At 41.1% G+C, this 72,089-nt stretch overlaps 1 protein-coding gene and 1 long non-coding RNA gene across 2 annotated transcripts; one reads left to right on the top strand and one right to left on the bottom strand.

Annotated features, from left to right (window-relative positions):
* Positions 1 to 31,860: 31,860 nt before the first annotated feature.
* On the bottom strand, positions 31,861 to 36,477 carry IRF2BPL (interferon regulatory factor 2 binding protein like). Its single transcript, XM_051977530.1, has one exon. The coding sequence runs from the start codon at positions 35,040 to 35,042 to the stop codon at positions 32,733 to 32,735; it is 2,310 nt and encodes a 769-aa protein (XP_051833490.1). The 5' UTR covers positions 35,043 to 36,477; the 3' UTR covers positions 31,861 to 32,732.
* Positions 36,478 to 37,854: 1,377 nt separating this feature from the next.
* On the top strand, positions 37,855 to 38,587 carry LOC127549469 (uncharacterized). The gene is made up of 2 exons (XR_007950621.1): positions 37,855 to 38,297; positions 38,435 to 38,587. It is a non-coding gene; the product is annotated as an uncharacterized LOC127549469 (long non-coding RNA).
* The last annotated feature ends 33,502 nt before the right edge of the window (positions 38,588 to 72,089 follow it).

Raw genomic sequence — 72,089 nt, 5'->3', positions numbered from 1 at the left:
TCCGCCATAAATTGCATCTGGTGATTTGGGCACCGGCAAGTTATTAAAGCGACTGCATTAAAGCCATAATTCAGCGGGTCGGGGGCGAGGGCGCTCGGCAATCGCTCCTCCATCATCCCGCCAGACACCGCCGCCCGGCCCCATTTCCTGAGAGCGCTCCACGCCAGTGGCCTGAATCAGCTCTTATGCGGCACTTAATGACTTTTTTCTTGAAGGGCGAAGAGTAGAGAGGGCTGAGGCGTTTGGCACAGGTGTTGGCAGCCCGGGGGAGGGGATGGAACTGCTGCTGGAAAACAGATGCCCCTCTGCTCTGCTTTAGTCCCGGGGCGGGGGCGGGAGCGGGGGCGGGGGGGGGGGGGACCGCCTGCCACGGGACAGGTTCAAGGACATATTGGGGGAGGAAAGGAAGGTGACCATGGGGTAAACGTATTTTCTCCTGCTAACCCTGCCAAAGCAGGTGGGGAAAACAGGAGCATCCTGGGAAAAAAATCCACTGAATCACAGGATTTTGGATCAGGATTAAGGACCTTATGGGTCACCTAGATTAACCTTTCATTTATATGTGAGGACACTAGGGAGGAGAAAGGACAGGCCCGGAGAGAAGTCACACAGCTGGTCACAGTCAGCTCAGAGCAGCCGCCGCAGTCCAGGTCTCTTGATTCCTAGTTGCTTGCTCTTTCCAGTATACTGAAAGAATTATATATATATGTATGTATATATGTATATATATATATATGTATATATACACACACATATACACACATATGTGTACATTTGTATGTACATATTCACACATGTGTTACATGTACGTGTGTATAGATGCATACTGAAACACAATTACTTTGGGTGCAGTTGGAGTGTCCTGTTAATATTTTTCTGCATCCCACCTTACTAGAGACTGATCATAAGACTAACCTGGCTGGTACATCAGGCAGATTCTTCCTCTATACCTACATTATTTCTCCTTCCTAGCTTGGCTTCAGGTATAGATCCATGTAGATTTGTACATTGGAGTAGGAGGGGATGGGAAGGTTCAGTGAGAAGGGAGAATTTGTTTGGAATAGGGAAATGAGTGTGGGGAATGGGGGGATGGACAGGTGGGAGATGTGCGCCTCTTTTCTAAAAAAGGAGGGCTGTGGGCTTGGAGATGTGTTGTTTTTACATTTCTGCCAAGGTGTGTGTGAATGACTATGCCATGAGGATGTGTGTTGTAGGAAGCAGGGTGGGGTGAATTTCTTCATTGTGTGTAGAAAGGTTTGGATTGAGAAGAGAAGCCCCCCTTCTGGTTGAAGGAGGAAGTTAAGGAATCTGAATTCCTGAATCTGTTTGAATAGGAAAGGGATAGTATTGCCTGGCATTGGCTCAGGGACTGAGAGAAGTGGTGGGAGGATGGGGCCTGAGGAGACACAGGCTTGTAAGAAGCCAGAAGAGGAAGGAAGATCAGACTGAAAAGCTTTTCAGGACAGGACATCCTTTTGAGGACAGACTGAATGGTGGGCTCTCAGGGATGGAACAGTACAGGGAGTACTGGTACTCAGAGGAGGCGCTCCCTCCGATCCATTAGAAACTCCTCTAGCTCTACCCTGGGCCACCCCATCTTGGGCCCCAGCCTACTTGGGCCCCATGTCCTCAAGTCCTACTTATCTTGGATGGGCCGCATGTTGAGAGAATTGGTTCAGGTTCTATGGGCTCTCAGGCTCCATTTTCTTTTTCAAAATTTTCTCAGCAAATGAGAGGGTGAATAGCCAAATGGAAGATATCAGGTTGCCAAGATGAGGTAAACCAGCTGAGTCTGAGGGATATGTAGATGTGACTTGTCCTTTGGGGAACGAGAATGGTGGGAGTTTTCTGTGAAGAAATACTGGGCAGATTGGAGAGTTCCGGGGCTAGAATAAAAAAGTGTTCCAATTTGGAGTTCCAGAAAGTTCTGCTACTAATTTGGGTTGTTCCGTCATTTCTGTGTTTGACCCAGACACAGCCTGTAACTGACTCTTTGTGACCCTATTTGGGGGTTATTTGATAAAGAACTAGGTTTGCCATTTTCTTCCCCAGCTTATTTTACAGATGAGGACAATTTTGAGACAGACTAGGTCAAGTGACTTGCTCAGGTTCACACAGCTAATAAGTCTATGAGGTCACATTTGAACTCAGGGAAATGAGTCTTTTTGATTCCAGCACTCTCTCCATTCCACCACCTAGCTGCCTCTGCTACTTACTACCTCTGTTTAAATTTGGAGTTAAATGTTCTCTAATGTCTCAAAACCAACCTGTTTCCCCTCAAACCCATCCTTTTGAAATTTTCTATTTTTGTTAAGAACACCCCTATTCTCCCAGTCACTCAGGTTCAAATCTCTAAATCTCCCCAAATTATTCTCCCTCAACCCCCAATAAGTTGCTGAGTCCTACTGATTTTATTTTAACAACCTCAACCCCCTCCCCCCTCTCTCTTCCTCTCTTCTTCCCTGAGCCACCACCTTAGCTCAGGCCCTCATTGCCTAGATTACAGTTAGGTCCTGATCACTGTGGAATAATGAACTTCAAAGTGGCCACATTATATGAATTTGCATTTCCATTGGGCTGGAACCAATTACCATATTTTATACCATTATAACTTCAAATAGTCTGATTTCAAATACATGGGACCACTTCACAGGATTCATTAATTATCCACACCATCCTAATTGGTCTCACTCCCTTAAGTCTCCAATTCATCCTCCACCTGTCTGCCAAAATGATATTCCTATACCACTGGTCTGGCCACATCGTTCCACTTCTCAGTAAGTTCTACTACATCAGCACCAGCTCTGGGATCAAATATTGATTCCTCTTTTTGGCATTTATTTCAGCCCCTAGATTTTACAGACAAGGAAATTGACATCTAGAGATAAAGTGAATTTAGCCAAGTTCACATAATCAAGTAAGCGGACAAACAAAAAGCCTGTTACAACTCAGCTCCCCTTCCCCCCCATTCCCACCCCAATCCTGAATTCCCTAATGCATTCTTCAGCCTTATACTTTAAAAGCTCAGCTCAAATGTTACCTCCTATGTGACTCACATGACTGGACCTTTCTTGATCCTGTCCCATCCGCTAGGGCCTCCCCCATGCCCCATAAAACTTCATATTGAGATACTTTCATTTTTATCTTTGTATCTCTATTACCAAAAACTGTTCTGGGAACATAGAAGGAATTTAATAAATGCTTTTTGCTTGCTTGCTTGTGTGACTTGGACAATTTGGGACAATTCATTTTATCTCTGTATCTCAGTTTCTCCACCTGTAAAATGCTGACCTAAATGATCTATGGTTCTTCCTAGTTCTAAACCAATAATCTTAAATTTAAGAAAATGAAACAATTCTTTAAATGCCTGCTATGTACCAGGCACTGTGTTAAGTGCTGAGTCTACAAAAAGAGGTAAAAGACAATCCTTTCCTGGGTGGTGAGCCCCTACAGATCTGATGCCTGCTCTACTCCTTGTCCCAATACCTCTCTTCCAAAAGCAGTATCTTTCTGTTCTTCAAGATCCCTCCTTAGTTCTACCAGATCTGCCCTTCTTCAAATGTCCCAATCTGCTTCTTCTGCCATGTCCAAATATCCCTTCCAGGAAGTTGCCTAGGAAGATGCTTTCCACAGGAATCCACAGAGACGTCTCCTTTACTCTGACTTCACGCTTTACCTTCACTGCATTTGTTTACGACATCAGCCAGGACATAGAACCAAGCCATGATGATGGCTTCCTGAGAGACCTGATGGTTTCTTCACTGTATGACAAGGAAACAAAAAAACAGATTCAGATGGTACTCGCATCTACAGCTCATAGTGTCCCTGCTCTGAGCATTCTGCAGCTGCTAGTCAGATTCTCTGCTCTTGGTGACTGGGCAGTACAGACTGCCCAGGAGCCTCCTCTGGACACCCCCTGCCATAACGGTGGGGAAAACATCCCCCTTTGAGGTTCTGACTCACTACCAAATGATTATAAATTCAGAGCCGAAAGAGAGCACAGAGATGATCCAATCCATACTTCATTTTACTGGTAGGGAAACTGAGGGCTTTAGAGGTTCAGTGAATTATTGAAGGTCACATACATCATAATATAATTGACAACTGGGATTTGAACCTGGGTTGTTTTCAAATCCAGTTCTCAAAGTGCTTTCCTTTCACAAAATGGATATTCAATAGTATATGAATTAATTAATAAACAAATGCATGAAGGATTCAGCTTCATCTCCTCATATAAGAGTGAGAGATAACCAGAATTTTTCCCCCTCCATTTCCAATAACTCAAATATTACAGGTTCATCTTCAGCAGAGTAATCTCCATCTGAAACATGGAAGGGCCAACTGAGATTCGCAAAGCAATCAGGAGGATCCCAAATCGTAGGATGGAGGACCTTGGCTATTTCCAAAGCCAACCACCTCAAGACCCGCTCCCACCATCCCCTGGGTTTGGTTCCCTCAAACTTCCCAGATGGCCAGATTTGGTTTACAACTCATTCCCTGACTGCTCCTAGCTGCCCAAGGCCACGCCAAGGCAGAGGTTCAAAGTCTTTTCCTCTTTCTTCCTCACTCTCTGGACAGGCCAATGAGAACCAGCCTCGAAAACCAGGCTTTGGTTTGGGGTGCTGGCTATGAGGGCATTTGTTTTTCATCTTGCTTTGCAAAGCAAACCTGCACCCCCACCCTCAAGTTCCCTGGCATTAGCATGCGCCATAAATCTCCAGGATGCTGCAGCTGTGACTGGATTATTTATAGCTCTGGTCTTACATTTCCAACTTGAAAACATCACACAAAGAGAAAGGTAATGAAATCTCGACCTCTCCTGCCATCTCCCTCTCTCTAATCTGCAGAGTCTTTCCAGGAGGAGCCAGCCTGACTGAAAGAAGGATGCAAGGAACAAGCTCACACACACTCTCTCTCCCCACTCCTCCCCTACATCCCTCCGTCCTTCTCTCACATTTTACATACTTGCTCTTGTACATGCACATTCACATATATAGTCTCTCTCTCTCTGTCTCTCCTTGTCTCTCTGTCTCTCTCTATGTGTCTCTGTTCTCTCTCTGTCTCTGTCTCTCTCTCTCTCTTGTCTCTGTCTCTGTCTCTCTGTCTCTCTCTCTCTCTCTCTCTCTCTCTCTATGTGTCTCTGTTCTCTCTCTGTCTCTCCCCCTTCCTTTCTCTGTCTCTGTCTCTCTTTCTCTCTCTGTCTTTCTTCCTTTCAGATACACACTTCTTCACACACATTCATAATCTCCCACACCTACATTTTCTCAGACAGCACTTTCACAAATAAATTCCCCCTCCCAGTCTCACTCAAGCCATGTCTCCCAGATGCACGCTCTCACACTTACATTGTCTTTCTCAAAACACACATATTCATGCTTTCTCACATATACCATTTTGGGGGCATGTACCCTCTCTCAGATACACACAAAGTAACCAGTCCTTGTTTCTGCTCACCCCCATCTTTTGGCACAGCCTCATTGGCACTACTGGCACCTCCTTTCCTGTTGCCTTTAATTTACACAAGCCCAATACAGGCCCTTCTAGTGGCTATATGTATCGAATCTGTAATGGGTTGTGACTCCCTTTAGGTCACCCCTAGCTTTCAAACTTACAAATATACCCTAACTCTTCTTATGTCAATGTGTGTGTGTGTGTGTGTGTGTGTGTGTGTGTGTGTGTGTAAAACTTGCAGTAGGTTTATAACCTCCCTTTTTCTGCCCCCCTAATTTACACATACCCCTATTTCTTCTTGGGTCTCCATATATTAACTCTTTAGTGGGGATACAATATTCTTCCTTTCCTGTCCCCTCTAATTTACAAACACATACATATATAGGCACATAGGCACAAAACAGTTCTTATGCCTGCATATGAATTAGCAATGCAATGGGTTTAGAATATTCCTTCCTCCCATTTCCTCTAATTCTCTCTGTCTCTGTCTGTGTCTGTCTCTGTGCCTCTGTCTCTCTCTCTCTCTCTTTCTGTCTCTCTCTGTCTCACTCTTTCTTTCTCTGTCTCTGTCTGCCTCTGCCTCTGTCTCTATCTGTCTCTGTCTCTGTGTCTCTCTGTCTGTCTCTGTCTCTGTCTCTGTGCCTCTCTCTCTCTCTCTCTGTCTCTTTCTGTCTCTGTCTCTGTGTCTCTGTCTGTCTCTGTCTCTCTCTTTCTCTCTCTCTCTCTCTCTCTCTCTCTGTCTCTGTGTCTTTGTCTCTCTCTCTCTCTGTCTCTCTCTTTCTGTCTCTGTCTCTGTGTCTCTGTCTGTCTCTGTCTCTTTCTCTCTCTCTCTCTGTCTCTGTCTCTGTGTCTCTGTCTCTCTCTCTCTGTCTCTTTCTGTCTCTGTCTCTGTGTCTCTGTCTCTCTCTCTCTCTCTCTGTCTCTCTCTGTGTCTCTGTCTCTCTGTCTCTGTCTCTGTCTCTCTGTCTGTCTCTGTCTCTGTCTGTGTCTCTGTATCTCTCTGTCTCTCTGTGTCTGTCTCTGGCTGTCTCTGTCTCTCTTTCCCTCCTTCTCTCTCTCTCTCTCTCTCTTCTCTCTCTCTCTCTCTCTCTCTCTATGTTTCTCTCTCTCTCTTTCTTTCCTCAATCCTTTTTTCTCCCAACACCTTCTCTCCTCATGAGTCATTCTGGCAGTAGAATTCTTGGGTCCATTGCTGGTTTGTTAGTTTGATTTTTTTGTTTTTTGTTTTTTGCTTTGTCAATGAAGATGGTTCAGCATTAATTATCAAACTTGTCCTCCACGGAGGCTCTTTTGGCTCCTTTTCCATGGTGGGTGTGAGTGTCAATTTACATTCATCTGGCTCCTTCTAAAACATCACATACACTGTCTACATAGGAGGACCCATTTGGTGGGTGAGCACAAATATGATTTTCTGCTTTGACATATGGCTAGGAAGGCACATGTGACTGTGTGTGACAAGGATGGGAAGTCTCACAGAGACTCTGCATCCCTTTAATTATGGTTTTGGGGGATTTTTTAAAATAAATTTTATTTTCAGATCTTCATTCTCTCTCTCTCCTACTCCCACTCCCATACCCTAAATGAGAATGTATCCCTTTAAAATTATATACATACGCTTTGAAGAAGTCTATACCATGTGTCTTGTGTATCCTAAATATAAATAAATGCCCAATAACAGCCCCTCCCCAGGTATTCTGTTAACATGTTATTTACTTGGAATATTTGATAATATTCTATTACCCAATGAAATACAATACAGTCATACCTTTCACATCACAACTTTCCCCATTGCAGTTTTAATATATAGCAGGTTGGTATAAGACATTAAATTGGAATTTTTAGGGAGTTTTGCAGAAGCTACAGACAACACACAAAGGTCAGCAAATAACACAGAAAATGTTTAGAAACTTAGAAAGGCACAAAATATATGTATCATGTTGTATAATGTCAACCCAAATTTTATAATAAGGTATTGAAAACACCCCATAAAAGAAAAAAAAAAACAAAACAGACTTCTCTGGTATGAAGGAAGAGCCAAAATATTTTACTCAGATTTCTAGATCATGGGGGGAAGGAGGCACATCCCTAACCTTGTGATATGGGAAGGATAACTACAGTAACAATTCACTTTGCTCTCTCTCCTCATATTGCACCGGTTCTGTGGCCTGTCACTATCTTAGACCCTTTTGTTGCACCTTTATCTCATTGTTCCCGGGGAACATTCCCTGACAAGATATTACATTGGGACTCCAGAATTGACATACCAGGATCCAAACAGGATGGAGTTTGTCTCCATGGGTGAAGGAAGGGATCAAGAAAAAGCTTTGCAGAAATCTGTATTACAAACTAGAACTTAAAAAAAAAGTTGGCTCTGGAATCAAGGAGGTCAAAATGTAAACCAAGGAATCTGTGTTATTTATGGTTAAGGACAGGTTAAAGGTCTGACGATCAAGAGGTCAGGGCAGGGGTAAGAGAATTCAAGGTATCATTTGTCTGGGAAAACTAGAGATAAAAGGAGGCTTTAGTAATCCAGATGGAAAAGGGTCTAGAAGCCAGGAAGTTAAGTAGAGAGAGGTAATGACTAGGACTTAGAATTCAGGAATAAGCTTGACCACTGGGCAAAGATAGTTTGTCCTTCAGTTTTGTCATAACTGCCACTGAATTTGGACTGTTCTTGGCCTGCAGAAATTTATAGGAAGTCACTGCAGCTAAATAGTGAGCAGTGTGCTTCAGATAACTTTGAATGTAAGCCAGCTTGGAATAGAGAGGCAGGGAGAGTGATTGGTGTTCTTACAAGAATCATTGGAGTAAAATGCATTCACTACTTTGGACTACAAACAATTAAATCAGAATTTTGGAAGACTTTTGAGCAGGGACAGGACAGCAGATAACAGAAAAAGTTTAGAAATTCAGAACTGCATAATAGATAGAGGGTATTGTACAATGTCAATATATTCTATTTATTTTTGTTTTTAAAATAATAACCTTTTATTTTTAAAATATATGCAAAAATAGTTTTCAACATTCAAAAACCTTAGGTTCCAAATTTTTCTCCCTCCCCCTAATCTAAACTACAAGTAATCCAATTGTATTCTATTTGTTAATGTCATAGTAATTCAGACTTTTTTTCCTAGTATGAAGAGAGAATCAAAAAAGTTTACTTGGATTTTCAAGATTGAGGGGGCACTATGCCCCTAACCTCCTCAATATGGAAGGAATAACTACTTAATAATATTAACATTCATAAAGTATTTTAAAGTTTGCAAAATTCTATACATGTATTTCATTCATGTATTCTTCACAACAACTTTGGGATATTATGCTCATTTTATAGATGAGGAAACTAAGGCAAACAGAAGTTAAGTGACTTGTCCTCTACCACACAGCTAGTATTTGTGTCAAGATTTGAACTCAGGTCTTTCTGATTGACCAGAAGCCCAGTATTCTATTCACTGCACAGCTCTCAGGATAATTTTGTACATTTCATAAAACCTGTATGAAGATCAATTTCCTTACATATAAAAAAATGAGATTGTACTAGGTGACCTCTCAGGTCCTTCTTGTTCTAATTCTATCACTCTCCAATATTGTATCTATTTCTTCCTCCTTCCCTGCCCATCCCACAGAAGATGTAGAACTTAAATTAGTGAATTCTGAAAAAGTAAACAACTATACCTGAGTTATGTTGACCATTTTGAAATGGCACCTTTTTTTTTCATTTTTTTCAACCAAAAATTAATTTTTGTCTCTTCATACTCCTCCCCTCCTCTCACTATTGGGGGGAGGGGGGAAGGAAGAAAAAAAGAAAAACCAAAACAAAATCTTGTGATAAATATGAGTAGTCAAGCAAAATAAGTGTCCACATTGGTCATGTCCAAAAAATGTATCTCATCCTGCACCTTGAGTTTATTATTTATCAGAAGCTTCATCATCATAGAGTTGTGGCTGATCATAGCATTGATCACAATGCTTTCTCAAATTCCTTCTGTTCCAAATTTTCTCTCTTGACCTTGACTTTTTTCCAGAGACTGATCTCACTTCCTAATGCTCTGTATTTTAGGAGAGGGGTAGTAACAGCTAAATGCCTTGAGAAAAGGAAGCATCCTATTCTCATATACCCACCAGAAATGTCTAGTCTGTGGGCAAGAAGATTTTCCCTTCAGAAGAATCAAATTAAGTCTAATCAAGAAATCCTGGTCTGTGAATTTCAGAAAAATCTGGATAGATTCACATGAACTGATGCAAAGTGGTGTATGTAGAACCAGGAGAATATTTTACACAGTAATAACAATATCCATGATGATCAATTATGAATAAATTAACTATTCTCATCAAGACATTGATGCAAGAGATCCAAGGGACTCAAAATGAAAAATGCTGTCCACAAACCAGGGAAATAACTGATGGAGTCTGGTTGCTGCAGCTCAAAGCATACTATTATTCACTCTGTGTGTGTGTGTGTGTGTGTGTGTGTGTGTGTGTGTTTCCTTTTGAGATTGTGTCTTCTTTCACAATATGACTAATATGGTAATATGTTTTGCAAAATTGAACATGTATAATCTATATCAAATTGCTTACTGTCTCAGGCAAGGGGAAGATGAGAAAGAGAGAAAATTTGGAATTTTTAAATGAATGTTAAAATTGTCTTTACATATAACTGGGGGAAAAATAAAATATTATTTAATAAAAAATAAAGAATCTGTCTGGTTGTCAAGGAGATTTCTTATTCCTGAGGCAAAGGCTTAGGCCCATCAGTTGAATCTCTGCAATGCTGCTATGATACTCCTCCTTGACCTCTGTTCTTCTTACTATTGGGAAGCTGGTCATTTAATAGGTTTTCTATGGTAAAGGCTCTGGGGCCACTGACCCCGAGTTCACTTCTGAGTCCAGCAAAGTTCTTCAGCTATTACTAAAATGGTACTAATCAGTAATATGGTAGCAGGAAAATTTCTCATGAGGCTGCAGCTAACCTTTTCTCTTAGGTGGTGATGTATAATATGCCAAGGTTTTAAAGCATCTTACCAAAACATATTGATTCTATGTACAAACTTTTTTTTTACCCATAGTTCATAAGAAAATTATATCTGGATATGGCATGTGACATTCCCAGAATTATCTAGTTAAGAAAGAACAGAACCCAGGTGTCCTTTCTTCAGGCCCCCAATTCCTTCTGTTCCATGTTTTCTCTCTTGACCTTGACTTTTCTCCAGAGACTGATCTCACTTCCTAATGCTCTGTATTCTAGGTAAGGGGTAGTAACAGCTAAGTGCCTTGAGGAAAGGAAGCATCCCATTCTCATATACCCACCAGAAATGTCTAACCTTAAATACTTGTCTCTTCTGCATAATATATAGATATACATATAGATATACATATACATACATATATATATATATATTATATATATATATATATATATATATATCCATTAAACTAAGATACTTGGACCAAGTTTACCAGTTTGAGCAGGGCAATTCCATATTTTATGCCCTCAGCTGGGTAAAATTCTGTCCTAAGAAATTCTCTGGTCATGGTCAAAAGGAATCTACACACACAGTGAAGTTGTCTTATTACCATTGTAAGTCAAGTGAATGAGATAGAAATTCACAGATCATTCTTAATGTTTCAAGATTTTTCATAGTTTCAGACGTACTACTTGCCCCACTTCTCAAGCACAGTCCTGAACATGTCACTACCCTGCTCAATAAACTTCAATGGCTCTTTATTGCCTCTAGGACCAAATAAAAATGCCTTTAAAGCTCTTCACAGCTTGGCTCCAAGCTACTTTTCTAACCTTATTATATATTATTCTGCTTTCCACAATCAACCTGTCAAACAGTCCAAACTGTTCCCTGTGCTTGGACTGAACTCTCTCTTCACTTCCACCTTTTAGAAATCCTTATTTTCTTCAAATACTGCTTCCTACATGAAACATTTCCTCCTTATCCCCTCTCCAATTCGCTAATACCTGTCTCCTGCCAATAACCTGATATTTCACCTGGGACATAGCATCTCCTCATGGATATAGGACCCTGCTTCAGAAGGTTCATGCTTCACCTCAGACAAATACTGGTTTGGTGACCCTAACCTCCCAGTGCCCCCAGGCAACCCCCTTAAGACTATACATTGCAGACTTTTTGCAGAGCTATGGTGGAAGATGAAGTTTCCTCAAGAGAAGATTACAAGTCTGTTGGTTTAAGTTTATATAGATATAAATATATATTGATATATGTAGTTCCTGAAAGAATAAAAATCTCTTGAAGGCTAGAATTGTTTCATTTTTCTTTTTTTGCCTTTGTTATCTCCAGTGTCTGCCATATTGTCTGTACTTAATAAATGCTTACTGTTTGACATTGATTTCTCAGCATACTTAACTAAGTGGGGGAAGAAAAACCCTCCAGCTCCAAGAAGTCAAAGGGAACAGGTGAAGGGGCTTATCCTTCTACGGCTGGTGATTGTTGAGCAAAAAAAGAAATGCTTCCCCTACATCCAAGTTCTATTCAAATCCTTCCTATACCTGGACAAATCACTAAACCTCTGTTTATCTTAATTTCTTCAGTTGTAAACTGTGCATGCTAATAATAGCATCTATATTCTAGGGTTGTTGCAACCTCAACAAGTCAATTAACTTTTGTTTGCCTCAGTTTCCTCATCTGTAAATTGGGGATAATCTCCCATGGTTGTTGTGAGGATCAAATGAGATAATAATTGCAAAGTTCTTAGCATAGTGTCTGTCACATAATAAGTGCTATGTAAATGTTAGCTATTATAATGCTAAACTGAACCAGTCCCTGTCCCAGTGGAATGATAGCACTGTCTGTGGACTGTCACCAGGACACAGTATTTTAATGCTCAAGCCCAGTGTCAAACGTTTAAGTCCTTAATCTCTGTTGTTGGGACAAGGCAAAAAAGGACACACAGATGGGAACCTAAAGAGGTTTGGAAAAACTACTTTCCTTTGAGGAACAGGACATATAGCCAACTTCAGGCCTGGACTTCTTCAAGTACCTTTAAGATGTCTTCTTTCTGTTTTATCCCATAATTCAAAAGCATAATTTTAAACCCCAGTCTTTCAAGCAAAATTTTGCAAAATTCTGTTAACTATTCCCACAGCCAAACCTCCAATCCATCATTTCCTGAAATATCCTCCAATTTCATCTTTTTTCCATATACCTCTCCTCCTTTTGTAATGATATTGGTGCTAGTGCTGGTGCTGATGATCAACTATGATTGACTTAGCCCTTTTCAGCATTATAACGATCCAAGATAATTCCAAAGGACTCAAGATGAAAAATGCTATCTGTCTTCAGAGAAAGAACTGATGGAATCAATGCAGATGGAGACATATTTTTTCACTTTATTTGTATGTGTGTGTGTTTGTTCTTTTCTTCTTTTGCAACATGACTAATATAAAAATATGTTTTACATGATTGCACATATACAATCATATAAAATTGCTTGCCCTTATGGAAAATGCCATCTACATCCAGACAGAGAACTGTGAAGACTGAGTGTGAACTGAAACATTATTTTCACCTATTGGGAGGGGGGGTTAGTTTTTTGCTTGTTTTTTCCTCTCATGGTTTTTTCCCTTTGAGTCTGATTTTTCTTGCACAATGACAAATGTGAAAATGTGAGAAAATGAAAAATGCACAATATGACAAATATGTTTAAAATGATTGTACATATTTAACCTATATCAGATTGCTATTTTAGGGACGGGGTGGGGTAGGGGGGTAAGGGAGGAAGAAAGAAAAATTTGGAGCATAAAGTTTTACAAAGATGAATGTTGAAAACTATCTTTATATGTATTTGGAAAAAGTATTATTGAGAAAAAAAATCATATTGCTTACCCCTTTTAAGAAAGGAGAAGGTGAGGAGGAAAGGGAGAAAATTTATAACTCAAGTATTTTAAATAAATGTTAAAAATTGTTTTTATATGTAGTTGCAAAATAATAAAGTGCTATTAAAATAAGAAAGAAAGAAAAAGAAAACATCCCACTGGGGAAGTGGTTGAATAAACTGGAAGGTACCTAACCTGGAACATAGGAAAGCCTTGGGGGTGAAGGGAAAGGAAGAGAAGAGACAGAGTTAATAACTACTTTCAAGGACTATCATATAGAAGAGGTATTAGACTTGTTTTTCTGGGCCTTGGGGCAAGACTAAGACTAAGCAATGGAAGATGCAGAGAAGCTACTTCCAATGTCTAATATTTTGGCTTCATCTAAGGAAAAACTTCCTAGCAATTAGAACTGTTCAAAATGTCAGGTGCTGCATTATGCTTAGTAACTGTCACTAGAGGTCTTTGAATAAAGATTACATGACCCCTTATCAAAGAAGTTTTGTAGAAAGAACTCATGCTTTGGGTGGGGGGATAGACTGGATGGTCTCTAAGATCCTTCTTAAATCTATTGTTCTGAAATTGCAAAGGCCTGGGAAATAGTATATATAACCTGTTTGTAGGATAGTGATGAGGCAGACCTAATGAGCAGAGGACATAGGCTGGGGAATTTGAGAAAAGAAGACAGGGACAATAGGTAGACTAACAGGGAGCAAAAATAATGAGGCCTTTAGTGATTTCCCCCTGTTTTTGGCACCCTCTCCCCATTAAAATTAATTTGCATTACGGAGCATATACTAATTTAGAATTTCTAATTTATAAACAGGTTATCCCCTTCCAACTAAGTACAATGTAAGTTTCTTAAAGGCACAAACTCTTTCATCATTTTATATTTATATTCCCCACTACCTAACACAATACCTGGCCCATAGTAGACTTTATGAAAATTTCATGAATTACATTTTTCCTTCCTTTTTATGAATTTAGTTACCCCTCTTATAAAAATGATTATTCTGATCTTTTATGTTTTTAAAGTTTTTTTTTTAAATCCCTGTCTGTGCCTCAGTTTCTTTATCTATAAAGTGGGAGGGAATAATCTTGATGACTTCTAAAATTCGTCCAGACCTAAATCTAAATCCTAGGTAGAGAGCAGAAAAATAGGAGAGGAACCGTGATGATACAGAAATGGACATCTTCAGAGGCTTCAGAAAACCTGAGTTTAAGTTACTGGCTCTACCATTAATTAGCTGTGCTCTAGTCTTCCCCTTTGGTCTGTTTCCTCCTCAGTAAAATGGGAGCTTTGGATGAAATGATCTGTAAAGTTCCTGTAAGGTCTACAATCCATGATGTTTGGTTTGGCCGAGAGACCATCTCGTACTGTTTCCATCGTGGACAGGGCTGTCTCCCTATTCCAGGGCTCCTTTCCCCTCCCTTCCCTTCTCATTGTGGGACTCATGGTTTTATTTTTAACTCAGGAGTTTACAAGTGGGAGCTGCTCTTCAGAAGCAGATTTCATCCCGGGGGACAGGGCTCCTCCCTTCTTCACCCCTTTTGCAGGGGCAATCCCAGGCTATGCTGGGACATGCCTGCCAGGTGCAGGGTGAAGGGAGTCAATCAGGCTGAGTGAATCAGACGCCTTGTGCATCTGCAGCCTGGAAGGGGGCCAGGGCTTGCACTCTGTTGTTGACTCAGACATTCTGGAGGGGAGACCTCCCACCCCCAATGCCTGGGCAGAGGGAAGACCTTCTAATCTCCTGGGCCAATAGACTCGGGACTCCACACCACCTTCCCCCCCCCCCCCCATCTCCAACTTCCTCTTTCCTGAGAAAGTTTCTGTGCAGAAACTCCAGACAGGCCAGCTCCCAGGCCTGGATCCCATTCCATTTACCAGGACAATCACCAAGCAGTGTAAAGACACTCATGAGATCCCAGGGAAGGGAAGGGCAGTGCAAGGATAGGAGGAGAAAATGGAGACAGTCAGAAAGCATCTACTAAGGGTCTACTATGTGCCAGGGATTATACCAAGGGGCGGGAATACAAAGAAAGATAAAATACAGCCATACACCTACTAAGTATGTGAGGTCACAGTTGAACTCTGGTCTTCCTAGATCTAGGCCCCATGCTTTGTCCCCTGCACTATCTAGGCACATACCCATAGATTGTGGGGTTGGAGGGCAGATAATGACTTATTTTACCTTTCTTTTTCTAGTCACTCAACCTCTGTCTGCCTCAGTTTCTGGACCTGAATAGCACCTACTTCCCAGGGTTATTAGGAGGATCAAATGAAATAGTAATTGTAAAATGCTTAGCACAGTGTCTGGAACATAGTATATACTACATAAATCTTAGTTATTATTATATTATATGATAATATATAAACAACATATATACATACAACAGGATAAACTGGAAATATTTAATGAAGGGAAGGCACTAGGTTTAAGAGGTTTGGGAAAGAATGAGATTTTAACTAGGCTTTGCAAGGAGTCAGAAGGGAGAGGTTTTCAGCCATGGGAGACATTCAGAATTGGGAGACAAGATACCCTGCTCAATGAACAGCATGAGATCAGATTTAACCCTACTGGGTTAAATAGTATTTTGGGGGGAAGAAGTGTATAAGGTGTGGAAAGACTGGAAAGGCAGTAACACTGAGCTAAGTTTCTGAAATCACTAATCCCATCTACAGAGGAAGAAGGAAGTTTTAAGATTTACAAAGCACTTTACATATCTTATCTGATTTGATAGGCATAAAGACCTAATGAATTAGGTTCTACAGATATTATTATCCCCTTTTTGCAGATAAGGAAACTAAGGCCGAGGGAAGTTGATTTGTTCTCCATTACACAGCTAAAGTCAGAACCTGGATTTGAACTAAGGTCTCTTTGAGTTTTAAGTCCAATTGCTTTTTTCCCCAATACCATATTACCTCCCACGTTAAGAGCTTTTTCTTATATTAACACATCTCTCCTCTACCATTACCCTAAAACAAAAAGGAGATATGAAGTCAGAAACAGTAAAAAGTGGAGGGAAACTGAGGCACAAAGGGGGAGGTGGTGAAATGAGTCACTGAAAATCACATGGAAATCCTAGGAACAGAGCCCAGAAGTCTGGGAATTCCACCCTTACTTTACCCTTTGTATTACGTTGCCTCCCTTTTAAGTTGGCACAGCCCTTGGCAAGATGTGGGTGAAGATGTCGGCATTGTGCCAGTTTGGAGGGTGGAGTTGGCAGCCTTTTGGTAGAAAATGGTTTGCAGTCATTATGAAGAGCGAGGGTTTAGTACCTGCCTTCCGAGCAGAATAAAGGGCAGCAGCTGGGCCACCTCTTTGTCTTGTCATCTGTAGTGGGAGCCCTCAGTGGGGCTGACTGGCTGACTGGTTTAATTGATTTGCATCATATAAATTTAACAATCCCTATTTCACGGAGATGAAGTTTAAATCAATAGCTCTTGTGTCATCAGAATATGAAGCCATTGTGTTGGTCGGTGAGTATCTCTATGATCAGCTCACAATTTTTCAGAGACTGATTCTCACTTTGGAATGAGTCTCCTGAGTTTTAGTTCAAAGTCCTTTCCATTGAATTAATGGATATATCCAATAGTCAATAATTAAAACTTTTTTCTTTTTCCCCTTTATCCTGTATTCAGGTAACATCGATTAAGCCAGTTTCAGTCTCTAACTTCTCTGACTGGACCTGAACCTCTGCCAAGACACCTGATCCATAGTCCATTAGAAGTAGGTCCAACTAATGCAGTGAAGTGAACAGAACCAGGAGAACAATGAATGCAGATCTACATTGTAAAGTCAAGTCAGTTAGTATTTATTAAGCACCTACAATGTTCTGGGCATTCTGGGTACAGAAAAAGCAAAAACAGCTTTTGTTCTCACAGTCTATGGGGGAGACAAGATATAAACAACTATTTACAAACAAGATAAGATGTTGAGGGTAGTTTCAGAGGGAAATGAAAGAGGACTGGGAAAGGCTTCTTGCAAAAGGTGGGTAGTTTAGCTAATACCTAAAGGAAGCCAGGAAAGGCCAGAGGCAAAGTTGAAGAGGGAGAATGTTCCTGGCATAAGGGACAGCCAATGAAAACACTTGGAATCAGGAGATGGAGTATCCTGTTCAAGGAACAGCAAGGAAGCTGTTTGTTGTAAAAACAAACAACTCTGAAAAATTTAAGAACTTTGGACAATGCAAGGACCAATCACAACTCCAGGGATGAGGCATGTTGCCAACCTCATGAAATTGGGGTGATGGATTCAAGGTGCAGAATGAGACATAAATTTTTGCACATGGCAAATGTGAAGATTTGTTTTTCTTGACTATCTGTTACAAGGTTTTTTTCATTGGGGTGTGAGGGGAGCTGGTTTGGCTGAGAGTGAAGAGCTAGCAATAGTTTTTCAGGAAAGAAGGAAGGAAGGAAGGAAGGAAGGAAGGAAGGAAGGAAGGAAGGAAGGAAGGAAGGAAGGAAGGAAGGAAGGAAGGAAGGAAGGAAGGAAGGAAGGAAGGGAGGGCCATTGAAGAATTTTTTAAATGCACAGAGGAAAACAAAACAAAGCTCAGAAGGAAGCCTTGAAAGTAATATATTGAATTTAGTACATATATACAATATACATATATAGAAACATGCTACATATATAAATATATAGAGTGTGTGTGTGTGTGTGTATACAGTACATTTATAAACTTGTTTTCAAAGCAAATTGCCCATAATAGATTTAAAGGTTCAAATATGCTTTTTCCTCTCTGATTGATTTTTATATAGAAATATTCTTTGTATATATGTGTATATATTACTTAAGTTCAGAATCTTAAGAAAAAAATTTTTAAAAAAAGAAATGGGTCTAAATAAAAGAGGTAACAGAAGAATGAGCTCAGTACTGCTTTTATTATAATTCTTACTTTAAAAAAATAGTCATAATGAAGGTCTCTCTAAATTCTTTCTGAAATAATCTTTCTTAACCTCTAAGGGGAAAGAGAACAAGCATTCATTAAATGCTTGTTATGTGTCTGTGACATTGCCAAGCATTTTACAGGGCTGATATATAAGTTCCTAGGCTCAGTCTGGTGTAATGGAAACAATGCTAAAATAGGGGCGTGCAAACCTGGGGCCTACCTCTATTAGGGGTATTCACAGACCAAGCACCTGGAAAGGACTTCTCAGAGCAGCTAGTTCAACTTCCTCATTCTACTAAGGCCTAGAAAAGGTAAAGTGTCAGTTTCTTCTGATTCAAATTCAGATAGTAGCTGCTCTAAGTGTTTTCATAGACTTGTAGATAATAGAGGCAGAAAGCTATAATTGCAGGTAAATTCTTGGTTGGAGCCTAGGTTTAGATGAAGTGAACTGCATTTTGTGATTTGTTGTTAAATCACTTCAGTTTCAGTCCTGTCTGATGCATTGTGACCCCATATGGGATTTCCCTTGGCAGAGACACTGGAGTAAAGTTTGCATTTTCTTTTTCTGGATCATTTTACAGATGGGGAAACTGAGTCAAGCAGATTAACTTACTTCCCAAGGGCCACACAGCTAGTAAGTGTCTGAGGCCAGATTTGAACTCAGGAAGATGAGTCTTCTTGATTCCAGATTTTGTGCCTTATCCATTCCACTGCCTAGATAGTCCAGCTTAGTAGGTGACTTAGGCGACCATAAATCAGGCCCAGGGACCAGGAAGAAATTCTGGTCCCTGAAATGCTATTTTATTTAGTAACAAGGGAAACAGGGTTTTCTAGTCACAAGCACAGGTAGGCCTGCGAAAATATTGGATGAATGTTGAAGATAACAATCATGACAGATGATCAGGAATGATGATCTGAAAAGGTTTTCCCTTCCTCTATATCCACCAGGTTACCTTCCCAAGAGGATTATCATCATATATTCCTTAAGTTTTTTTTTTTCCTTCCCCACCTATGGTATACTCCACTCCATTCTTTTTACCTCTATTTTTATTTAGTGGGTAGTGATAGTAAGGTCCTTCTCTAAATTTCTATCTCTACTGTCTTCATTTCTGAAGGAAATAGAACTTTTCAAAAAGAATGCATGCCCTTTTCCTTAAGCATATAGTTTAAGGGTAGCCTCTAGCCCCAGGACCTTAGAGGGAATAGGGAGGACAAATAAGAAGATAGCCATTGGGCTTCATTTGGATCTCAAGCAATAAAAATCAAGCAATACACTTTTTTTTTTTAAGCGTCTACTAAGATCCAAACACCATGCTAAGCAATGGGAATACAAATAAAGGCAAAAGATATGATCCCTGCCCTCAAAAACTCACATTCTAACAGTGTAGACGTCATGACAAAAAATTGTACATGTAGGTCATTCCATTTAAAGGTTCAAAAAGTGATTTTTTTTTTATATTGGATTACATGCCATCTAGGGAAAGGGGGGAGGCTTAAAGGAAGAGGGGAATTGGAACACAAGGTTCTTCAAGGCTTAATGTTGAAAAAATATGTGTGCATGTTTTGAAAATAAAAACTTCAATAAAAATGATTGTTTTACTCACAATACTAAGAGGGAGATAGTGAGAGTATACTATTATCTCCATTTTGCAAATGTAAAAACCAAAATTCAGAGAGATCATGGTCATAAAACTAATAAATAATGGAACTGGGCTTCAGACTCTCAAGTTCAACCTATCCTCATGACATTACATTGTAGGCCCAAATCTTCTTGGTCTTTTTTACAGGGGTCCTCAAACTATGGCCCGTGGGGCCGGATGCAGCAGCTGGGGACGTTTATCCCCTCACCCAGGGCTACGAAGTTTCTTTATTTAAAGGCCCACAAAACAAAGTTTTTGTTTTTTACTATAGTCGGGCCCTCCAACAGTCTGAGGGACGGTGAACTGGCCCCCTATTTAAAAAGTTTGAGGACCTCTGCCAGAGATTCCTGGACAAAAACTAGAAGTTTCAGGAGAGGTAAAACCCTCCATGTTTTAATCTCTTGCCTTAGTGCGGGAGCCTCACACACCTCTGCCTGCTAGTCCCACTCGGGTCATTAGATTGCTGTCTTAATTGATAATAACCCAATTAACGCCCTATACCTTAGACACTGACCAAGGGCCCCAGGTCTGATAAGGTGTGAGGCGGTGGACCCCAACCAGCTCCTCCCTGTGGCCCAGACTTTGTATGTACAAAACGCTAATACCCCTCCAGGAGCCAACTGTCCCAGCTTCCCGTCCCCTCCACCTCAATTAGACACTTTCAAAAACACATTTCAAAAGGAAGTAGGACGCGAAGGCAGGATTTGGACTGGGTCTTGAAGGAGGCGGGAGAAGCTGAGGCAGGTTGCTCTGACTCACTGGGATGGAATGGGAGTCCCTCTAGCCTGGTGCCTTCTCTCCAGGTGGCCCCGGCAGTTACTGTTTAACCGGAGCAGGGACCCCCACTCCCTGCCCACCGGGGAGCCGTCCCCACTGCTTTCTCTTCCTGGCGGCGGTAACTCCCTGCCTTTCCCCCTTTCACCTACTTGTGAAAGCTCCTTGCCCTCTCCTCAGAAATCACTGTGCTTCCCAACAGCGCCATTTCTGAGTCACGGGGCTATTTTTGACTTTGGGGAACCAGTTTTCTCCACTGCCGCCCCCTCACCTTCAGACCTCCCCCCAGGTTTCCCCCACCCAGCCCCAGCCACCGCCGCCATCGCGCTCCCGCCCCGACCAGGGTCCCCTTATACAGATCCCAGGACCGGGAATTGGGCTGCTGCCACCGACCCCTGCGAGGGAGCAGGAGGGGTGCGGGCGAGGGAGGGACCAGAGGGGAGCGGAGGCTTTGGGACCGGGATCTGTGCAGACAAGTCCCAGGTTGTCCCCATTCTGGAGGCAAGAGGGGCCTAAGGCGGAGGGGACCAGATCCAGGGCGAGTGAAGAAGGGAGGGGCGGTTCCGGAGCATCACATGATTGTCTAGGCTGGGACCCAGTCAAACGGAGTTAATTCCATCTGTGTTCACATGCCCCAGCATTCCAGAGCGGCCTCTCCCAGAGTTTTGGCTCGGCTACACAGCTCCTGCCGCGGCCGCCGCCGCCATTGGCCAGCCACCTCAGCCTCCCCCACCCCCACCCGAGCCAGAAACTCGGGGTGGGGTTTGCAGCCTTCCAACTTTCCTCAAAGAAAAACAAAAACAAAGCAGGCAAACACGGTCAGACAGAACTTCCACCTTTCTCCGCTCCCGAGGGGCCTCCTTCCCTAAGTCTACACACTTCCTTCTTTCCCATACTCTCTTTGTCCCCGAATCATTTTAGAGAGGCGAGCGTTTTCGGGGCGGGGGGTGTTCCAAGGGGGAGACAACAGAGAGAATGTACTTTGGAGCACAACAAATTAGAATTCCAGAGAAGGCCTACCTCTCTCAGTCCTAACCAAGGCTGGAATGCCTTCTCTTTCCCCTCAAAAGAAACCACAAGTGCAGCTCCCAACATGGATCTTAATCCATCTCTCAGAATCAAAAACTTTTCGAGTTAGAAGGGAACTCTGAAGCCATCCAGCCCCATCCACAGAGCCCAAATCATGACTCTTATTAGCTAACATTTATGTGATACTTTTAAGATTTACAAAATGTTTTTACAAATGTATCATTTCATCCCCACAACAATCTCAAGAGTTGCTTTAATTATGGCCATTTTACAATATGGAAAGTGAGGCAGACAGGGGTACAGCACTCTTATCCACTGTACCTGAGATGGATCCAGGGGTCCTCAAACTACAGCCCACGGGCCAGATGCAGCAGCTGAGGACGTTTATCCCCTCACCCAGGGCTATGAAGTTTCTTTATTTAAAGGCCCACAAGACAAAGTTTTCGTTTTTACTATAGTCGGGCCCTCCAACAGTCTGCGGGACAGTGAACTGGCCCCCTATTTAAAAAGTTTGAGGAGCCCAAGACTATATCCAATGAGTGCCCCTTCCATCTCTGCTAGAAAACCTGCAGTGTGTGTGTGTGTGTGTGTGTGTGTGTGTGTGTGTGTGCTCTAAAAGCAGCCCATTTCCATTTCTGGTCAGCTTTAGTTCTTAAGAAGTTCTTCCTGACCTCCAGCCTAAATGTGCCCTTCAGTGCTGCCCTTTGTTCCAAAGGGAATAAATCCGAATCCCACATAGCAGCACTTCAAATACTGGACAGTCGGTATTACATTCCCCTGGGGCAATAATGACAGCAAATATTTTCATAGCTCTTTAAGGTTTGCAAGGAAAACTGACTTGATCCACACGGCCATGCTGTGATGTAGGTGCTATTATTATTTGCTTTTGATATAAAGAAACTGAGACTGAGGAATAACTAGTAAGTGTCTGAGAGTAGATTCAAACTTTGGTCTTTAGGACTTTTAAGTAACGCATACTCTCCAGTATGTGACCTTGCAAGTTCTTCTTCAATTTTCTTCAAGTTAAATGTCTCTAATTCCTTTAAACTACCTCAGACATAGTCTCAAAATCCCTGTACATTCTTATTGACATTCTCTGAATGCTCTTCAGTTTATCAGTGTCCTATTTCAGTTATGGGGTTCCAGAATCCCATAAATAGGGGGAGATGGAAAAATGGATTAGGACAGACTCCAGAGCATCTATAGAGGAGACAGAAAGCCAGATTAGCTTAAGAGGCTATAGGAAGATATATTCTGTGTATTTGTATGTGTATGTGTATTTGTATACATATATACACACAAATAAGTGTGTGAAAGATGCCCAAGTTCAGCTGCTACTCTCCCTAGTCTACTTTGGGAAGCAGAGACTGTGACTTAAGGTAGGGGTCAGAGGAGAGAGAAAAGAAGGGAAAGAGAAAGAAAAACCTTTAAGTAGCACCCTCTTTAAATTATCATCACCTTTCAAGGCTCTGGACTTTCAGTATGAAGACAAGGTATAGCGGCTAACTGGATGCTGACTCAGAATCTCTAACTTGTTAGATGATCCAATACAACTTTTCATTGGCCAAGATTACACTATTATTTAATGTCAGAACCCATATCAGAAAGGAGATTTCATATATATCCCCTACCAGATTGCTGATTTGGGAGGGAGAAAAATTTGGAACTCAAAATCTTATAAAAATGCATGTTGAAAATTGTCTTTATATGTAATTAGGGGAAAAATGTTATTAAATTTTTACAAAAAGAAAGCAAGTTTCCTTACTACTAGTGATTTCTACTCCATAATCCTGGCCAGATTCTGGCTGTTGTAGCCCAGTCTATCTTGGGAGCCTCCAGAGTGGTTCCAGAGCCACTGCAGTTATAAATGACAGAGATACTACACATGTACACTCTATACTTTTTCTGTGCTCCATATCCGCAAATCTCCAGAAAGAGCAATCTAGGAAACCAGATATTAGTTTTAGTGATAGATGGAATCTTAGACCCAGTTGAGTCCAACTTCCTCATTTGCTACACTATGGGGATTGGAAGAGATTCAGGTGTTAAAACCCAGCTCCCCCAACTCCCTATTAGTGCTCTCTTCATAGACCATGGATAAAATTCTCTATTCATCTACTATGAATAAGCCCCATCCTGATATTGAACACATTGGATGCTGAAGCTTTTCTCTATTGAGTGTAACAAGAATGATTGCTTCCCCCAATTACAAGGGATCAAGGTCCTACTCACATTTCTGAGAGAAAGTTATTTGCTCTTTTATTAATGGTAGGAAGCACAGAAGAAAGCAGGGAAGGTGAGAAACTGCCATCCAAAAAGGGTCTTTTGGGAATGATGTGGCAATACATACCTATAATTGCCACTACCCAGGAGGCTGAGGCTGGTGGATCTCCTGAGTTCAATAGCTGGTTGGGTAACCACACTAAGTCTGGTGAACCCCCTCAAGCAGGGAGCTCAGGGAGGAGTGAACTGGCTCAGATTGGAAACAGAATATAGGTCAAGGGCAAAGGTTCTATGCCAGTTAGTAATGGGATACAGCAGTGATACCAGTTGTATTTCCAGCCTGGACAAGATAAGGAGAACCAGTCTCAAAACCAACCAACCAACCAACCAACAAACCCAAAACAAATGTGGAAAAGTCTTTTGCTGAAAATACCTAGTCTATAAATACCGTTCAAGGACAAGGCCCAGTGCCCTGAAGAATGCTGAGCTAGTAACTTTATGTGTTTTTTCTTTCTAAGTTTTTTCCTAAGATTTTTAGCCATCATCTCCTAGGTTCTCCCACTATCAAGGGCTCCTATCTAGTGTGGGAGGAGGAGCTTTTCTGTAAGATATTTTTCCAAAAGGTCTTTCTGGAAGAGGAAAAAAAGGATTCAAAGCAAAAACTAGATCTACAATTATAGGTGGGAGCTATACATTAAAAGTCTAGTGTAGTTGTGTACTATAATGAATGGAGGACTATCTCAGGCAGGAAGTTCATATCTTAGACACTTCTTAGCTCTATGATCCTGGATAAGTCACTTACATGATATCCACATAAAGTGCTTTCATAGCATCTCTTTTTGTGGTGGCAAGAGCTGGAAGTAAAAAGAGTTCCCATCAACTGGATAATGGATGAAAAAATATGATATTTGAATACAATGGAGTTCTATTGTGTTATTAGAAATTATGAAAATGATGGTTTCATAGAAATCTGGAAAGATTCATATGAACTGATATAGAATTAAACAAGCAACTTATACAATTTCAACATTGTAAACATAAATTATTTTGAAAGACTTAACAAATCTAATTAATGGCATGAAGAACTATTATTCCAGAAAACTGATACTGAAGCATGTTAACCACCTCCTAGAAGAGATAATGGACTTGGGACACAGAAGGAAATGTGCCTGTGCATGTTTGTATGTGTGTATGTGCACACATGTGTATGTGTTTACATCTATTTATGTGTGTCTGTATATGAGTATGTAAGTGTATATTACATGTTTGTATGTAACATACTGCTGCATTGTGTGTATGCATGTACATGTTGTGTGTGTGCTGTATGTACATGTGTATTGCAATATGCATTGTGTTTGTGTGTGCACATGCATATACACATATTGCATAATGTGCATGTATGGGTATAGGTCTGCATTGTGTAGTTCACATGTGCACTGTGTGTTATGTTTGCATGTGCGTTTGCATTGTGTATCACATATATGTATAACATGTGTATGTGTGTATATTGCATTGCTGCATATTTGCATATTGCATGTGTATCAATGTGTGTGAATGTATGTGCATATATATAATGTTTATGTGCATATGTATATGTATATGTGTATATTTGAACATAATCAATGTGGGAAACCGTTTTCTGGGGCAGCCAGATGGTCAGATCTGGAATTGGGAAGACTTGAGTTTAATTTGGTCTCAGACCCTTACTCGTTGAGTGACCATGGGCAGACCACTTAATCTCTGTTTGCCTCGCTTTTCTTAGCAGTAAAATGAGAATGATAATCAGAGCACCTCAGAGTTGTTGTGAGGATCAAGTGAGAGCATATAGAAAAAGCTCTTGTCACCTTAGTCGTGGTGCTGTTCAGTCATTTCTGTCATGTCCGACTCTTCATGACCCATTTTGGGGTTTTCTTGGCAAAGAAGCTAAAGTGATTCACCATTTCCTTCTCCAGTTCATTTCACAGATGAGAAACTGAGGTAAGCAGGGTTAACTGACTTGCCCAGAGTCACACAGTTAGTAAGTATCTGAGGGAAGATTTAAATCAGGCAGACGAGGTTTCCTGATGCTGGGTCCACTATCCCTTGTACCACCTAGCTGCCTTGGCGCACAATAGATATTACATAAATGCTAAGTATTATTATTCTTGTTTTGGTTAACTATGCATCTTAGGATTAGGTTTTTTCTTTTTCTTTTTTTTTTCTTTTTTTTTCTTTTTTTTCTTTTTTTGATTTGGATGGGAGAGAAAGAAAATAGATTTTGTTAATTGAAATTTTTTTTTTTTAAGGAAAAGGGGAATCAAGTATCACTACTCTGATCTCTTGCTTGACATGCCCCTTTGGCTGGGAGAAACAAACTCATACTCACCCTGAGGTCTGTTATCATGGAGAGAGTTTGAAGAGAAGCTACCAGAATAAATCAAGAAATATAGTCTCAGGCAGAGCTCAGGTAATTTATTACCTGGATAAATCTTTTGAAAAGAAAAACTCGACAACTCTTTCTTCTTAGCAGAAGAAGATTCAAGTAGAAAGGACCTCTAGAAGAAATTTCTTTCTCCTCATCTCCTGCACCTGGAAGTATCAGCCTGTTTTTTTTTTTTTTTTTTTTTTTTTTTTAAAGGGAGAAGTATGTCTGAGTTTAACATGAGATGTGTCCAACTTGTGAAGGGCTGGACTGGAGGCAGGAGTGAGGACAAAGTTTAGGCTTTAAGGACGTCAAAAGTGTACTGAAGTCTGCTTCCTAATCTACCCAGCAGATGGTTAAATCTTCAGTTTGAACATTTACATCTCAGAAATCTGCAAATGCAGATTGTATAGATTTGTGGTTTTATTATTTGGACATCATCAAGTGATGGAGAAAATATTAATAATGCAGATTAAATTAAAAGTCTTTACTGTGTGTATCCCTCCCCTCTCCATGGTTGATTGTTAAACATTCACCAGTACACTCCTGAGGAAAGGCCTCCAATAGCTGTAACTCAAGCTATCTTTATAATCCTCATGGAATTTAGCTTAGAATCACAAGTTTTAGAGTTGGGATGATAAGTCTCTAACTTTAGAGACTTCATCTAGGCTAAACTTCTCATTTTACAGATAAGGAAACTGAGACCCAAGGGAATGAAATTATTTAATTTAGAACCATCCCAGAGACTATGATTTTCCCATGATCACACAGGTGATAACGGTTCTAAAAGGCAAAATTAGTACTGGAAATGAGGGCCTTTGACCCCAAATCTAGTGTACTGATATATTCTTTCCACCACAACACACTGCCTCAACAAATATCCCACCCAAAACAGAATGTGTTTTAAAAGTGATTAAAAAAAAAAAAAAGGTACACATTGTGCTGAGATTGGTCATTGTTTGTTGTTTAAATCATTTCAGGCATGTTTGACTTGTACCCCATGTTGGAATTTTCTTGGCAAAGATACTGATATGGTTTGCCATCTCTTCCTCCAGTTCATTTTACAGATGAGAAAACTGAAAGCTTAAGTGACTTGCCCAGGGACACATAGCTAATAAGTGACACAGCCAAATTTGAACTCGGGAAGAGCACTCTATTTTGCCACCATATACTGAAAAAAAAAGAAAGGTAACTATAGAAAAAATCATCCTTACAGCTTTAAAAAAAACCACATTCCTTAATTTGTTTGTTGAATTGCATTGAACATCTAGGCCCCTTCTCCCCTTGCTATCCTCAGCAGTAACCTTTCCCTTATGAAACTCTGGTGAACAAAATTCACATTAGTTATGTCCCAATAACCCCCTACACAGCTGAGTCTTACTCTCAGCTCTACCACTGACTTACTTCCTTAGACTTCAGTTTCCCCATTAGAAACATGATGAAATTTGGATTAGTGAACGTTTTCTAAATTTCTTTCCTGTTTTAGAATTCTTTAATGTATAAAGATAAACATAACTGAAAAATACCCATTGGTGTTATACTTACCACTGTAGTACCAGCAATTGGGAAACATTACCTAGAGAATGAATGAATGAAAAACATTTATTAATCACTGACCAAGTAGATTTGTCATTCAAAGCTCTTCATAACTCTGCTCCCTCTTCTACTTTTCAGTCTTCTTACACCTTATTCTCCACCCCTCCACCCCTCCACCTCCCACGAACTCTGAGATTTATTGACACTAGGCTCCTTGCTATTCCTCAAACAAAACAGTTCATCTCCCAACTGTGGACATTTTTACTGGCTGTTCCTGATGTTTGGAATTCTTTCCCTCTTCATTTCCTGGCTTCCTTCAAGTCCCAGCTAAAATCCCACCTTATAGAAAAAACCTGGAGAAGGATATTGCAAACTTTACCACTATCTTTGCGGAAAGTCCCATGGATAGTCTTAAGGTGCTATGATCCAAAGGATCAGGAAAACTAAGATACCCACAAATGATTGAAATAACAACAACAAACAAGAAGCCTTTCTTAATGTCTGATTCCTTCTATTGATTATCTCCAATTTATTCTGTTTGTGTTTTTGCTTGTACATAGTTTTTTGCATGTTGTCTCCTCCATTAATTAGACTGAGAGCTCCTTCAAATCAAGAACTGTTTTTTGCCTTTCTCTGTATCCCCAGCAATTAATACATTATGTGACATATATTAGGTGCTTAATAAGTGCTTGTGGACTGACTGCCATAGAGATGCAAAACAGCCCCAGTCATTAAGTAGTTTACATTTTAATGGGAGAAACTACTTATAATGGAAGTGATGACTGGGGAAGGCAATTATGGTCAGAGAAATCACAAAGATGATGATTGGAACAACTGAGCAGCCCACTTATATAATCCTTTCTAGGATCGATGATGACAAAGTTGATTTGATTACGTTTCTTACAGCAAATAGACGTTGAATTTGACGTCAGAGGATTTGTTTTTGAGATCCAGCTTCACTATTCATTATCTGTCTGAGTTTATCACATATCATTGAGCCTCAGGTTCTTCATCTGTGAAATTAAAGATTTGGACTAAATGACTTCTGTGGCCCTTTACAACTCTAAATAAATGAAATATATCTTTAAAAATACATATGCACACACACAAAATATGTTTAGGAACATTCATATTGCTTATATGTGTGCAAAGTATTTTTCTGACTGCTGTCAGACTGCTGCTTCATTTACCTAGTCCAAAGTCACCTAAAAGAAGCACCCAAAAAATATTCCTCAAAAACAGTTTAAGTAAATGTTTATAATTATCCCGCCTCTTTTCTCTTTATGGAAAGAAATAACCCAATCTGGGCCAGCTGCACTAATTTATTAAAAGCAATCTTACATGAATTAAAAAAAAAAGAAAACTTTGATTAATGACACATTTATATATCACTTTCAGGTGCTTCTCTGAGTAATTTCGAATATTGATAAGGAAGAACTGGCAGGGCTGCTGGGAGAAGCATAGGTAGAGAAATTGGCAAGAGTCCTATCTATGCTTTGCATCTAGTAAATGCCTAATAAATGTCTGCTGAATGTCACTGAATACAAGGAAGAAGTGAAGCTGAATGCGGCCCAGGCTGATCCTGTAACCAAGAATATTTTCTGTGTCAGGAGAGGGGAAAATATGCCGCCTGTTTGTCAGCTGCTTAAAGGAGGGAGAGGGGAAGAAGAAGGAGGGGTGGGGGAACAACTATGTCAAAGGGATAAAAGAAAGACTGGTTAATACATCCAGACCGGCTGCTGAATGGATCAGAGCAAAGCGAAAGGTCACATGGTTACAAAAAAGGAAGGAAAAAAAAAAAAACCTCCCTACAACAACTGCCCTCTAGCTATGGTTAACTTTAATTAACTGCAGTATTATAATTCACTTCCAGCTCAGGTTCCACCCTCCCTCACTCCCCTGCACTTTCCTGAGTCAGATCAAACCATCTTCCTCCTTGGAATATTTTGTTTTCTTTTTATTTTTAAATTATGCCAATAACAGGAAAAAAAACAATAAAGTTCTTGAGGGGCCTTTAGTTATTGTTCCCGTTTACTATAGACTGGCACAAAAGCATGGCTTTTAGGAATGCTTTGCAGATTGCAGAGCTCACACTGAAAAGACCGGTTACACAGTAACCGTAGATCTTTGCTTCCCACTAAACATATTTGATATACATATGTGAAGCCTGTCTATTTCAGCTAATATGCGTGGCTAAAAACTTCATAACCAGTCAGTAATTGCAATTCACGGTGGGTAAACCATACCCATATTATTGGGCTTCCCTTTGTAGCGGATTTGTAGCACTTTTACATATAAGCATATTTTTATGAGAGGGGTCATCTTCCAAGGTTATCAGGTCAAATGGGCTTTTTTTTTTTTTAAATTAATGAACTTTAAAGAAAAAACAGTTCAGATCTTAGTTAAAAGGTGCAATTGATAATCAAGCCAATGGGTTTTCAGAATTAATTGTGTGCTATGCACTGTCACTCCAAGTTAATTATTTCAAAGAATGAAAATAGATTTTGTGACTCATAAGCGACAATAAAACACTTGGCATCAAATAAAAATGCAAGGACATAATCTCACAATACTCACATACACACGTCTACTTCTATTGGTGGAAGAGATGAGAAAGAGACTTAATGAAAAAGAAATCAAATTATAATGCAGGAGCTACAGTGCCCTGTTCTGATGTATAAGGGGCATGCATAGTCATCAAGCTCTGTGTTCAAAATTGTCATCCTTTCCAGTAAAAAGGTTAAGGGGAACAGAAACTAAAAGTGAGCCTTCAGGCCAACTCAGTTCCTTCCCTAAAGCATCTGGAAGGCCCACAGAATTCTGCCCCAGGAAGATTTCCCTCCCCCCACCCCCTTAACTCAAGGCTCTATTTATTCCAATTGACTGGGCTGGGGATACTTTGGTGCTCCCTACTTCCCCCTCCCCCCATCCCCAGGAATGAGGAGTGAGGAAAGGAGTGCTGAGTGATGCATTTCAGATACTATCTCAGGGCTTTATTTTGCTTCTTAGCAGTTGTTTTCTACTCTCCTTCCTAGGAAAAGTAGAAAGTTTCAAACTAGATTTGCCTTTTTTAGGCTGGAGCTCAAAGGGAGATGAATCCCAGGCTATACTGTTTTAGCAACTCCGGTCTCCTAAAAAGTCCCCCTCCTCCACTCCTAACTAGCACCAAGAAACTGTCACTAAAAAGTTAATCAGTGAATAATCACATTTGTTCACAGCCCAGAGCAAAGGATCTCACTGGATTTGATTAGTGACCTTTCTCCATTTGAAGTGCTCTCCAACTCCCCCCCTACCCCCTCCATCCCACTTCCTGGTCAGTTAAGTTTTCCACCTTAAGAAATGCTTATCACAGCAAGAGAACAAAAGTTTAATAAATAAGGAGAAAACTGCTCCTTCCTATCAAGGAACAAACTGAATCAGCTGGAAGCTGCCAAGAGCCCCCTCCCCCCCCCTTGGATTTAGCACAATTACATGCTTCTCAGTAGTCTGCATTCCTTCTTTCCCCTCTCCCCATTCTTTGTCAATTCTCAGCTCTGAAACCCTTTTGTTTTTAAAAGCAGTGTATAAATTAGCTCCAATCCTACCTCCTGACACATCAAAAGTTAGACCCACCCTAATTGTCCCAGATTTGTTAGAGCTCCCCAGTTCTAGACAGCTCTTGTAATCTACTAATGGTGATGATGATGATGGTGGTGGTGATGATGATGATGATAATCATCAATCACAACCACAGGTTGAGAAATCCCTACAGCTCCAGTGACAAGGCCAGTTGCAACTGGAGAGCATCAGGATAAAACAAAGTGGAGAAATCAGTAAACAGAAAATGCTTAGTCAGCAATTGCTACCGCAGCATTAAAAGGTGAAATGTAAATAGGCAGGGTGCCAAGATGTAGATAAGTTTAGATAACACCAGCACAGCTTTTCGTAGATGCCACAATTAAGGACTTCTCAAAGGCAGACATGTTTTTGTTGCATACTTTGGAGGCTTTTAAATAACGGAGGGAGGGGGCAGCCCTTGTTTTGGAGCAGTCGCCTTAGCACTGAGAAAAATAAACTTGCTACTCAGGAAGTATTAATATCAATTGAATTTATTACAAGTTACTAAGCTCCAAGGCACATTACAGTGTTCTGTTAACTACAGAAATGTATAAAGGACAAACAGAGCATGTTTTCCATGTACAGCATTTTGCTCTACTGCTCAAAAGCATCCGTGCATCAATAAAGCAAAAACAAAAACACATGAAGATTAAAAACGTTCAGATCAATAGAAACAAACTGAAACAGTTTTTTTTCCCCCCTTACAAACTTGCAACAAAAAACACCCTCCCCCAGCCCCACTCCCGACTCCCCCTCCCTCACTGTTTTGCAAACAAAACAAAACAAAACAAAATTAAGTGAAGACTAAACACTCAGGGCTTGGTAAAACAGAAGCTGATCACCATTTTTGTAGCAATTTTTTTTTTTTGTAGGCATCAACACTGGCCTTGGCAAGAAGGAAAAGGTGTTTTTTTCTTTTTTTCTTTTTTTTTAATATCTTCTTTTTTCCTTTTAGAGAAGTGCATAACATTTACAAAAATACACAACAGCAGCAGGTAATTGCTAAGGGTTACTAAATCTTGTACCTAGGCAAACACACTGCCACCAAATAAATGAGAAAACAAGTATTGTGTAAGTAACCAAACAATATTATATTCTGTTTAACAAAAACCAGCTCTATCCTTCAAATGAAGAAGAGTTACATACCTTTGTTTCAAAATATAGAAACATACGACGAAAATAATGTCTATACATAAGACTAACTTTTTGCAGTTTTGTTATATTCACAATTCTACATCTTCGTGGTAGGGGAAGGAAGGGTTGTAGACTGGGAGGGGGTGGGAGGGATCTGGTTTGGAGAAGAGTGAGGGGTAAGATTGAGGCCAAAGGGGGATTTTGCTGGGTTTTAAGGGTCTCTCTCTTTTTTCACTTTAACGTCTCCAGCTAGGATAGTCGCGATTTCCCCCTGCATGAAAGCCCAAGGTACGTTAGAACCGACTAAGGGGCATTTCTCGCCACTGGGGCAGTACACCTCGCCGGTAGCCCCCTGGGCCTTAATGCTCTCCCTAGAACAGGGGAAACAAAACTTGTGGCTGGGCACGGAAGGGCACTGAACAAAATGTGTGTCCTCCAAACGTTCGTGGCAAATGGTACAGCAGAGGGGGCCGCTGTTGGCCATGGGGGAATCAGGAATGTTTTGGGGGTGAACTTGGTCCATGCCCGGGTGGGCACTGGGTGGTGGGGGTGCCACTTGTAAGTTTATATCCCCATTGCGAGATGCCAAGCGGCGTTGGGCTGGCACCGAGGCCGGTGACACGGGGCTGCTGCTGTTCCTTCGAGTGGCCGTAGTGGAATGCACTGAGCTGCCGTCCTTGGGCGAGTGAGCATTACCCAGCGTGTCGGCCACAGACATGAGGGCCGCCATGGGGGACTGGCCGTTCTGGGGGGCTGATTCGGGTGGGGTGGTCCGGTTGGAGAGGGGCCCCAAGGGCGGGGGCGGGGGCGGCGGGGGCCCCCCGGCTCCGTGCACTGCCCCGAACCCTCCGGCCGACATGGTGAGCTTCAGGGCCTCGCTTTGGCTGGCCATCCACTGCTGGCGCTGCTGCTCCTCGCTCAGCTTCAGCGCCCCCTCGGCCGAGTCCGGTGGCTCCGGGGATGCTTTCCTCTTACGCAATCCAGCCGTTCCCCCACGGCTGGAAGCGCTGGCAGGAGGAAGCACCCCAACGACTCCCCCGGTCCCCCCGGTGCCTCGAGGATGAGTTACCAGGGCGGTGGGCAGCATGGGACAGCTGGCGTCCAGGTAAGGTTGGGGAAGCATGTCTGCCCCGGGGACTCCCTCCTTGAAGAAGCGCACGGACTCGGGCAGCAGGTCCCCCAGCAGCCGCCAGTCCCCCGAGCCATGTTTCTTTTCGTACTCCAGGTACTTGAAACCTGAAGATAGGCCGCGACCGAAGTCCTTCATGCAGTCCTGATACATCTGTTTGGCCACCCCAGATGCGCTGGAGAACACGTTGCCCGAACCTGTGGGATATTCAATAAAGAGCTTGAGTTCGTAGTCCAGCCCCGGCTTGGAGACCGCGTCGAAAGCAAAGACGCGGCCCAGCAGCGAGTGGTCCTTCTTGAAGCGAACCTCATAAGGAGTGCAACCGGCCAAAGTCAGCAAGGTCTCCCGTACCATCTTGGGTTTGCTGGCCCAGTCTTCCGCTCGGTTGCGGAGGCTCTCGCTCAGTTCTGCCAGGGCCTCTGCGTTGCGCTGCTTCTCTTTTAACTCCCGTTCCTGGTCCGTACTGGACACAGAGCCAGGCCGCTTGCCTCCACCGCAGGCCTCCGAGGATGAAGAAGAGGTCGAGGACGACGAAGATGAAGAAGAAGTCGAGGAGCCGGTGGCCACGGTAGTCCCCCCGAGGCAGGAGGGACCCCCGCCTCCGCCCACGCCGGAGCCCTGCGGGGGAGGGCGGTTGCCGAGCCCGTGGGGAGGCGGAGGGGGTAACACGGCTGCTCCCGGCCCATTGAGCAGCGTCTGAGGAAGCAAGTTGGGGGGCACGTTCAGGGGACCCCCGCCACCTCCGCCACTCCCACTCCCGGGGGGTAGCCCTGTCACTAGCCCCCCATGTGCCCCGCGGCGGGAGGATGAGGAGTTGGGGCTTTGGCGGTTCAGCTCCGGGGGCCCGTCCTCAGGGGAAGGTTTGGGGAAGCCATTGGGACCGCCCAACCCATTGGGGAGCCGGGTGGCGTGGCCGCTGCCCCCGCTGCCCCCCAGGCTTCCCGGGGGCGGAGGGTACTCAAAGCGGCTTCGCTGTTCAACTGCTGCGGCCGCAGCGGCGGCTGCAGCGGCTGCTGCGCTCAGACCGTAACGTTCTAGGCCTGACGGCGCGGCCAAGACGGCGGCTTTTGTAGAGCCGTCAACGTGGTTGAGCTGCTGCTGCTGTTGCTGCTGTTGCTGCTGCTGCGCCGCCTCCTTAGCGGAAAGGGCCACGGTTTTGACCCCGACCGGTGGTGGCGGCCCGGGGGATCTGCCGTCTTGGAAGCAGCCGTGAGCTCGCTTCAGCTGTCTGGCGGTCTCGATCACGAACTCGATGCGGTCTGCACCCTCATAGTTAACACAGCCTCGACATACTGGCTCCGTGAAGTCCCAAATCATGGCCCAGGGCATGCGGGGCAGGTCGCACAGGTAACACGACTGTCTCCGAGAGGAAGCCACCTGCGCCGAGGACATGATGCCGGCCCGGGGGAGGGAGGGGGAGGGGGGAAGGGCAGATTGGTCCCTACCCGCCCAGGCTGTTGTTGCTCTTTCTCCTCCGGGGAGGGCTGGCGGGCGGGGGAAGGAGAAGAGGAGGAAAGGGGAAAAGATTCTGCCTCCTGCCACTCGCTGCCGCTGCGCCTCTCGGCGGTTGTTCCACCACCTGGGTGGCAGAGTAGCTGCCTCCTAGCCTCCGCCTCCTATTGCAGCTTTCTGGTAGGGGAGGGGAAATCTGTCGACTTCTTCCTGGTGTTGTTGCCCCTGGGACAAGGGTGCTGGGAACGGAGGGGGGGGGGGTGGGGTAGGGTAAGAACGTAGTGCCCCGCGGTTACTGTCACTGCTGCCTTTTCCTCCCTAGGGTTTCTGCCCTCTTCCCTGGGCTGGGGGGCAGAGAGGCGTAAAGGCTACCGTACTCTACCCTCGGTTTGTATCCGTTCTCGCTTGCTTCCGCTGCTTCTCCGGAGGGAAAAGGAACAAGAGGAACGGGAAGAGTATGAGGAAGGGAAGAGAGAGGGCAACAGGAGAAAGGGTTTTAGGGAAGCCACTGGCAACCGTCCTGGCCCTTCTGCAGCACTGGATGTTCCGCCTGGTGGCTGTAAGATTTTGCACACGCTGAGCCGCCGCCGCCGCTTCCCGGACGCACACCAGATAGATGAAAGGAGCAGCCTGGGGCTCAGCAATCCCCGGCCCCGTTCCCGGCTGCCGCGGCTGCCGTAGCTCACGTAGGGTGCATGGCTCTCCGTCGATTCGCTTCTTGTCACATCCCGTTCGGAATTGGAATGTGGGGATTGTGATTGTTACTCTACGTTCCAGAGGCGCGTCTCGCGCTCCCGCTCGGGCTGCAGCTCGCGCTGTCCCCGGCTCTGCCGCGCGGGATGCCGCCCGGGCGGAGCGGTGACGTCACCGCCATGCTCTGCACCAGTCCCCCCCCCTCCCCTTTACACTTCCTCTGTCTGTAGAGCCCACTTGTTGCATAGAGAATGCGCATGCTCGGCATGCAGCCCAGATTCCTCTCAGCCTTTCCCCTCCTCCCCCTTGTCCCCGCCCTCCCCGGACTCTGTGTGTACAACAGCTGAAGCAATGCAAGTTAATGCTGGAAATCAAGTGAAGAAATACCCAGGGCTATGTTTGGAAATTAAACAGAAGATGATCTTTCTCTCCCCTCCCTTCCCCAGCCGATGCCCAGCTTTCCAGTGTGAAAATGCATTCAGGAAACATGCATCATCTCCCCTCCCTGTGAGTTCAAATGTCTCATTTCAGAATTTTAGCTGTAAATTTCATAAGAGACATTACCTATCACATTTAGAGTTTTCTAACAGGGATCAAACCATTTTCCGTGCGGGTATTTTATATAATTTTCCACTGCTAATGCCACAATGCACAGCAACAACAAAATTAGCTATTTAGTAATCTCATCTTGTGTTTCCTATTTTATGGTTTCCAATCTTGATCAAGGGACCGTAGGAATTGGAGTTTCAGTGAATGATGGTAGTGGAGGCAGACTGAGCGATCCCATTTTTTCACTTCTGGCACAAAGTGGCTCAGCAGATGCTGAGTTGTGAAACCAGGGGTCTGTGTAACCTGTGCTCTTTGTAATGCTGAATGGTGCTGGAGAGGCCAAACAGGTGAGTAATTTATGTGTTTGCTAATGGAAAGGGAAACAGGATTCCCTCCATTTAATAACAATAATACATTGCATTTTTTAGAACTGAAGCTCATTTCTTAGTTACCGATAGGAAAAACACAGCCATTCTTCCTCCTTCCTTAGAATTGCTTAGGACATTTGTCTTATAGCAGAACATTTTGCTCAAATTAGCCTATGTTAATGTATTTATGAAGTTCTTGCCAAATCATGGATGGGGGAAGGGACTTCTCTTGAAAATACACTACTGAAACGAACAAGAAAATATTTTTTTGGTAGGAATTCATTAGCAGATATGGCAATCTCTTCCTGCCTTCCTCCCACCACCACCACCACTCTCCTCCATACCACTCTCAAGAATACTCAAGAACCTCAGCCTTATTGCACCACCCTAGGGCTTCAACTCCTAGGGGAAAGATTTTATAAGGGAAGGAGCAGTAGGGGCAAAGATGGCTCTGGGGACCCCTGTCTTTTATTCCCTCTGCAGTCTGTTTTTGCAAAACAATGAAATTGCTGTCCACTCCCCAACAATAATAAACTTTCACTGCCAGGCCTGCCTTGGATCATGGCAATTATTTTTCTACAAAGGGCTTGCAAACAGAGTATTGCATCACTCACACATACTTCAACCATTGCGATGTAACTGGTTACCCCAGGGTGAGTCAAAATATATGAGGGTGTGTGAAGGGGGAGGATTGTATGACATTCCCATGAACCTGGAGGACATTAGCTCTGGCTCACTTGTTTAATCCACTTCTGTATCTTAATATGTTTTCAGCCCATCCTTTTATTTAGCTAAAATGCTGGAAAATGACAATTTAATTTTTCTTTGCCAAGATTTTTTTTTGTGTGAAGCTCATTTCATGTCACAATGATGTTGGCTATGTGCATGAAGGTCTGTGTCTATGTAATAACTTTGGGGACATATATGTACTTGTATATGTAGATATAGTCATATCATATATGCATTGTTAAAAGGTGGAGATAAGTCATACTTCCCGTGGTAGTCTCATAATATTTTAATTTAAAAAACGGGTTTTTTTTTCCTCTAGATTAAGCACCCCTCCCTAGGAATTACTACCATTCATCATTCCTGCACCTTAATTGTCTGAGGCTGCCTCAGTTTGGCGGGGGGGGGGGGGGAGAGGGGGAGGGGGTTGGGGGGGAAAAGGAGGGGGGAACGTAACATCAGGCGGTTAGGAACATATAATTTTCATAGGAACAAAAAAGTAGGAACACCTCCTGCTTAAGGAATGAGAAGGAGTGGATCCCAGAGCTTAAAGAGCAGTAATGCACCTTATTAACAAAATTAGTCTCCGGGAATACCAAGTGAAGTGCCATTCGAATCTTAGGGCACCCCTCACTCGAGCTGACTGTGGACCGCATCAGAAGCTTAATTTCAAACACTTTTGAATTTACAGTCTCCACTCGCTTCTCCAACCTATTTACTCAACTAGTGAGTTGTTTCGGCTAGGGAGAAAGCTGAGGGCGCAATAATTGAGATCTCTGCGGACCGGACATACGTGGGGCTCTTGGGAGAACTCGCTCAACTAAACCACTATGCTTTGGACCCAGAATCAAGGCAAAAGGTTTCCCCCGGAGCTGGGGGAGGGGCCGGGGATAGGGGTGGAGATTGGTTTTTGGAGGAGGAAACGGACTAATGTTTGGTGTAGAGCAATAAACCTTCTGAAAAGCTCTTTCTCAACCCGATTGTCCACACGTCCAGCTAGCTCCCCAGCCTCCTTTCCCGATTTTGGACACACTGGATTCTGTCATCTCTTCCTGTCTCCACTCCACTGCAGAAGCGGTGTTCTCCTGCTGACTTATCCGAGCCACTGCTTTATCCGACTAGCACCAATAAAAATACATTTTTTTTAAAGGGCGCTTTCTTTCTTTCTCTCCTTCTGAACCTCCCGTCACCCTTGAGCTATTCACTCGGCTGAGAGCTCCTTCGAGAAAGGCCTTTTTTGGAAACACTCACCCCTCTGTAAACGAGGCCGACTAGACTACTCACAAGGGCCGCCTTTATAGTGGGTGTAAATAATAAGCACCTTAGATAGGATCAGGCCTCGCAGATCCCTCCCAGGCTGTGTCAGCTCCTAGTGGCCCGGCAAATGAATACAGAAGCCTGTACATCCCTAGACATATAGGTTGGGGGAGGGGAGGGAAAGGCTGGGGATTAAACACGTGTGAAATCAGCAACTGGGACGAGACCGAACCGTGATTACTTTTACTAACTGGACAAGTTGTGGGGCGGAAGTGTGTTTGCTTTTCTGTAATGATTAATCCAGGTTGTTTTTTTTTTGTTTTTTTTTTTTTAAACTTCGGCCAGGGCCGAGGTTACGCAAGAGCCACTCGAGCGTGAAATCCCAGCAATAACACGGGCTCGCAGCAGGATCTGCGATCTGAGAACCAGGAAGAGAGGAACCTCTGCCTCCGAAATCTGCCAAACCAGGCTGCGTGCTAGCTGAGCGGGGGCTCTCGGGGGGTAAAGGCGGCTGGAAGGAGAAAATGAAATCTTGATGATGGCGCTGGCCGTGCAGCTGCAAGAGAAGATCAAATCTCTGACTACATTCTTCCGGGGGGGTGGGGGGCGCAGAGGAGGGCGAAAGAAAGGGGGCGTCGCGTCGAGTTCCTGCCTCCCGGTCCTCCTTTCCTAGCTTCTTCTCCTTGCCACTTTGCCAGGGCATCGGGGGAGTCCAGAGCTGTCCTCAGCAAAAGCTAGCGTGTTTATTTAGATCTGAAAATAAAAGAAATCCTGGAATGAGCCTTACGGGCTGGGGGGGAGGGGGGCGGTGAGGGAGGAGCAGGGAGAAAAGGGAAGCACTAGACAATGACACTATTCAGACGCTTGGTTGAGTTAAAACAAATACACTAGGAGAGGGGCCAGTGGCGAGGGGGGGGGAGGGGGGAAAGGGGGGGAGGGCAGGAAGGGGGAAGGAGACGAGGAGAGAGAGAGAGAGCTGGGATAGTGAGATGGGGAGGGGGGAAAAGACAACCCTGGGGGCGGCTTTTGAAGAAGGGAGAGGTGGAGGGGTATAGGCTGGGCGGCAATCGATGCGCGTGCCTTCTGGGTTTGAACCCTGAATCGCAACCGAGAGCTCTGGGGAGGAGAGAAGGGTAGCGAAGATTGAAGGACTCCCCAAACTACCCGGGAGCTAAATGAGCTCCGGGCACAGCTTCTCTGTGGCGGGGGATTTCCGGGGTCACTGTGTCAGAGGCCCTTCTCTTTCTATCTCGGGCCAAGAGAATTGCTTCAAATTGGGAAGCCCAGGCGTTCCTCGCCCTGCGTTCTCTTCAGCCCCTTTTACTTAAACAGTCTCGAAGCAGCAGCTAGTGCTGCAATCCAGGTAGGTGCATCAAATCTTCAGTCGGCCCTGCCTGTCGGGGTGACTTGGAAACGGAGAATCTGTCCCTAGATAACACGCGCGGGTCTCCCTTACCAAAGCCCCAAGGGTGGCAAAAAAGCATCAGTTATTTTGGTCAGACCAGGGCTACCAGGGGGTGACGTCAGGGAACTTGACGGCATGGGGGCGGTGGGAGGTTGGGGGAAGGGAAGGTGGAGCTGAGATTTAGGATCTCCATTATTTTAAATTAACACCATGCAAATTAGATCCAAAGTGGGGGTCTAATCACCTACTATTTTTGAGTCGTTAACCACACTCGGATGGCTGGCTCTAGGCAAAACAGTGGAGCAATAATTTCACATTTATATTGCGCATTAAGGTTTGCAAAGAGCATCCCTTTGGAACCTAGCACCAGCCGACATATTCTTCCCTCAGGCGGAGCGTTCAGAAGAATTTGTTCACACTGAAGTGTTAGGGACTTTTTGTGTTACACTACTCTACTCACTTTTTGCATCTTAAAAGGGGACCCCCTGAGCGAGGAAGATATTTAGCAAAGGAATGAATCGTAATGATGGAATTTCAGAGAGGGGAGGGGGGAAGAGGAGGACCCTTATTTTGGGGAGGAGCACCAGAATCATGCTGCCAGTCCCTGGCCACCTCTGCCCAACCTTTTTTTTAACTTGAACTTACCCGCTGATTTTGAAGGACAGGAGGAAATAAATCTCGAGTCGAGCTGGAAATTGTGAAAAATAATGATTAATGAGAATGGGAAGGAAAATTGGCTTCCGGCTTCCCTTCCAGCCCAGATAATCACTTAACTACACTATCCATTCTTCCCTGCAGATTCCCCTTAACTTTAAGACCAGTGAGCAGCACCAATTCTCCATTCAAGGCTAGAGTGACTTTAGTGCAATTGGAATATTTACCCAGGAGTTGGAGAACTTGAACCTGTCCAGTATCTTTTGCAGTTCCTACTATGTTCTTGAGCTTGATCGCCAGACTTTATCACTCCCCTTTCTTTCCCTCCCCTTAACAATAAGATTACCTTGTGAAGTTCTTTCTAGATCTAAATCCTGAGACAAGGATCCTTATCTGGTGCTCTTTTAGATTTACTTTTCTTCCCTACTAAATCCCCTAGCCAAAAAAAAAAAAAAAAAAAAAAAGGCAGAATAGTTCTGGGATCTATTTTATGTTTGTTTCTTGATTCTGCTTGGAGAAATTCCTCAACGACCTTTCTGATTTTTAGCTTTACTATAAATTAAATGGAGATATTATTTTTTCTAGCCATCTCTAAGATCAAAAGAGATGTCAACGAAAGCGCTTTGCAAAGTTTAAAGCGTTATAAAAACCCAAGATATTGTCTTCTCAATTCCAGAAACTGCTAGGTAAAATTATTGCACAGAAGTATTCTGTAGGCACTAACAGAGGAACAGTATTTAAAAAAAAACAACACTCTTAGGGTTAGGCACCTGCAGAAAGAGTGTTTCCCTCCTAGGGAGACCGACTGCCATAGGTTTGTGAAGGGTAAACCAGGGAATTAAATATCTGTAGGCTAGGCTAACTTTTTTTTTTTTTTTTTTTGTGGACTTGCACAAATAAGGACAAATAAGAAAACACTGTCCCTTAACCACTGGGCTTTGTCTCTTAACCTTGAGGCTGTATAGAAAGTAAAGGCAAAATTACAAGACCTGACACTTTTTCTCTCCCACTTCCCAAACAGATTGAGTGAAGCTTTTTCTTTTTTACAGCCCCTCAGGATGTATTTAGAGACTGATGAGTTTGATTGAGGTTGCTGCTTTTTGCTTTGGTTAATTTAAAGATGAATAGCCCGAGACGTTTTAAAAAGAAACTACTAACTTGTCAAAATCTTGGGTGACAGAGTATAAGGGTCTAATTATCTGTTTAAGTTTATCACTCTCTGGTTTAAGTAAATTCAGTAGAAAACATTTTAGAACTTGTTGGGCCCAAGGCAATAGGGAAGTCCTGGGGTCAGAGAGTGAGTGGATAGTGGGAAGTGAGAGAGAGCAATGGTTGAATTTGGGAAGAGAATTTCCCTTCCTGGCTATTAGGCAGGTTTTTCTCCTTTTTATTCTTTTTTTTTTTTATATAATAGCCAATTCATTTTCCTTTTATTCTGTAGCATTGTAGTCTCCTCAATGACATTTTTCAGCATTTCTCTGCACATATTTCTTTCTTTTTTTCTTTTATTACTAGCGTTCCCCTCCCCTCCCCCTTTTTCATATTACTGGTTTTCTGCCTCGTTGCCCACACAATAACCTTCAATAATGCAAAATCCAACTTCCTTGCCTAACAAGTTCTGTTACCAGCAGCCTATATTTACCACCACAGAACAGTTCCAATCCTTTAATTCTTTCTCCCCTGTACCTTCTACAAAGCTCTGAATTCTTCCCTTAATATCTCAAAGAAGTTCTGCCTCCATCCCATTCAGATACTTCCAAGGCTTCCTGGGTCCTTCTTCTGTTGCGCAAACTCCCTGTGCATCTGAACTCAGTTCATAGATTTTATGGAGAAAGAATCTTAGATTTCAGGGCCTGCAAAATAAGCCAGACCTCCCTATTTTGTCTTGGGCATTCAGTTGGACTCCACTGCTGTGAGCTGAAATTTTGGTGGCTCTCCACCTCCATATTTATGCCAAAATTGATAATGTTCATTGAAAGTCCTGAATAAAGTGAACATGAATAAAGAGAATTTATGAAAAGACTGGTCGGGTGCATACTTAAAGCAAAGAAATATGAGCCTCTCCCAAATCTATCCCTACCAAATTAGAGCTGCATGAATTTTGTATAACCTGTCAAAGATTAAATTAGTTGGAAGCAATGTCACCTTCCTCAGGACCTTCTATCCCAACCTAGGGAACCAGCCCCACCCTCACCAATTTAGGAACTCCAATTCCATTTCCCTCTCCAATCAGTCATCCACTTTTACCTGACAAATTGGGTTTGGTTTGATTTTGTTTTGTTTTTTATCAGAACCAGCAGTCAAGCAATATAGTCCCATTTCTAGATTCCATGTTTGAAAATGGTAAACTTTATTGCATTTGGGGTAAAAAAAAAAATCAAGTTTAAAAAAACCATTAATTTTGGTTATTTGACAAGACTAAATGTAATGAATTTCCTTTTTTTCAGGTTTCCCTTTTGGTGAGACCGAGGAGAAAATTCAGTGTTTCATTAACACTCATCTCCCCCCTCCCCCATCTTTCTCTACCAAGGCTCTCATCTGATGACTTAATAGTATTGACTGGCTTTTAATTCTGATTAACACTCTCAGCTGTCAGAGGGATTCTGGAAGGACACACACAGACTGTACTGTCCAACAAATGCATAGACACTGGGGGAATTTTCTTTCCCTCTCTTTTCTCCATCCTTTTGAAATGACATTAAGTTGGGCAGAGATTAGGAGAGGCAAGGTAGAATAAAGACAGAAGGGAGGAGGGGTGGAGAAAGGGAATAACAACAACAAAAGCAATTTACTTTCTTTTCTAAAGCAGCTAGTCAAATTCCTAAGGGAGATCAAATGCCAAAATTGACTCTCTTGGTATATTTTAGACCAGATTGCTTGGGTGAATCATGTCAAGGTTTCAAGCTGTACTCTAGAGAGAGTCATGAAGAAAAGCACAAAACATCTTTGAAGTTGGGAGGTAAGCTCCAGAAAAGCAGCAGAGGTATGTGCTTGCTCCAGTGCTATCCCACCCAATATCCTTCAGGATCATTTCCCCCTAATTCACTGCAAGACATGTGGGGGGAGAGGGAGTGGGAGGGGGAGGGAAGGGAGTTAGGGGAAAGGAAGGAATAAGGAATACTCGAACTGGCGAAGAAAAAACAACAGGAAAGCAGCTATAAAATATGGTCCCCAAAGGAAAGGTGCAAAATCCATTTGAGCAGAGATAGAGATATCTCCACCCTGGGTTTTTTTTTCCCCTCATTTGCTTTACAACTCTGCAGACATCAGGTTAGCAAAAGGTAATAAATAGTCTTTGCACAGTGGGATCCAGACTAGTGAAAACAGTTTACTGAAATTAATGGGCCTGGCTTGAACCAAAACCTCCACTTTGGAATTAATGCCAGACATAGTTTTCCTGAACTCTATCCAACCGCCTGAGCGACAGACAATTTTCATTCTATTTGTACTAAAGGCTTATGACTAGAGCTGGAAAATAAAGCCTGGGCCCTTGATCTCCCTGTACATTAAAAACATTTTTAATTATATATTTTAAAAATTAAGAACAGTGAGAGCACTGTGCCAATTCATGGATTCTGCCAGCAGAAGTCCTAGTGTTCTGGGCAATATGTGGCTGTCAGAAATTCTCATGAAAACTCTCCATTTAAAAGCCAGCCTTCATTCTTCTCCGTCCCCCCCCCCCCATTCCCCCCACTTCCTTTTCTACAGCATTCACGCCGGGATTGGTCTCGGAGATTCTCCCCATCTCAGCGAAGCCCTGGGGGAGGGACAAGGGGAGGAAGACGAGCCTCCACTCAGACACTGTCCACTTGTCTGGGGAAAGCACTCGGTGACACTCGGTAATGAATGCTGCCTGAATGATACTGTAAACAACGGACCCAAAGCCAGACTTTCCCCCTACCCGCTTTCTCTCCCTCGTGGCTTTGCCACAGGGGCTGCCTGCAGTTGTAGGCCGCGGCTTCTGTGGGAAGCAAACACACGTCCCGTCCTTCCCTGCACACACACACACACAGAGCAGCCGTTACAGGTACAGGCCGTCCACTGTGCTGCCTTCAGCTGCCCGTTAACCTGGAACTGCTTTTCCTTCTCCTTGTCTCCCCCTTCTCCCTGGATTATTAATAAAAACAGAATCCCAGGCAGCCGGCTGGATTTTTGCTTTCACTGTACAATCTGCACTTGTGACACAGGACATGTGGAAAATTTTGAGTGCACTGCAGTGAATGGTATGGGGAGGGAGAGGGAGAAGGAGCGTGAGGAGAGGGAGGAGTAGGGGGGAGTGTGGAGGGAAAAGGGGGAGGGAGGGAGTTACTTTTTAGCTTCCGCTAAGTCCTTGGCAGCTTGCCAGCCCTAAAGGATTGTGGGAACTGAACGCCTCCCAAGTACAAACTGCCAGTTTTAAGCAGCCCTGACAGTCCTGCTTCTTCCAAACTTGGCAGCAGTTCAAAGTGCTCTTTCATTTGAAATTCTGGAAGCCTGCCATGTGCAATGCAGATTTGCGGTGCCTGCTCTCATAAGGAACTGATAAATGCCGTACAGTTGCTATGGGGACAGGAGGCTATCAGAATGGCCCTGTGATCTACAGCCTCTCAGCTCTGCAGGGTTTCTCTCTCTCTCTCTCTCTCTCTCTCTCTCTCTCTCTCTCTCTCTCTCTCTCTCTCTCTCTCGTTTTTGTCTCTCTGTTTCTATCTCTTTCCTTTTTTGGTCTTTGTCTCTCTCTGTCTCTCTCTCTCTTTCTTCCTCTCTCTCCCCTCCTTCCCTCTCTGTCTCTCTCTGTCTCTCTCTCTCTCTCTCTCGTTTTTGTCTCTCTGTTTCTATCTCTTTCCTTTTTTGGTCTTTGTCTCTCTCTGTCTCTCTCTCTCTTTCTTCCTCTCTCTCCCCTCCTTCCCTCTCTGTCTCTCTCTGTCTCTGTCTCTGTCTCTCTCGTGTTTTTGTCTCTCTGTTTCTATCTCTTTCCTTTTTTGGTCTTTGTCTCTCTCTCTGTCTCTCTCTCTCTTTCTTCCTCTCTCTCCCCTCCTTCCCTCTCTGTCTCTCTTTCTCTCTCTCTGTTTTTGTCTCTCTGTTTATCTCTTTCTCTCTATTTTTTGGTCTTTGTCTCTGTCTCTCTCTGTCTCTCTCTCTCTGTCTCTCTGTCTCTCTCTCTCTCTCTCTCTCTCTCTCTCTCTCTCTCTCTCTCTCTCGTTTTTGTCTCTCTGTTTCTATCTCTTTCCTTTTTTGTCTTTGTCTCTCTCTGTCTCTCTCTCTCTTTCTCCTCTCTCTCCCCTCCTTCCCTCTCTGTCTCTCTCTGTCTCTGTCTCTGTCTCTCTCGTGTTTTTGTCTCTCTGTTTCTATCTCTTTCCTTTTTTGGTCTTTGTCTCTCTCTGTCTCTCTCTCTCTTTCTTCCTCTCTCTCCCCTCCTTCCTTCTCTGTCTCTCTCTCTCTCTCTCTGTTTTTGTCTCTCTGTTTATCTCTTTCTCTCTATTTTTTGGTCTTTGTTTGTCTCTCTCTCTCTCTCTCTCTCTCTCTCTCTCTCTCTCTCTCTCTCTCCCCCTGCCTGTCTCTGTTTCTCTCTGTCATACACACACACACACACACACACACACACACACACACACACACATTCTCCCCCCGCCCCCCCCCCCCCCCCCCTTTCTTTGAGATGGTGAAATAAATGTTCTGGAAAAGCTTAACCCTTCCCAGCTAGAGTTCTGATGATTCAGCCAGACAAAGCTGGAATGGGATGGAAAGAAGGTGGTTTTGAAGTTTGCACAGAGGTTTAACCCTGCCTGTCAGTCACCCCTTTGGCCTTTTTCTGTGCCTGGGAGGGGAGCCTCTTCTCCATTCTCTCCCCTCCCTCCCCCCCTTCTCCCATCAGTCCTTCCTTCCCGCTGGCTCTGGAGCTTATACAAAGCTGTGTTTTTCGTAGAGCGTTTCAGCAAAAGAGAAAAACCCCAAGAGCCGGCTTGGAGTCATTAAAACCCGGATGTAAACATAACAGCCCCACATTCTGCACAGTTTGAGTGTATTTTATCTTTTTTAAACAATATTTAGCTGGCAACCTCCCCCAGCATGTATGCCAGATATTTTAGCCAGCGACTGACGTCATTCAGCATCCATCTTGCTGTGCTGTTGTTGTCTTTCCCACATTTTCCTTGCTCTGGGGCCGGGGACCACGATTCTGCCCCAGTTTGGGCTTCCTTCTGAAACTCTCCCTCTCTCCAGAACTGGGAATCGCATCCCTTCAGAACCAGGGCCCTTGTGACCACGGCGTTCCCTGGGGGCGGCGTTAACCACCTCTCCATAATACCGATTCAGGACCTCACACTGGGAAAGCAGAGGTGAAATAAGGCTGCTCTTAGACCATTCCGGCTTGCTCAGTGTGAGTGTATGGGTAAAAACCCAGGCCATAAGTAACACATTTTACACACATCCAGTCCAATCCAATTTACACACACGGAATAACGTTAACCATTGGATATATGGCAAATCTATGCTGTCCGCTTTATGGGTGGCCCTTTATAATGGGGCATGCAGAGGAGAAAGGGAGAACGTCTACTCTGGAAACCAAAAAGGGTTGGTGATTTATTTGTTTTGAGGCAAGAATGGGGAGAAAAATATCCCCTCTACTAAGCCTACTGTTTCCTGGACTTAAATGTTCTTTAACATACCAGGGAAGGAATGCATTTTCCACTCATATTTTCCTGTGGTTTTTAATATTATCTGCTAAATATATTGCTCCACGCTGTTTACTTTGGGGCTTCAGCCTGCAGACCTTGGTCTACTCTCAACCCGAGGCGATTCCACACAAAGATTATGTGTATGCACTTTTAAAGAGTATTTGGACTTGTGTGAGGACATGAGAGCAGTGGGAATTTCTATTTGAGGTTGTCATTTTGGGGTAACTTGTTTCCCTAGATCAGTGGTTCTCAAAGTATGGTCTAGAGAATCCTGGGGATCTCTGAAATTCCTTTAGAGGGTCTACAAATTCAAAAATAGTTTTTATTTCCAATGTGGTAAATGTCTATAAATATAACCCAGATAAACAAAAATGCTTTGGAGAGATCCTCAATAATTTTTAATAGGATAAAGATACTGAAAACAAAAGTTTGAGAACCACTGCCCTAGATAATGAGGGTCCAAGAACTCATTTGTCCAGATTTCTGAGGCATTTTCCACATGTCTGCAGTCAGGACATTACTTAGATAAACCATCATGCACTGCATCATATTGGATGCATACATATATGTGTACATGTGTATGTATGTATTTTTAAGGGGAAGAAAAAAAAGCTCAAAGTTTGTGAGACTTTGCTATCATTTTAAACTGGGATTTCTTTACCTTCCTTTCTCTAGGTTCCTGCCTCCAGTTGTCATGGCAATTTCGGGTTGCTCTACGAATTCTGTTTGTCTCCTTGGAATTTCCTGATTCTTCAGTAACCCCTTTCAAATAAATAAATAAATACCATATGCTTTCCATCCTTCCAGCAGGCTGAAGAAATACATTCATCGGTGTATAAACTTTGCTACTGGGTACATGAGGCTCACCTGGAAAAAGAGGGGGGATGGGGAGGCATTTTGGGAAGGCTCATGATTTAAATATTTCTTCCTGGTTGAAATAGAAAGGAAGGGGGTTGTTGGGCAAATCTTAGAAACTAGTGATTATTTTATCCTGTAATTCAGAAAGGCCCGTTCCATCCAAACCTAAAACCTTCCAGGCTAAACTAGGCTTTTGGGGGGTGGGGGGGAGAGAAGGGAAGGCTCTTTGCTGCTGCTAAGCTTTTGATAGCAGAAAGTATATTTAGCATTGGTTGTTTCTTTTCCCAAGATGACAGGCGAGTATCTTTATTGAGCACCAGGGAGACAGAGCTTTAAACACTACCTGACTGTATGCTCTGAGTAGGAGGCTATATTTTTATCAAGGGTTTCTGGTGACAATTTTCAGCTGGAAGAACAAAGCAGACCATGACATGCACATATCACCAGAAACCAGAGATAAAGAGCCCTGCACAGCAGCATAGTGGACAGGCTGGATATATTTTTATTTTTAATGCTTGGGCTGACTCTGAGCAGTCAACCCCTCTGTGTGTTTCTTCTAACCCCCACCTATCTGCAATCAACTTTCACATTTTAATCCCTAACCTCCCCCTTTTTGAATGTCCTTGGCTTATTTGTTTCTAGGTCAACCAAGCAAAAAAAAAAAAAATCCTTCCTTTGCCACCCTCTCCCGAGTCAGGCAGGGAAATCTGAAGATTCACAAGTAGCCATTTTGGTGTGATTGAGTGCCCATCAAATCTGTGGCAGGAATAATAATAATTCCAAACAACCTTGACATTCTCTCTCTCTCTCTCTCTCTTTTTAATACTATTGCAACAGGCCTGATAACATCAGAAGAGGCCATGGCATGGCCCGTTTGTGCCCAAGGCCTGAAAAGCCTGTTATTCTTCCAGGTTTCCCAGAAATCTATGATTAGGAAGGTCTGTTGTTAGGCCAGAGACATGGGGGTGGGGTGGACAACAAAAAATTTTGTTTGTTTCTTAGCATGTGACCCAGAATAGTTTTTTTTTTTTTTAAGCTAATTTTAACCCCACTGAAGTGCTTCTGGGAAAGAAAAAAAAAAAGCCAACAACTTGCATCTGGAGGGAGAATAACTGTGGGCTGGATAAAAAGCTTTTTCAGCCTTGTGCTCCTTCCTGTTTCAATTTCCAAACTTGCATTATCAGTAACCTGAAAAATGATGAGTTTCACCAAATTCCTGGATATTGTGCAAAACAACAATGAGTCTATTTTAGGTGGTATGTGTCTGGCTCACTCCCTGGAGGCCATTGTTTTGGGTAATGTGAATGCTTGGGATTTCTGAGGCTGGTTTTTGAGGATCTCAAAGCACCTGAGACGCCTGACCAAAGCCTTGGGAAGATATCAATGGAAATCCAGAAGCTAGACATCCTTGCCTTACCACCAAATAATGAAAGTACTCTGGTCTGTTGGGAAGACGAGCAAGCTATAGAAACCAAAGCAGTGATGTTTGTAATGTTTTAATTACTGGGCGTGGAGGGGTAGTAAGGGGGAGGAAAGAATGGCACCGTACTGTGATATTTGTAGCCTGGGAGCTTTTGAAGAGCTGGAACAGTTGGTGCAGTGGACAAGGCATGGGATTTGAATTCAAAAACTCCAGCCCTGTCCCTTGACTTTCCCTGAGTGACTTTGGACGATCAATCAATCAAAGATAATTTATTAAGAAATTACAATGTGACTGAAACTATTTTAGGGCTGAAGATGCGAAGGCAAAAGTGAAATTGTTCCTGACTATCAAGCATGTACATGGGTTTATACAAAGTCATTATTAGGTAGTGGAGGGAGATACTAACAACTAAGAGGATCAGAAAAGCCTCATGGAAGGAGGTATTCATTGAGCCTAGGGGATTCTAAAACATGGAGGTGAGGAGGACAAAATCCTGGAGAGGGAGATGAAGAGGAAAAAGTCAGTTTGGCTGAACCTTAGCATGTGTGCAGGGAAGGATAATCTTGTAAACACAGCTTGGAGCCATATTATATAGGGAGAGGAATTTAACCTCAGTTTCTTTCTTTGTCAAATGTGCTGGATTAGATGACTTCTGAGATTTCATAGCTGAGCCTAGGATGAGAAAATAATTAAAGAGATTGAAAATCTTTGATGACATTAAAGTTTTTGTAGTGATTTTTTTCCTACATTTTCTCAAATCCTCTGAAATTGGCAAAATTATACCTTCTCCCCCATTTTTGGGTGATTAAGCTGGGGCTCAGGAAAAGTAACCTCTAAAATGTGTCATGAATAAGGTTCAAATCCATGTTCAAAGTGACATCAAACTTAGTACCTTATTTGCTATGTTATCCTGACTCTTGGATCCTGTTAGAAATATATGTATAAAAACACATGGATGTTAATAACAAATAAAAAATAATACACCAGAAAGGAAAAAAACAAATAACCACAAAAATGTGAAAATACTATTTCTTGATCCATATTCAGTCTCTATACATCTCTTTCTGAATGTACATGGTACTTTCCATCATGTCTATTGAAATTGCTTTGAATCACCTCATATTTGAAAAAATAGGCTCAGAATTTTAAAAAATCATCCTACTTTCTCTGCTTTCTTCATCCCATTCTCTAGTTTCCTCAATAAAGTACATCCTCCATAATCACTGTATATATGTTCCTATATGGTTTTTCTTTAAAGTTAGAAGGGACCTTAGTTATACTTTAATACAATTTCTTTATTTCATAGGCAAGAAAACTGAGATCCTTAAATTGTCAGGGGTTCAGCCAAGACCACACAGTTAATCGAATTGGGCTATACCTACTGATTCCCAGAACTATCTTCTCTTCCCATTTCATGGCTCTCATTTTCCTGTCATAGCTAATTGTCAGTGGTGACCAGCTGAGGGTTTTTTGGTCTAAATGTAGCTGGTCTAAATCATTAAGGTGAATACAGTCAGAGATATGGACCATCAGATTAAGTTGATTCCCATGAAGCCAGGTAACCCAAGAGGAGTCAATGGGGACAGTCTGAAGCCCCTGGGTCTGGGAAGACTAAAAGAGAAAGTATTAGGAACTCTAGCCTGAGGATAAATGCAGCAGAACTCTGGAGACTAGCTTAGACACCAGGAGAGACCTGTGGAAGGAGTTGTTTTGACAGCTCTGTGTGGGCTTCCACTGCCTTTTAAATTCCCTGCTCAGCTCTTCCTTACCTGGTTAACTCCTCTGAGGTTTTCAAGGATATTCACTAGTCTCTCACCCGGTACCTTTACTCTTTTTTCATTCCATCATTTCTTGACAGACAGGAAGGCCTAAAAAGAAATTGAAATTCCCTGAATGACTCAGGATTTAGATCATCAGTCTTCTCTGATAATCTCTGGTTACAGGTATTCTGACCTTAAGAATTGCATCAAGCTATTAGCAAAAACATGAATTACATTCTGCTTGGGTCAGCTGGGCGGCACAGTGTATTCTGGAGTCAGGAAGAGCTGAATTCAAAATCTGGTATTTGACACTTACTAGCTGCGGATTCCTGGATAAGTCTGCCTCAGTTTCTTCATCTGTGAAAAGGAGATAATAGCACCCACCTCCCAGCATTATTGCAAGGATCAAATGAGTTAATAATTGGGTTGTTGTTGTTGTTGTTGTTCTTACCAGATCATATTGGAGAAAATTTATTTTTAGTTAAATATTATAAACATTATAAACAACTAGTTCACAATTAAAATTTGTTATTCAGAGAAGAAACTCAGTAAATGACATTTGATTTCATTTGATTATTGGATATTAAGATTTAGCTGATTAAGGTTTAGTTACATGAGTTAATAATTGTGAAGCGCTTTGCAGAGTACTTGGCATAAAGCAACTCTGAACTATTATTATTATTTGCATGTGTATCAAGAAAACAAATACTTTCCTTGCTTTAAGATATCGATTATAGAGATCTGTGCCTATGAAAAAATGAAAACATTTTTAAATTCTTAGCTTTATATTTTATAGCAAAGGACCCCCTTTCCATCAACATTTTCATATCTAATCACCCCAAACAGTCTTTTATGAGTTGAAAAGTAGTTATTGTTTATAATAGATATATAAAGACAGGCACTTTTTATTGCTGAATGTGATCATTATTCTCCCCTGTTTCTACATACAGTGATTCAAAGCAAGAGTTCCCAATTTGGAGTGTATGTATCTTTAAGGGGACCAAGTAGTTTGTCAAAGGAAGCATTTAATAAGTAATCATATTATGCTATTGAATTCTATCTAATTTCCTATATGAATATGGTAGACTCTAGAATTTTATTATCTTTCATACCAAATAGGATGTATTGGGAAGACCACTGAAAGCCAAGGAGTATAGAAATAGAAAATAGGTTGGAACCCACTGCAATTAAGTCTCCTTGAAGGAAGGCTAGGATTGGGCAAAGGAAGATTCAACTGTTTTTGATTCCCTAAGCTGTGTGACCCTGGGCACGGTGGAAAAAGTTTATTGCCAGATGAAATCACAGTTCCTTCATTTGAATATAACAGAACTTAGCCTTTCTTTCACCTTTTAAGTTAAAAGCTCAACAACAACAACAACAACACATTTTTATGTGGCACTTCTAGGGTTTGCAAAGTGCTTACTCTGTCAATAGTTTCATTACTAGAATACAGCTGCTTCTGGGATGGAGCTGACTAGTAAAAACATCACTCCTTAACAACATGCTGGGAATGATGGAAGTTAGGGGAAGGTTTTTTTTTTTTTTTTTTAAATCCCTGCTCCATGGGCTTTGGAATGGACGGGATCTTTGGTATGAAAGAGCTCCAGATTGGGGGTGGGGAAAGGAGGGAAGGAGAGAAGGGTGAGTAGCTCACCCTCTGGGTGGGTTTCAAAAAAGACTCTGGAGAGACTGAATATAATTTAGTTGCTTTAAAAAAAAAAGGACAAATGTTTAAATTGACCTGGAAAACCCTCACTTTTCCCCCTTCCCTACAATCTACGCCTGTGCTCCTGAACATAAATCAACAAGAGCTTTTACCCAAGTTCTTTCTTTTATTATTATTATCTTTGGTTCAGGAAACTTTTGGAAAGTTTCCCAGACTGTGTCTATAGAATGTTTCCAGGGAAAATGCATAAGGAGAGTCTGTGTTTTGAGTTACATTGAAGGGGCCTGAGCATGTTTTTCAGTGCACTGGGGCTGGGGGAGAGCCAAGACCTGTGCAAGAGGCCAGGAAGGAGTGGGGAGGAACAGTGCCTAGGAGAGCTTTTGCCATCCAAAAGCTATTTGAAACAAAGGTGTGGTTTAGCGGGCCTGCATGCTCTTGACCTCTTCCAGTTTCTTATTATTGCAGCTGGTATGATGTAAGGCTGAGTACCGAGGAGCTGAGGTATCCAAGACTCCAGGAGAAATGCTGAGAACAGCTGTTTGACTGTAAACAGTAACAAGGATTTGAACTTCATTTGCAAGCTGGGAGCATTCATAGTTTTTGCATAAATAATTCCTCAGGAATTCGATCCGGAAGTGCCAGGAAACACGGAACCCGAGCAGAAGGATAGTGCTGGAGGGACAAATGTTCTCTCTGTGGGCAGCTCTCCCCAGTCCCTACTCACAGGGGCACTGAAGCCTGTAGGAGATCAAGAAATGGACGAGCCAGCCTGGATGGGTAGATGGACAGACATATATATATATAAACATATATGTATGTGTATATAGAATATATACACAGTGAGAAAAGAGACAGAGGGAGAAGGAGAGGGAGAGAAAGAGGGGAAGACATAGAAAGAGAAAGAGAGAGAGAGAGAAACAGAGAGAGAGAAAGAGAGACAGAGGCAGAGAGACAAAGAGACAGAGAGAGACAGAGAGACAAAGAGACAGAGACAGAGAGACAGAGACAGAGAGACAGAGAGAGAGGCAGACAGACAGACAGAGATACATATACATGTATAAACATATATATGTATGTATATAGAACATATACACAACAACAACAAAAAAGAGACAGAGAGACAGGAAAAGAGAGAGACCTCTAGAGAGAAAGAGGGGGAGGGAGAGACAGACAGATAAACACAGAGGGCGAGGGAGAAAAAGAGGGAGAAAGAGAAAGAGAGAGACACAGAGAGGAGTGGGGTATAGATATAAATGCAATGCACATACACAAAGACATCCACATAAAGAAATGCACGAACATACATGCACAGCAAAGCCACGGAGAGATTCATGGGAATGCTCACTTCTACATGCAGCTCTCTAACATAAAGGCAGGGAGCTTTTCCAGCCTCACAAAGGCACGGCTCCCCACCCTCGCCCTGACAATACAAAGACATCCAGACAGGCTCTCACAAAAAGGGGGACAGAACTACTGCACGGGTTGGCGAGGCAGTTCTGCCAAGTTGCTGAGCTGGGGTCCCCACCCTTGGCTCTAACAGAGAAGGTTTTCCCTGGAATCCTGTGCGGGTGCTGCGTTTGTTGCTCCGAGGATTCAGGGATTGCTGTGGGCTGCAGGAAGCAAGAAGACATCTAAGAAGGGAGAAGGGACCTTGTGCAGTAGTAGAGTGGAGGGGTAACTAGTCCCCAGCTTCTCGGTCTCACGACTTAGTATTAGCAGCTGTCCAAGTTCTCAAAGCAAACTAATTCTACTTCCATTTTCGCTGGGCCGGCTTTCTAGGATTCTCTCCCAGAAACTACATTAGACCAGAAGATGCACAAACCTCTGAGGTCCCTTCTCTATGCAGGGTGGACCAGTGGCCAACGTCGGTCCCAAAGGACGGTTCTTCCTCCTGCAGAGAGGTGGCCAGTGATGGCCGGAGAACGTCCCCTGCGGTCCGACAGCATCACTCGGGGGTTGGTTTGGTGGAGCTGTGTGAAGGGTTCGTGAAGGGTTCATGAAGTTGGGGGATGCTGGGATATGACTGTGACCCCAAAACAAACAGCACCAATAAAACATTCTTAAAACTACATCTGGGGGGCCTTGGGAGAAGGCATAATACTAGAACTGAGAATAAGTAATTTGTCCCTTTGGGCCGCGTGCATCCTCCTTTCCCTGGATCAGCTTTGGCACTGTATCCCCTTCTCAGAACTCACTGTCATCACCATGCCAATTCAATAAATATTTATTAAGGATATGTTATGTGCAAAACACTGTGCCAAGGACTGGAAGGATAAAGATTAAAAAATGGGAATATCAATGAGTTTGCTGAATGGTGAGGTAAGGAGGGAAAGGGGAGATTATTCTCTCTGTCTGTGGCTCTGTCTGTCTGTCTGTCTGTCTTTCTCCCCCCATATATATCTATGTGTGTATATGCATATAATTATAATACACAACACACACATATGTGTATATACACACAGGAATGATATGAGGTAGGATGTGTAAGGAAAAAAGAGACAGACAAAAAACTCTAAGAAAATATGAAAGCGAGATCATGAGGAAAGGAGGTAAGACTACAGGAGAAAGTGACCCACTTGGGAGGAGTCTATGCCAGATCTCTTCATGACAGTGGAACACTCCAAGTTGAGATCAGAAAACGAATCCAGTTTTTTGGAAGTTAGAATATGTGAAGGGGAATAACAGGAAATAATATTGGAAAAGAAGGTTGGAACAAGAGTGCAGACAACTTTGTCCTTGAGATTCCGAGCAGGTATGTGACATACAAGGATTATTTTTGCAGATGTGTGGAGAGTGGGTTGGAGAGGAGAGAAGTCTGGAGACAGGGAGATAAACTAAACCTTGATTTATAGAATCGTTGGAGGAATCGTCTATTTGTGTTCACAGCTTTGAGCCCCCACTGATGTTTTCTCCATTCGTCAAACTCAGATAACACACACACACACACACACACACACACACACATACACACCTTCTGAAGCACTTACACTAGTTCCTCTTTAAGTTTTCAATATCTTTAACAGAGTAAAAGAAAGACACATTAGCTCACCTATAAAATAATGCTTAGGAAAACTTACTGCAGCAGTAGACCTTGAAGTACTGGCTTCTCGCCATATCAACTGGAGAGTTTTGTAGAGATCACTCTTGACCTCTCTTAGTACAGCAGTTTCAGTCTAGACTGTGTTTTGGAATATCGTGTGCTATATTTTCTATTGATGATTCCTAGTGCCCCCAAATCATTATTTTTCTCATTTCATTTCTTTGATTTATTTTAAAATCACAGGTTTGTATTTCTGCACTTCTGATTCACATTTATGTTTGCCCAGGCCCAGCAGCTTTTTAAAATTATATCAAATATACAGAACCTTTCCAAGAAAGAAAGGAAAAGTTTGTACAACTTCTATCAAGTGGGAAAGTTGAAATGATATATGCAGGGTATGTCCATTGACATATAGGTGGCAAAAGTTAATAAAACAAAGTGTATTTCTGTTTATAGTCAACAATCTATGTTTAAAACAATCTAAAATAATAATACTTCAAGAATACATAAAGGACTAAAAAGGGAAGAGAAGTTAGAAAAAGAAAAAAAATGATAGAACTTCAAAGATTCATAATTTCTTCTGCATGGTTATTCCTTGTACCAGTGGTGGATCACAACTTCTTTATGATTTGCCACATAGTCTCTGGGAATTTCAGTGGCCAATAGATTTAACGTCTTGTGGCCATCTTGGTGATGAGTCTCTAATTCACTGGGATTCTTTGGATAACAACCACCCCAATTATCACAGATCCATGCTTAAAACCTTTCCAATTTGGCAAACCTGCTAGATTTTGTGCATCACTGGCACAGCTCTTGAGGTCCCAAAATCAACTTCACCCTACAATGAGCCATTAGAGAAGGACTTAAGAGAACCTGAAATAATAATGATAAAACAAATAAGAATGAAAACAAGTATTTATTAAAAATTAGCTATGTACCAGACACTGTACAAATTATTTTATAAATATTTCCTCATTTATTTCTTGTTTTACAGATGAGAAAACTGAGGCAGAATGAAATTTAGTAACTAGCTTATGGTCATACAATTGTCTAAGGCTGGATTTAAACTCAGGTCTCCAGATTCCAGGACCAATAGTTTATACACTGTCCAATCTAGCTGTTTCTATTGTGCTTATCTATCCAGTACCTCATCATGGCATAGACATGACTGGTTTCTCAAAAGCCCATGGAGCACAAATACTGACAGATTTATCATACTTGAAAGGATTCAGATGTAATAGATCAAATCTATTTTAAAAAGACTAGCCTAGAAAAATATGGTAAGGATCATCCCCAATATATGGGCCCTACTTGAATATGACTTCTTTGGTTCTGACAAGCCATAAAACAAAGAAAAATATAAAATCTCTCTCAAGTCTGTTTGGCTCCTTTCACAAGGAGAGCAGCAGAGTGGTGGGGAAGGAGGTTGAGGCTATGGAGAATCACATAGTTTTAAGACGGTCCAGAAACTAACTTGACTATTAGTATTGTGAATGTACCAGTGGACAGGCTATTGGAGGAACCAAATCATTTCAATTATATATTCTTGCTCTTAATGAAACCAGAAGAAACAAGGGAATGACATCTATTCCATTCTAGGTTCTCTTTGGAAAGACAAATAAAGGAATTGGTGGAGTTGATTTTATCATTCATGCAAAGACAACAAAAAACACCATTTCATGGGAACATCATAATCTCAGATGTGCTTGTAGAGGAGATAGAAATGGAACAAAGATGAGAACAGCAGCTGTACTGGATCCAGGAGATCTATGCTGAAGATGACATGATTTTAGAAAGTTGAGGATACATAACATATCTAGAAGAAAAGAAGATAAGAACAGAATGGAAAAGGCTCATGTTTTCATTGTTGTTCAGTAATCTTAGTCATGTCTGACTCTTTATAACCCCATTTGGGATTTTCTTGGCAAAGATATTAGAATGACTTGCCTTTTCCTTCTCCAGCTCATTTTACAAGTGAAGAACTGAGTTAAATAGGGTTAAGGTACTTGCTCAAGATCACACAACTAATAAATGTCTAGGGCCACAGTTGAATTCATAAAACGAGTCTTCTTGATTCCAGGTCCAGTACTCTATTCGTTGTGCCATTTAGCTGCCCTTATCTATTCATTCACACAATACATGTACACATGTGTACATGTGTATGTCTGTATACTTACACACATGTATATGTACTTCTGTGTATTACATATATACATGTATGTGTGTGTGTCTGCATATGTACATGACAGTGCAAATTTGGGCACAAAATTAAGCAAGAAGAGGAAAGTGAGATAATTTACCTTTGGAAAGATTGCAAAAAGCCTCTAGTTTAGCCCCTTCATTTTATAGATAAGGAAACTGAGTCACAAAGAATTTGTAACTTGACCAAAATTATATAGCATGTAAGAATCCGAGGTAGGATCCAACTCTAAGCCTTCCTTATACCAAGACTTGTGTTCTATTCACTATATTACCTTCCATGTGGGTTCAAAAATAAATAATACAAATACAAATTGGGTGAGCCTTGGCTATCCAAATTCTAAGTGAAAAAGATTTGAAATTCTTAGAGGACATAAAGCATCATATGAAGCAATATAATGAAATGGTAGCCAAAAAAAAATTGTGTTGCAATCTTAGGCTGCATCAAGTGGTATAGAATCCAATACTGGAAGGATAATAGTTTTGCTTTCCTCTGTCCCAAATAGAATGTATCAAAATTGATTATTGTGATCTTGTGATAATGAGAGCCAACTACAACCAGAGAGAGGATTGTGGGAACTAAATGTAGATCACAACATGGTATTTTCACTTTTTTGTTGCTGTTTGCTTGAATTTTATTTTCTTTCTCAATTTTTTCTTTTTTGATCTGTGCAGCAAGATAATTATACAAATACTTATGCCTATTTTGGATTTACATATATTTTTACCATGTTTAACGTATATTGGATTACTTGCCATCTAGAAGAGGAAGTAGGGGAAAGGGGGATATTGGAACACAAGGTTTTGCAAGGGTCAGTGGTGAAAAATTATCCTTGCATATGTTTTGAAAATAAAAAGCTTTAATTAAAAAAAAAGAAAAAAAGATTGATTTTTATCTCCAGTTCTGGACATTCCATTTTAGGAAGGGTGGTGATAAGCTAGAAAGTACTCAGAGGAAAATAGATAGAGTATTGAAAGGTCTTTAAAAACATGGCATATAATAGCTGATACTAATTTCAATTCTTAAAGTGATGTAAAATATTTTGCACACTAAGGAGAGCCCTTCATGTGTCAGTCCCATCTGTAAGAAAAGAAAACTAAAGCTCAGAGAAATTGTTATTTAGCTCATGGTCACATGGTAAGACGTTGCAAGCAAGATTCAAATCCAAGTTCGTCCTGACTCCCAGCTTTGTATTCTCTACAATATAACATGGTGCCTCTTAACATAAAAATATTTTAAATTGGATTTTATTATTTTTATTTGTTTTGTCATTTCAGTCATGTCTGATTCTTTGTGAGCCCACTTGGGTTTTTTGTTGTTGTTGTTGTTGTTTTTTGCTTTTTTTTTTTTTTTTTTTGGCAAGAATACTAGAGTATTTTTGCCATTTCCTTCTTCAGTTCATTTTAAAGATGAGGAAACTAAGACAAACAGGATTAAGTGACCTGCCCAAGGTCATACAGCTAATAATAAGTGTCTGAGGCCAGATTTGAACTCAAGAAGATGAGTTTTCCTGACTCCAGGCCCAGCATTCTATCTCCTGTACCTCCTAGCAGCCGATTATTTAAAAAAATTAACAAGCATTTATTTCCCCTCCTTCCCAGTTGAACAAGACTCCTAAAAAGAAAAGAAAAAATTTCATAGCACATATGAATCATTGGCCATGTACAAAAATGTATATCTCATTCTGCATTTTAAGCGTATCACCTCCCTTACATGAGTTATGTAGCAGGCTTTATTTTGGGTCCTATACAAATAGTGGCTTGTCATTGAACAGATCCAAGCTCTAAAATCTTTCAAAGTTGTGTTTCTCTATAAAGCTATTGTCATTATACAAGTTATTCTCTTGTTTTGTTTACTTGGCTTTGAATAAGTTAATAAGTTTTTAATAAGCTAATAGAGACCTTCCCAGTTTCCTTTAAAACTATCCATTTCTTATGGCACAACCATTTTCTAATACATTCCAATACCATACTTTATATAGTTATTCCCCAATAGATGTACACCCCCTTAGTTAAAAGTTGGGGGATAATATAAAAGGAACTATTATATTTGGTTTTATACATGGATCTATATGAAGTTAAAGGAACTGGCAATCTCCCCCAGAGAAGAAAAGCCTTAGAGGAAGGAAGGATACAGAAATATGCCTTCAAGTGGGTTATTGTCAAGTGAAAGAGGGTTTGTTCTTTCTGCTTGGCCTAAAGAGGTAGCACTAAGAACAATAGGTAGGAAGTTAAAAAAAGGCAAGTGTCAGGGAAAAATGTCTTAAGATCCCATAATCAATATATAACTTATGTTGTATATATAATATATAAATATATAATCTTTATTAAATTTTATTTTTAATTTATGGAATAAAACAGGCATTCCCATAGCATAGTACAATAAAAAAGATGATTGTACATGAAACTGCAAACCCACTATACACAAATTGTTATTCCTTTCAAATACAGAACAAAATTAGCATGTAAGTTTCTTTTTTTTCTTCTCCCCCCACCCTAGAGATGGTCACCGTTAGGCACAAATAGATAAATACATGTAAAATTATTCCATAATTCTTTTATTTATATATAAATATAATCTTAAATTGAGATTTTCTTATATAGATCTATCCAAAAGTATAAAGAACTTCCTTGGGAGTCACTTGTTTTCCTCTCATTAGAGATCTTCCAATGAAAGCTTGATGACTACTTTCCAAAAATGCTATAAAAGGGAGTCTTGTCCAGTTACAAATGGGATGAGATAGCCTCTGAGGTTCCATCTAGCTCTGAAAATCTTTGATTCTATTTGCATAGCTAGCTCATTGAGTATCTCAGTATAGATATGTATTATATGCATGCACATATGTGTATGCATATGTATGTATCTTGGACATAGAATGAAGATAGATCATGACTGAGAGAATTGAATAGTAAGAAGAGATCAAGCTTGTTACATTTAGGGAGTTATGAAGCACTGTTAATTATTTCAAACTTCTTTTCACCATCAAAATCTATCTTTAATATCTTCCCAGTGATGTTGGATGGCAATGGAGTACTGCAATTTCATAAAAATACAAATTGTAGGGGATACCAAGGACAGTGGAAAAGGTACATGGCGGGACATTATTTCACCAACAATGGCTTGTCCTCGAGGAGCAGTGTATAAAAGAAGCTTCCAAAGACATGTATGGTCAGAAAATAGGAAGGCAATTTATTTAGTGAAATTGAGAAATGACAGATGGACTGTCCATATGCTGCACTGTTTACCCCCACCCTCACCAATATGAAAGAAAAAAAAAACAGAAAGACCTTCAGCTCATTGATTGACTTCTCCTTTGGAAGATTTACAGAAAGATAAAAACATATATTAGTATAAAAAGCCATGGAAAGACTGTATTCTGTTGGAGAATAGCCACATTAATAAGCCCATTCATTCAATGAAATGATGAAATATAGATAAGATTAGAACTTTTTTAAAAGTTTAGCAAAGTGTTCTCCGAGTAATGGAGACCAACCATCTCACTTTACAAATGAGGAAATTGAGAACCTGGGGGACTCATTCAAAGTCCTATAACTAACAAGCAAACTAAAATTCTGGACTCCTGATTCTAATCCAGTATGCTTCCCCATACATTAGAATGACATCTCCTCTAGCCTGAAAATTCTATGATTTTATCTTCCTTAAGAATAGAGCTTGCCTGAAACTAGGCATTGACCCACACTTAACACCGTACACCAAGATAAGTTCAAAATGGGTTCATGACCTAGGCATAAAGAATGAGATTATAAATAAATTGGGAGAGCATAGGATAGTTTAACTCTCAGACCTGTGGAAAAGGGAGGAATTTATGACTAAAGAAGAACTAGAGATCACTATTGACCACAAAATAGAAAATTTTGATTATATCAAATTGAAAAGTTTTTGTACAAACAAAACAAATGCAGACAAGATTAGAAGGGAAACAATAAACTGGGAAAACATTTTTACAATCAAAGGTTCTGATAAAGGCCTCATTTCCAAAATATATAGAGAATTGATTCTAATTTATAAGAAATCAAACCATTCTCCAATTGATAAATGGTCAAAGGATATGAACAGACAATTCTCAGATGAAGAAATTGAAACTATTTATAGACATATGAAAATATGCTCTAAATCATTATTAATCAGAGAAATGCAAATTAAGACAACTCTGAGATACCACTACACACCTGTCAGATTGGCTAGAGTGACAGGGAAAGATAATGTGGAATGTTGGAGGGGGTGTGGGAAAACAGGGACACTGATACATTGTTGATGGAATTGTGAACACATCCAGCCATTCTGGAGAGCAATCTGGAACTATGCTCAAAAAGTTATCAAACTGTGCATACCCTTTGATCCAGCAGGGTTTCTACTGGGCTTATACCCAAAGAGATACTAAAGAAGGGAAAGGGACCTGTATGTGCCAAAATGTTTGTGGCAGCCCTGTTTGTAGTGGCTAGAAGCTGGAAAATGAATGGATGCCCATCAATTGGAGAATGGTTGGGTAAATTGTGGTATATGAACATTATGGAATATTATTGTTCTGTAAGGAATAATCAGCAGGATGAATACAGAGAGGACTGGCAAGACTTACATGAACTGATGCTAAGTGAAATGAGCAGAACCAGGAGATCATTATATACCTCAACAACGATACTGTTTGAGGATGTATCCTGATGGAAGTGGATCTCTTCAATAAAGAGAGCTAATTCAGTTTCAATTGATCAAAGATAGACAGAAGCAGCTACACCCAAAGAAAGAACACTGGGAAATGAATATAAACTGCTTGCATTTCTGTTTTTCTTCCCGGGTTATTTCTACCTTCTGGATCCAATTCTTCCTGTGCAACAAGAGAACTGTTCGGTTCTGCACACATATGCTGTATCTAAGATATACTGTAACCTATTCAACATGTAAAGGACTGCTTGCCATCTGGGGGAGGGGATGGAGGGAGGGAGGGGGAAAATCGGAACAGAAGTGAATGCAAGGGATAATGCTGTAAAAAATTACCCTGGCATGGGTTCTATCAATAAAAAGTTATTTGAAAAAATTGCTTTACATAGAGTTCTGGGAAATAGTCCACTATTGTCGCAAATAGGTATAGTTATCCAATGTGATAATATCAGATTCATCTTATATAACATAATATCAAAAATATTTTTTAAAAAATAAAGAAAATTTCATCCAAAAAAAAAGAAGAATAGAGCTTGCCCTCTCCACCCCCTTCCCTGCCACCCAATTAAAGAACCCTGCAGCAGATGTTCCAAATAGGGAAACTCTCATTTTCACTAGGGAGAAAGCCATGGGGGACAGTGAAAAGCCAGAGAAGAAGGCATTCTCTTCCTAACCTCTAGAGATGTCCCTTCAAGGGAGTCTAAAGGTTCTGGAGAGTTTCTACAAGGAATGACAAGTACATTATATTATTGCAGAGGTATAAAGAAAATTTTCTCATTGACGTTTCCTCAGGCACAAAAATAACTGGAGGTGTGAACTATATTTGCCAAGGAGAATGAATTGAAGGAACTTGGGATCTTTAGTTTAGAGAAGACACTTAGAGGGGATAGTATAGCTAGCTTCAAGTAGCTGTCACTTGGAAAATAGGAAGTCCATATCTGACCCTAGAAGATAGCATTAGGAACAATGACTGAATTTGCAAAGAAGTAGATTTCATCTCTTTCTAAGGACTTGCTTCTCAACAATTAGAATTATCCAGAGGTGAAATTGATTCCTTTAGAGAATGATTCTTAGTGGAAGCTCTATCAATAATGGTCTTAAGTAGAAAAGATGAATGATCACTTTTCAGAGATATTGTAGAGAAGATTCTTCTTCAGGGATGGGCTCTGCTAGAAGAGCTCTGAGGTCTTTTTCAAAAACTGGATTCTGTGATCTTAGCATCTTAGAAATTTCCTCTTCTAAAGGGACCATCTCACAAACCTAACCTAAGAGGAACAGTCCTCTTGATTATAAAACAGAATGCTATTGCTGAAAAGAATTCAGAGATCATCATCAACAGCAGCAGTTCACATTTTTATGCTGCTTTACAAATACTCTCTTACATTATTACATTTTATCTTTACAGCAATCTCATAGATAATACAAATAGATGAATACTAATATTAATAATTATTTTTTAATCTTATCAAAAACAAATTTTTAATTGAATTTTATGGCTTATGAAAGTTTCATTACGTTTTTTAAATTAAAGCTTTTTTATTTTCAAAATATGTATATGGATAATTTTTACAAAACCCTGTGTTCTAATTTCCCCCCCTTTTCCCACCCTCTACCCTAATTGGTAAGTGATCCAATATATGTTGAATACATGCAATTCCTTTATACATATTTCCACAAATATTATGCTACTCCAAAAAATCAAATCAAAAAGGAAAAAAAAATGAAAAAGAAGACAAAATGCACATAAACAACAACAAAAAAGTGAAAATACTATGTTGTGGTCAACATTCAATTCTCTCTGTTCTCTTTCTGGGTACTAATGGCTCTCTTCATCACTGAACAATTGGAACTGGTTTGAATCATCTCATTGTTGAAAATAGTCACATCCATCAGAATTGATCATTGTATAATCTTCTTATTGCCATGTATAATGATCTCCTGGTTCTATTACTTCACTGAGTATCAGTTCATGTAAGTCTCTCCAGACCTCTCTAAAATCATTCTGCTCATCATTTCTTATAGAACAATAATATTCCATAATATTCATATATCATAACTTATTCAGCCATTCTCCACTGATGGGCATCCACTCAGTTTCTAGTTTTTTGCCACTACAAAAAGGGCTGACACAAACATTTTTGCACATACTAACAATTATTATTATCTCATACTCATATTTTTTGATGTGTTTGGATGGAAATGTGCAAAGACAAGTTGTTATCTTGCTGTTATTCTTATATAGTTAATGTTCTGCCAATTGTCATAGAGGTGGATAAAATGACTACTTTGGGGAATTAAATAAGGGTATCAGGATGTAAGCTCACTATGGATTTACTGAAACATCTTTGAGACAATTGAAATTATAGATATGATGACAGTCCTCAATTCTATTCAGAGATGTTGGCAATCAATTCTCTCCATGGATAGTGCCATATATTATATCAATTGCTCTTGGCATTATTTTCTTTACAATCATCAAATATCTAGGACATTTTACTAGGATTGGGTATAATTTATTAATTTGTTATATATGACTTTTTGTCATTATGTTCTTCCTCTTCTTCTCTTCCTTCTTCTCTTCTCCCTTCTTTCACTTTCTTCCTTCTCTTCCTCCTTCTCTTTTTTTCATTTTCCACCAATATGTTGTGAGAGAACTCTATGACCAAATCTACTGTGCTAGAAGAAGACAGAGAAGAACAGAGGGCTTAAGTTGACATAAAGAAGGAAATTGTGAAGATGATTTACAGGGGTTGAAAAGGAAGCCAGATATTGAATTTGGGAGAGCAGTTAGAGAGATTTTGAGGATAAACTGAAGAAAGAAAACTTGAAATTAAGGAGGAAAAAGACTCCATCTGAAGGAGAATTCAGTACTCAACCCTTTGAAGAGGAACCTTCATTACTTGTCCTTCAAGGAATCATAAAGTAGAAACTGCAGAAGCTAGCAAGGAAGAGAACATGTAGTAAAGGTCAAAGAAGTAAGATAAGAGTGGTGGTAGCTGTCCTGCTCAGAGATGTTTATATAAGCAGGTATTTGTTGACTTGAGAATAGAGAAAGGTCTGTTCCTAGTGCGTGTATCCACGTCATAGCTGAGAATGTCCAAGAGAATGACTAATGTTCACTTCTGGTGATTCACATAGATATAAATGATGCTTTCATAAGTGACCTAAAAGTATTATTACATATTCAGAAGATCATAGGGTCACAGATTGTTTTCCTCACAGCTGACAAGTGAATATAAGGGAGGCAGAAGAGGATAAGATGTAAGGGCACATCTGGCTAAGAAGTTAGTGTCTGAGATAGTGTCCTAAAATACAGGAATGACAGATTCCTCACCTGTTGTTCAGTCATGTTACTTGTGACTGACTCTTCATAACCCCATTTGGGTTTTTCTTGGCAAAGATCCTAGAATCATTAGCCAATCCCTTCTCCAGGTCATTTTACAGCTGAGGAAATGGAGGCAAATAGGGTTAAATGATTTGCCTAGTGTCACATAGCTAGTAAGTATCTGAGGCTAGATTGGACTCAGAAAGATGAGAGTCTTGCTGATTCTAGGTTCAGTGCTTTCTGAGGCAATAGCTACTCACAAGACCAGGGATAGAGTGTACCAAACAAAGACTGATAAGAATATGTCTGTCATGTTTGAAAATATTATAACAGCTCTTTTTGTAGTAGCAAAGAATTATAAACTAAGAGTATCCCAGTAAATGAGGAATACCTTAAAAATTGTTGTATATGAATGTAATAGAATATTGTTGTGTTATAAAAAATAATGAAAAGAACCATTTCAGAGCATCCTAGGAAAGTTAGTATGAACGGGTGCAGAATAAGGTGAGAAAAATCAGAATCATTTAAAAAATAACAACAATATTACAGAGATGAACAAATTTAAAAGACTTAAGAACTCTTCTCTATTCAAATACAGCTGTCATTCTAGGGGATCAATTATGACTGATGCTGTCTTTATTTTAAAATGGAGCCAATGGATTGAAGAAATAGAATAAATCATATTTTTGTACATAGGCAGCATAAGGTAGCATTATCTATCAAGGAAGCATCTCATGTAAGGAAATGCTGGAACCAAAGAAGAGAAACAAGGTAGAGAGCATTTGGGTGAAGATCAATGGAAGGAGAAGCAAGAGCAATTTTCTTGCTTATACTATAAGCCATCCAGACAGAAAGAGGAAATGAATCAAGAGTTTGGAAAACAGGTTGAAAATCTGGCACAGAAGTAAGATATTGTAGTAATGGGATAATTTCAATTATACAGGCATTTGCTGGAGTTCTCAGCCAAAAGCAAAGCAACTAAGAACTTTTTGACTTGTCTTAATCAGCATTTCATTCTCCAAAGTTGGAGGAACCAGCAAGAAGAAATTCTGTTCTGAATAAGTCTGACTACAGGGAAGGACAAGTTGCTGGGGTGGAAATAATGAGAATTTTGTGGGGGAAGTAACCATTTTCTACCTGCCAGAATTTGTAATAGAGAAAGAAATCTGGACGTAGTCTGACATGCACCCTAGTTTGGAGGAAAGCAGATTTCAAAGGCAACCGGGTGTTTTTGAATAGGATAAGTAGAAAAGGTAGGACTCCAAGTATTAAAACTCTACAGGGAAAGTCAGTCTGAGTTAACTCTCAAGAATGAAATCCCACAGGTACAAAGGAAAGCAATTTCAGTAAAAAGGAAAGTGAGAGTTGTTTGAAGAAATAGATATGAAGGCATAGAGAATTTATCAACTTAGATATTTTTTAATGTACAGAAAATGATAGCAAGGACAGCAGAACAAATAACACTGAATAAATAAAAGACCATGATACAATTTTGAAAAAAGACCATCAAGTTTACTAATCTTTAGAATAAGATGAAGTTGTTAAGGAAAACAAAGAACAACAAAAAAGTTGGAATTTTTTTTTTGAGTGGGGAGGATTATCAAGAAGAAGGATAGCTAGATATCTCAATGGATAAAGCACTCAAGTCTGGAATCAGAAAAACCTGAGTTCAAATATAGCTGTTTGACCCTAGTAAATCACTTAACTGCTATTTGCCTTAGTCTACAAGAGAAGGAAATCACAAACCACTCCAGTAGAAAACTCTAGATAATATGGTTCATGTTATCATAATTGACCTACTGAATAACAATGTCTAGGGAGCTGGAGAAGGATCAAAGAAATGTGAGGCTGCTGCTTAAAGTGGATAGGACATTGATAAGAGATGATGAAGAGAAGGCAGACCTATCCAGTGTCGATTTTTCTTCTGTCTTCTTTGACAAGGAGAATGATTTTTTGCACTGGAAATGATGGAATAAAAATGGTTAACATGGAGAAGGTGTGTAAGGATACACCAAAAAAATCACTTAGTTCACATTGATAAATTCAAGTTATCTAGATCAGAAGAAGCTATATCCCTAGAAACGGAAGGAACTGGTAGATGAACCACTGCCCATGATTTCATTTTAAAATCTAACTTCTCCTGAAGAACTAGCAAAGAGCATCCTAATTTTCAGAAGAGGGAAGCAAATGGAGTCTGATCACCATAAGCCAGTGAGCTTGATTTTCATTCCTAAGGTCTCAAATTGATCATTAAAGAGATGATCACAGAAGATTTAGGAAAAAAACATGACTTTATCAAGAACACGTCATGACAAACTAATTTTATTGTTGTTTTGATAGAGTTACTACAGTGGTAAAATGCTACTCTGAGAAGAATGTGACAGTTTACTTTGGTTTTAAGGAAGTTTTTGAAAAGCTATCTCATTATTCTTACAGAAAAGACAGAAAAAATGTGAACTAGATGGAACTGGAACCAGTTGAATGACCAGACTCACTCAATAAGTAGTTAATAATAGTTGAATGTCAACTTGGCAAAAGGTCTAGAAGTGAGTGTCCCAAGGATCTGCACTCAGCCCTGTACTGTTTACCATTTTTATTGATGATTTGGATAAAGGCATGCCTTTCAAATTTCCAGATGACTCAGGGCTAGGGGAGATAGCTAACCCACTGAGTAGAAGAATTAGGGTCCAAAAAGGTCTTGACAGGCCAGAACATTGGGCTAAATCTACTTAAATGAAGTATTGGATGGATGTAAAGTATGGGTAGATGTAAAGTCTTTCACTTGGGTTTAAGAAGTCAACTTAAAAGTATAAATTGGGAATTTAAGGAAGAGAAAGATTAGACAGTTGTTTGGTTGAAAAAAAACTAGGGGATTTAGTGAGTGGTAAGCTCAATATGAATCAGCAATGTGATAGGAGAGCCCCCCAAAAGTTATTTTGATCTTGAGTTATATTGAAAAGCATAGCTTCCAAGAATAAGGATGTTATTAGTCCTTCTGTACTCTGTCCTGGTCAGATCCCTGTATGGAGTATTGTGTTCAGTTCTAAGCACCTAGTTTAGGAAGACAATTAGTAAGCTAAAGAACATCCAAAAGAAATCTTAAATCCATGCCATATTGTTGTTGTTGTCCATCCTTTGTTCTAGAAGAGGACCAATGACATCATAAAGGTGATATCTTGAATTTTCAATAAACTGGATTTAAGTAATATTTTGAAGGGACTGATAATGTCTGTGCTGAAGAAGAGAAGGTTCAGAGGGAACATGATAATAACTATCTTAAAATTTTTAAAAGGCGTTCACATGGAAGACTGCCTAAACTAATTGTGTTTGGCACATAGGGGAAATCCAGGAGCAGTGAATGGAAATAGCAAAGAAACAAAATAAGATTTAATGTCAGGATAAACTTCCTAACAATTAGACTATTCAAGAATGGAAAGAACTACCTTTGGAGGCCAGGGGTTGCCCTTCATTGGAGGTTTCCAATCAAAACTTGGATGACCGACTTTTAGGTATGCTATAGTGAGGGTTGCTTTTTTTTGGACATGAATTAGACTAAATGGTTGCTTGGGTCTTGCAACTCTAAAATTAGATGACTTCATGATCTCTATTTTACACAGGAGAAAACTCAGTTACAGAGAAGTTTAATGATATGTTCAAGGTCACACATTTAATTATGAAAGTAGACTCTCTAGATCTTTCTACCCAGCCATATTCCACTCCCTCAATTTACAGATGAGGACATTGCAGCACCCAAAAAGACTCTACAAGGTCATTTAATTACTGGACACGTAACAACTAGAAATGAACTCCCAGACTTCCCATTCAGCATCTTCTTTGCTGCACCATATATGACAGTTTACTGGAAAAGAATTCCATTTAAATGAGAGCTCCTTAGCTGACAGAACCCAACAAATATATGCTGGGTCCCTTGAATGGAATGAAAACTCTGAAAAGACCTCCTGAATCCAAAGTAAATCCAATTAGAAAACAATGTGTGACCTCCCCCTGCTGGCCAGCATTCAGAAGAAGTGTACTTTTCACGACATGCTGTTGAATTTGTAATGACCAAGCTTAACCCTGGATAAGAGAGAAGAAAATAAACTTCCTTCCTTTCTCTGCTGAAGTGGGGGACTATGGGTGTTGAATATTGCATATGCCATCAGAATCTGTTTATGCAGGGATAAGTTTTGCTGAACTGACTTTTTATTCTTTATTATAAGGAATGATTCAATGGATGAGGGAGAATGGAAGGAAATGTATGTATGTGTGTGTATTATATGTATGTGTGTGTATTATATGTATGTATGTATTTTTTAAATGAAAATAATAGGAAAAGTAAAGCTATCAAGATTTTAAAAGTGTCTATTCCTGAGTTAGGACTTAACAAGTCAGGGACCCATAGGGCTTCCTATATCAAAGGGGTAAAGAAATTAGATTAGACTTATGGGAAATCTAGACCTTTGCTTCGCAGTCCATAAAAAAAGACCAAACTTTACTCAAAAAGAAAAATCTGGTTACAAAGGCTTAATTTGATTCCAGGAATTCCCTCCTCTTCCCCTCCTACCAATGAAATAACACAAAAGACCAAAAATTTGGACTTAGAGAGATCTTTGAGGACATCTAATTTAATGTACTAGAGGACGCTAGGTGAGGCAGCAGATAAAGTTCTGGGCACAGAGTCAGAAAACTAGTTTTTCTGAATTCAAATTTGACCTCAGCTTTAACTAGCTGTGGGACCTTCTGCAAGTCATTTAACTCTTTTGCTTCATTTTCCTCATTGATAAAATGAGCTGAAGAACCACTTTAATATGACCTCAAAGGGAGCCATGAAGAGTGGGATATGATTGAAACTACTGAACAACAGCACATTGTGTTGATCAGAGAGAGTTATTAAGTCTTTCAAAATTGATTTTTCTTTTTTTTACAATATTACTGTTAATGTAGAGATTGTTCTCCTAGTTCTGGTTGCTTTTCTTTGTATCAGTATATAAATCTTCCCAGGTTTTTCTGAAACCACCTCTTTCCTCAATTTTTTTTTTTACTGCATAACAATATTCCATCACCATGCCCAAAGACCTATCAAACTATCAAGATTATATGATGATTTGATATGATGATATACTTAGAGAACCTCAGAGACTCTACTAAAAAAGTTATTAGAAACAATCCACGCCTTCAGCAAAGTTGCACGATACAAAATAAGCCCACATAAGTCATCAGCATTCTTATATATCACTAACAAAACCCAATAATTAGAGTTACAAAGAGAAATTCCATTTAAAGTAACTACTGATTGTATAAAATATTTAGGAGTTTATCTGCCAAGGGAAATCAGAAACTTTATGAGCAAAACTACAAAACACTTTCCACACAAATTAAGTCTGATCTAACCAACTGGAAAAATATTAAATGCTCTAATCCAAGAGCATTTCTAATCCAAGAGCATAATCCAGGGTGAGCAAATATAATAAAAATGACAATACTACCTAAATTAATCTATTTAGTGCTATTCCAATCAGACTCCCAAAAAACTACTTTGATGAACTAGAAAAAATAACAACAAAGTTCATATGGAAAAACAAAAGGTCAAGAATTTCAAGGGAATTAATGAAAAAAAATCAAATGAAGGTGGCCTAGCTGTACCAGATCTAAAATTATATTATAAAGCAGCAGTTACTAAAACCATCTGGTATTGGCTAAGAAATAGACTAGTTGATCAATGGAATAGGTTAG

This window comes from Antechinus flavipes, chromosome 2, assembly GCF_016432865.1.
Source record: "Antechinus flavipes isolate AdamAnt ecotype Samford, QLD, Australia chromosome 2, AdamAnt_v2, whole genome shotgun sequence".
NCBI classification, from domain to species: Eukaryota; Metazoa; Chordata; class Mammalia; order Dasyuromorphia; family Dasyuridae; genus Antechinus; species Antechinus flavipes.
Note: the sequence above shows the minus strand (reverse complement) of the source record. Positions and strands in the feature narration are given on the sequence as shown.

Coding starts and splice junctions, on each gene's coding strand:
- IRF2BPL (XM_051977530.1), bottom strand. CDS start 35,042: ATGTCCTCGGCGCAGGTGGCTTCCTCTCGGAGACAGTCGTGTTACCTG.